The sequence below is a fragment of the Ochlerotatus camptorhynchus genome, unplaced genomic scaffold, assembly GCF_037179485.1.
Source record: "Ochlerotatus camptorhynchus isolate MF236.1 unplaced genomic scaffold, CSIRO-AGI_Acam_v1.1 ptg000398l, whole genome shotgun sequence".
NCBI classification, from domain to species: domain Eukaryota; kingdom Metazoa; phylum Arthropoda; class Insecta; order Diptera; family Culicidae; genus Ochlerotatus; species Ochlerotatus camptorhynchus.
Window position 1 is genome coordinate 640059 of NW_027040885.1, and position 72089 is coordinate 712147.

Genomic DNA, 72089 nt, shown 5'->3' on the forward strand with positions numbered 1-72089 from the left:
GGGCAAATTTTGTATTTCTTTTCACGCATACTAGCAACTTGCTAGAAATGTTGATAACAAAGATGATTATTTAATTAAATGACTCCTAACTTTAAATGATCTATAATGTAAAGTGGCGCTGGTGGTGTAGTGTTAAGCGTAATTCCCTCTCATCCCAAAAGGCGTGGGATCAATCGCGGTTGGCGCCGTCGGAATTTTCTTTGACATAAAATCTCTGATCACGCCTTCCTTCGGAAGTAAAGCCGTTAGTCCCCGGTTCATGAATTGATGGGTCGATAGGTAGGGACCAAGTGTGGGAGCTGCCTCCCAGGCGTCGGTAGCATTGGTACTCAGTACGGAAAACAAAAAGAAAAAAAGATCTATAATGTAAAGTCGTATGATGTATGGACGCTCCATTTATGTACATCATATATAACAGAAGCTTACACTATATTATGAAACTGTGTAGTACAAATTTCTATTCAATATTATGCACATAAATGGAGGTCCATATATCATACAATATTACATTGAAAATCATGTAAATTTATGAAACATTTAATGAAATATTACAAATGTCGTTTGCAACCGTCTACCTTTGTTAGCAATATTTCTTTCAAGTTAGTATTTCGTGTTATAAGAAATTTGTAGTTAGACTCGCGAAACAAATGAGGCATGAACCTCAAATGTAAGGGTGGATTTCTTACTTCTTCTGCATGTTTTCTAACAACAAATGTAATGTCAGAACGGCGCCGGTGGTGTAGTGGTAAGTGTAATTACCTCTCACCCCAGCAGTCCTGGGTTCAATCCCAGTGGGCGCCGCCGGGATGTTCTGAGGCTTAACATCTCTGATCACGCTTTGCTTCGGAAGGGAAGTAAAGCCGTTGGTCCCCGGTTCATGAGTTGTTGGGTCGATAGGTAGGGTCCAGGTTTGGGAGCTGCCTTCCTGGCACGTCGGTAGCATTGGTGCTCAGCACGGAAAACAAGATCGACGGAAAAAACAAACCAAAGGAAAAAAAATGTAATGTCAGCTTACTAGCAAGTTTTTGAAACTTTGTTGGAAAATATAGCTAACACAAACATTTCAAACTTATTTAAAAAACCATCCGACGACCACATTACCGAAACTGCTCATACGGTCAAACATTGAAAATTCTGCCTACTTTTCATGCAAATCTGTTCAAGAATCTTTCCGGTTGGGCGCATGCATAGATGTTTACATCAGCAGTAATATTCAGATTTTTTCTGTGCAGTTTCATGTAAATCAATTTCATAGAGAATAAGAGTAAGGGTAATACTGCTTGAAGTTTGCCATCCACTTTTTATCAGCACTTCCTCTCGTAAATTCCCAAGAGCCAATAACAACTTAATTCTCTGCTCACAGCTAATAGAGAGAAAACATTCCTGGCTATTAATCTCCAATGTTACCTACTTCAATTGATTACTTGTAGCAGTAAATGTGATAGAATCTGATAGCTTCAACCCTACAAGTGATAATGGCCGGGATTGTGGGTAGGAAAAATCAGTACCAATTCTAACATCGCTGTCGGTCCTCTAACCATTCGTCATTTATCGTCGTCAGCAAGTACTAGAAAAAGTCATTTGTCAACTCATCCCAATTCACATTATTTTCAGATTGGCCTGAAACATGAGTCAAACGGCTGCCATCACGAGCCAACTGGCTGCCACGACGATAACACACACCGAGAAGAAGCAGAAGGAAAACAAGCCAGAGGCGGAGAAAAACTCCACCGAAATGATGAGTAATGGGGGCACCGCTGAACAAGAGCAAGAATTCGTCGATCCTTTTTGCAACGCTGATAATCCTCAGATAATTACCTTTCAAGATGTTACTTCGGCGGCGTTCAAAATAAAGAAAGGAATCGAGTACACACCGTGTCCGGTAAGAAGAGAAAGCTCATTGACAGTTTTCCCATCCTCACCCCATCCATCGATCGATGGTTTTTTTTTTAACGGCTCTTTGAGAGTCTTGATAAATGAAGCACTAATCAACACTAATTGACGTTTTTATTGAAATTCTTTTTTCTTTTCAATTTGTCAGAGATCGCACCTTTCGGAAATGATAGATATGGACATTTACCTGAAAAAGGAATTCCTTCAGTTTACCGGCAGCTTCAAAGAACGCGGAGCCCGATATGCCCTACTTATGCTGACCGACGAACTGAAGAAGAAGGGAGTTATTTCGGCTTCTCTTGGTAACCATGCTCAGGTACGGTATTTACTCTGACAGCCCTTAGCAGAGGGTACATCTGTGTATGTGTGGGAGGAGGAAAGACAGCCTGATGTGGCATGATGTTTCTTCATAAATAACATTGTTTTGCTGGGGGGTTGATTTGATGGGAAAGCCAATGATTCCTTTACATCTGCTACCCGCAAAACACGATCAATTTCCCAGAAGTAGATATTGGAACATCGGTTGAACCAAATAGGAATCTTTAACGTTAAAAAACGGGTTCGAAGTTTAAACATAAGAGCATGCAACATTGTATCAGAAAGTGCTGAATGGCTGAGGATGAAAAACAATAAAGAGATGTTTCTATATTTTTACAATACACTAACAGAAACATTAAATCGAGACAAATGTGAATAATTCGATTATAATGCCCCCTTAATTCAATAACCATCAAGCGGTAATCATTCGAATTTATTTATGTGCGGTCAGGTATTCTTTGACGTTGCTGCTTGGGAATACTAAAATACTAGGAATAAAAATAAGGCACGATAAGACTGAATTGTGAATATGATTGGAGAATTTTATCATTATTGAATTTGGTTTTTAGCCTTTTTTTATATTTCGTACAAATTCTCCCTCTAGAAGTTTTAACGAAAGATAACAAATAAACTACTTTTTCTAATTTCTAGGGACTTAGTTACCACGGCTGGAAACTGGGAATTCCTGTGACAGTTGTCATGCCGTGCAAGGCGTCTCTCATGAAAATACAGAAATGTCGCAACTACCATGCTACCGTCGTAGTTCAGGTGAGTGTTTATTACATCGGTCAATGTTGATGTTGTTTTTTTTTAATAATGGTCACCAATCGACTCAGCTCGACGAGATCGGATAATGTCTGTGTGTGTTTTATTTGTTATAGCACGTAGATCAAAAGCTTCAAAATCCTGGCCTGTAGTGTTGTTTTATTGGGCTGTAAACCAAGTTATACCCACGTGTACCCCTGGCACGGCGTGGGATTCTTAACCACGTGTATGTATATATGTGCGTCTGTGACGAAATAATTTCGTAATTCGTGTTTCTCTACAACCACTGCACCGAATCGGAAAAAAAAATAGCAAAATTATTAATCTTGTGGTGCCATTGAACACTTTTCTATATTTTTGGAATCGTACAATCAGTTCTGAATATTTGGACGGAACGATTTCCATTGAGTACAAGTCTTGAGGCTAATTTTGAATCTTAGTTCATTTAAGTCAATTTCATCAGAATTCAAAAACATGGTCAATGACAGCCAAATCCCAGGACCACATTGTCCAAGTAACCAACAAGCCCGCTAATGGACCTTTTTGCAATATAATGCTGATATACGGCTAATATAGAGTTTTAAAGCTCTATATCATCCTTATATTGCAAAAAAGGACGATTAGAGTGCTAATAACGAGCATGGTGGTTACTTGGGTGGTCACATCCAAACATGATCAGGGTACCCCTGAAAAAGTTGGCCAGATTCTAGCTAGGACCAAACCCATCTGACGTGTTCAAAATAAGATCAATAAAGCTAAACCTTTGCTTAGGGAAGCATTTGTTTCTCTAATGATTCACTATGAGTAACTTAGGGTGGTCCCTGAAAAATCTTTTTTTCTACAGTAACTTTCTATACATTGATTTCTCGTAAAACATATGTTCCAGGAACTTTTTAAATTCTTATGGCACACCTTAGTTGCAGTCACATTTTGTTGAAAAGTTATAAACGATTTTTTACTTAAAATACTTATGGAATGTATGTAATGCCGGCCTAAATGCCCCTAATTTGGGTCCAAACATAAGTTCAGCAATCGACTAAATTTTCAATAGCGACCAAAAATATCCATTAGTACCGTCCCAATGACGCGTTCATCTAGATAAAATTGATAAATAACAGATTTTTAGAGATGGGCCCAATCTTAGATCCATAGGCCAACATAAGAGCCATTTCCCCTATTAGTTGCATTTGAAATATAATAATTTAATTTATTAACGTGAAGATCATTTTGGTTTAACTCTAATAAAGTGAAGATCATTTTGGTTTAACTCATTTGCACTTCTGAAAGGGCGTATTTTTTACTGAAAGTTGAGCATAGATCACCTACAGTAAGATATAGCAAACACACGTTTATGATACTTTTGCTTAAGGGGTTTTACAACAGAAAAATCGATAAATTGAAGCAAATGACTTGTGGGAGGTTTGGAGTTTTAATATTACAATTTGCTCCTGCACTGCAGTTTCAATCAGCTCAATACAAGCGTGGGACGAATTTCCATCATAAATTAAAACAACTGGTCGTTCATTCGGGAACTTTTGGAGAAACCGGCGCTCAAAGTAAATGGTGAATGTCCCAGCATGGCTGCGTAAACTAATCCAGGACACTCGTCTTCCTTCAGCTAGTCAATACGTTTTTCGAGGTCTGCCTTAGCTCAGTCGGTAAAGGCGCAGCTATAAAGCAAGACCGTGCCGGAGGCGGCTGGGTTTGATTTCCGATGCTCTCAATGAACAACTGTGGAAGTGCTCATAGAACACTACGTTGGTGGCCGGTGTAAAGTCCCACTGGGGACGTAATAAAACTAAAGAATAATAAGAAGAAGAAATATACATACATTACTAATGTTACAGTAACCCCTCCATATATGTGATTGGTAGTACCGTCCACCCACCGCTGTTTCACGGTTGTCCTTCCTGACATCCTGATTTTATGTATGTGATTAGTGTCAACCATAAACTAGTTATCTTCATAAAATCAGCTCAATTGGATTAAGAACAGCTGAGAAATAGCGGTGGGTGCACGTTATCACCCACCGCACATATGGAGGTGTTACTGTATACGAAAAATAAAGCTGAGAGAAAAAAGTTTCCATAATAAAGGAAAAATTGAGTGAAATGGCCCAAGACACATTTTTCCAACGCTCAGTGGCGTATGAGAATAAACGCAACCGATTCCCCAGAAATTTTCCCTTCAGAAAAGTCATTGTTGATGGCATAAATTTACCGTTCTTTTCATATATTTACTTTGGGGTAATTATGGACCCATTTCTACATAAAGCCCTGCCAATTTAGAATTGGTACGCATTCAATCGGATGTATCTCAGCATCTGTTTGGTTTAGAATAAAACGTTATCAGAAGAAAATGTTATGTAGATAGTTAGTGGAAATTTATATAAGGACACCTTAAAATGCATAACTCCTCCTAAATCTATGAATCGAGGAATTTTAGATCATGTGAACTTTATCATGATACAATATAAGCTTAAGAAACAATCAATTGCATAATGTATGTAGGAGAAATTAATAGAAATGTGATTTTCTCCTTCGGAAATAAATATAAGGACACCATACAAAAATGTATGGGAAATTGATCATTTTTTAAACATAGCATGTCAGCAAATATTTTGGCACCAAAATAATCAAAGAGTTAGCTCAAATAATCATTAAACTTAATTTCTGGCAAGTTTATGCCAGAAGTTCTCGAAAATAAGAAAAATCATTGGTGTATCAACAATTATAAAATATGAGCTATGTACATTTAGGCGTTTTTCGAGTAAGCTTCTGTGTATCCATGTCAATTACAATCAATTATTCAATAACTTCTACCGGATGGATTACCGCCAAACATTGAAAAAATAAGTTCAATAATTGTTTTTGGTTATTGCTTATTTTGGTGCCATCATAAGTTTAGACAAGCTTAATCGTGATTAGAAAAGAACCCAAGTGCGGATTAGTCAATCTGGAATCATGTTTAAACAAGTCTAAGCTTATTGTGGCACCTAAATAACCAATAACTTAGTTTAAATAATCATTGAACATGACTTTAGCCAAGCTATATGGAGATCCATCTTACAAAAAATATAGAACACTCGAAGTTAATCGCCATGCATACACAGAAACTAGCTCGGAAAACGCATAAACGTATGTATCTCTTATGTGATCATTGATGATCAACCAATGATTTTTGTGATTTTTGAGCTGCTAAATAATGTTTCTACAATAATCAATTTGCGGTACAATTTTGTTTGGCGTCCTTTTATTTATTTCCTAGGAATTTCCATTTATTGCTCCTACGCAGGCATGGAAAATCATTTACATTCATTTCATGCAATCATTTACATTCATTTGCCTCTAACTTTTTTCATCTACAGCATTCCGCAAAATGATGTATAGTGCTTTAGTAGATTTTGTTATTAGCTTTTGCCCATAACTCAAATCTGTATCTCTTATGCATCACGAATTAGAGCGGGCCGAACTTGTCACTGTTTTTCAGTGAATGTAAAATACATTCACTGAAAAACAGTAGTGGCTTCTGTTCGCTCTGGTTCGTCATACATAAGAAATACGGATTTAAGTTGTTAACAAAAGTTGTAGCTAATAACAAAACCTACAAAAGCTCTATACACCATTTTGCAGAATTCTGTTGATGAAAAAAGTTAGGGGCAAATGAATGTAAATGAATGCACGAAATGAATGCAAATGATTTTCCATGCCTGCTCCTACGTACATTATTCAATTTGTTCTTTCTTAGGTACATGATTTATAATTCCTTTGATTCCTAAAATTGGAAGTAGCCATTCTTTTCAAAGTGTCCATATATTAATTTTCACTAGTGCATTTGCTGTAGTTTAAAAATAAAATTTTGTGATTTTTATTTCTCTCGAATGAAAATTCGGACTTTGGGCTTGATACGTGCGATGAACTTCTGCACAAGCTGCTAGTCAAAGTCACCGGCTGCTATTTTAAAGTATCTGAACTTTTCCAACATTTCGATTTGACGGGAATCCGGGTAGTTTGGGGAGTTCATCCCTTTCTCAATGACGTCTATTCCATTATAGCGATACCACTGTTGCGCATTCTTACTGTAGTGGCAACTCACCAAATCTGGCCAAAACTTAACGAGGCCTCGTTGGGACTTATTGAACGGAAATACACGTTTTTCAGGCATTTGTTGATGTATAACTATCCGTTAAAATTGTTGATTGTGATGAAAATCTGAGTCTCCTGCCACAGCTGCAGATCTTTTTTAGAATCTTCTTTTAAAATCTTATTCTAGCCGGTTGAACGTCGCTCCACATCTGATATTAACATTAACATCTGAACAGTAATAATGATGATTATTCAAATATTTATCAAGCAAACTATATCTATATCTAACTATAAAAAAAATACAACAACTTCTTGCCCCACAATGCGATGAATCAATATATTATTAATCAAACCCGTCGGATTTATCACGTGCCACATGACTAGCTTATTACTGTTTCTCGTTCGGAGGATCTGATTTATCATTGAACCTCAAAAGAAAAACAGATTATCTTGGCGTGGTATCATAAATGCTAAAACTCATTAGCGGCCGGTTGTAAGTAATTGCTGAATTACATCACCAGCCAGCTTAGAAAGATTGGATCGAAATCGTTGTATCCATTAACAAAGTTAGGCCTACTTATAGAAAATCCGTTTCTTGCTACAGCGCTAATGCCTTTGTCTTGAGATGTGGCACCAGGTGTTTATTAAATGAATCGGTATTCTCATACTTCTCAGCCTTTGAGCAAGATTTAGATGGAGTTAATGCTTTATGATTAGTGAGAAAGTCTTGCCGTATACTTTTATTTGTCGAGGTAATGTTCAAAGCAATCGGAGCGTCAAGAAATCATGAAAATCAAATTCACTCAAGACTGTTGATAAACTTCATAACCTTTAATGTTAAAGACACCACTTGAATTTGATTGCATATTGCAATGACAACGATTAAAATTAAGTTTCAAGAAACAAGTTTGTCTAATTACGGTTGGAACCATTGTAAACTGTTCACAACAGAACATTCCAAAAAGTTCCTTTCAATCTCGAGCACGGTTAGAGAATGTCACCAACATTGAGATTGTTTTCCGTTGCAGGGTGTTGATATGTGTGAGGCAAAAAAGATTGCCCTCAGAATGGCTCACGAAACGGGACTGACGTACATCAACGGGTACGACCATCCGCACATCATGGCAGGTCAAGGCACAATAGGATTGGAAATTGTGGAGCAAGTGAGCGACATTGACGCCGTGGTTGTCCCGGTTGGTGGAGGCGGACTCATCGCTGGAGTTGCTACCGCCATTAAGAGCTTGAGCCCGCAAACCAAAATCATTGTAAGTTTACCATAGCTCGGTCCGAATGACTAAAATCGCAATGATTGTAATTTTCAGGGTGTGGAGTCGGAAAAGTGCCCCAGTTTCACAAAGGCATTGGAAAACAAAGCACCAATATACACTCCCAACAATGCAACGTTAGCCGATGGTTTGGCTGTGCCGCAAGTTGGTTATAATGCATTTGCCACGACCATACCCTTGTTGGACAAAATGATAGTAGTGAAGGAAGAGTGGATTGCTCTGGCCATTTTGAGATTAGTCGAGTTGGAAAAATGTGTTGTCGAAGGTGCTGGGGCTTCGGGATTAGCCGCAATTCTCGCTGGTCATTTGGATGAGTTCAAAGGGAAGAGGTAACAATTATTTTTCTCTTTATCGGGAGTGTTTCTCCGGTTTGCGGCTAAAGTCATTTCTTCTATTTGCTTCAATAGAGTTGTCCTACTGGTATGCGGTGGAAACATTGACACTACCATGTTTGGTCGATGCTTGGAGCGTGGTATGGCGGCAGAAGGTCGATTGCAAAGGTAGGTGCTCTCTTCTTTTCCCATTTTAGCCACACAAAGGATATTGCGGTTTCAGAGCTTCATATTAACGAATGTCGCCTCGTTTGTAGATTCACCGTTCGGGTCAGCGATGGCCCTGGAGGGGTGTCAAAGTTGTGCAACCTGTTGGCCAATCTTGGCGTTTCGATTAAAGATATAATGCATGAACGTGCCTTTATTCGAGACGTGAATTCTGTTGAGGTAAGTGTAGCACACAATTGGGGGAACATATTTCATAACGGGATTTGTTTCACATAGATAGATGCAAATGGAATTAATGGGAAAATGGTCGAAAATTTGTCCCGGACAAAAACGTGACGCAACTGAACCATCGACGAATCCAACCTACATTAATATTGCACTGTGGGCCATCAAACTCATATTCAGAATTCACTCATACACTTTCGTTTGTAATTCCACTTTCGAAACTGCATGCAGCGAAAGGAAACATGAAGTAATACCCTTCGTAAGAAGTTATGTCCTTTGTCTGTGCAAAAAAAAAAAAAAACTTACGTTGTCTTACCCTGGGGTTAACTCGAATCCAATTTCAAATTGCCGTACCTCAGCGGTTTTTCAATGGATTTTTTTTTAAATTTCAAACGTTTTACATATTAAATGTAGTGTACTAAGTTAAAACTGGACCTGTGGAGTTTTCGACGGATGTTACCAGAACACGCAAGACATAAAATTGAGGGGAAGACTGACAAGGCATCAACCTTATTTGATGCTGAATGCCAATTTGCTTTAAACTGTTTCTCATTTCCAACTGTTTTCTGAGTTTTCTGGAGGTTCCGCTTATCGATTGCCCAATATTTTTCAATTGGACGCAGCTCCAGCGAGTTTGGAGGGTATTTGTCATTGGACACGACTGGCACGTTGTTGGCGGTATACCGTTCATGAGCCATTTTCACGTAGTCAATTTGGATGCGAGGTCTGGCCAAAACAGCACAGAATAACTGTGATTTTTTCTAAAAATGCAACAGGCGTTTTTGCAAACATTCCCTTACATAAATATCTTGGTTAATCGTGCCAGTTGTCACGAATATTCCGATTTTCATCCCACATGTGCAAATCGCCTGCCAAACCAAGTATTTTTTCGGGAACTTTGACAACTTGTTCTGCTTTTCTTATCTTGAACCTGTCCTTTTCCGGGAGCCGTGTAAAAATCTTGACCTGGGAGCTGCTTGAAATCCGCATTCACGTATGTTTCATCGTCCATTATGACGCAATCAAACTTGGTCAACAATGGCGTGTATAACTTACGTGCTCTTGCTTTGGCCGTGGTGTTTTGCTTATCATCACAGTCCTGCATCTTTGCGCTGTTGTGTGCGATCTTCCCAGCTTCTTTCCAACATCTCTGATGGAAAGGTTAGGATTACGCTTAAACACGCTGGGTTCTTTTCTACGGGTCGCTGCGGCATCCTGGTTTCGGTTTCCTCTTGATCCTGGTTTCCCAGCATTCGAGTATTTAGAGTGACAGAATGCATCGTTTGATAGGGGAAGCATTTCAAACGTACTATTTTAAACTATTAAATGAAATACTAAACAAATAATCTAACAACAATTTCATGGCAAAGGATTGTTGAGAAAAGAAAATTGAACGGTTTAGTGATCAACTTCACCTCAATGATGATGTTTGGCGGTGAAACGAATCTTTTGAATCCGGGAATTTTATTACGGCAGATTGATCGAAATCGAAAAAATTACAAATTCCTGATAATATGTTATATTTTGTGCACAAATATAAAGATTGCATTACGCTTACTTTTAGTGATTCGCTCCGCAATAATTAATTTGCATAGAGCAAAGATATTATGGTAATAAATTAAGGTTTTCTACAGCTGTAGGTAGCTATTAGATGTATATATCGATATGTTTAGTTATAAGTTCAATAATTTTCCTGCTAGTTCACACCTTAGATAAGTTCAAAGTAGTATAAGTTAATCAAGATACTGCAGTCTAGCTCAATCGACACGTTAGATACTGATAGTTTTTATGTTTAATAGTATAAATTAGGTTGATTAAGGTAACACCGTTCGCGAGTAGAATTAATTTTACTTTTACTTCGTCGATTGAGCTATTGTTCCCGCTTGTTTACATATTTTACCCATCAACCGCTTGACTTTCATACGATCGACGATCCTGACCAACACAAGGGTGTGGTCGCGTTGACGTGTATGCGTTAGTCAAAGTGGTAGCGGTAGGGTTGCTGGGGCTCGCCGGGCCATTGGACGTGGCGGGATTAAGTTCACCCCGTTTTACGGTGCCATGTTGCGCGACAGAAAGTGACCAGGACAATATTGCGCAACATAAAATATGTGGTAAGACTTGAAAAAGTTGCAAGGCATGGACGATTCGGTACAACAGGTGACACGGTGTTCATAAACCAACAAGTTGAAAATATGAATTAAACTTCTCTGCAACGAAGGTTGCTTCGACTCATTTCGTTTGAAAAATTGTAAATCATTGTCAATTTTTTTTCCGTTTACTCATAATGAGTATTAACCAATCATAAAATTGCTGATTGTGACGTTCAGAAAGCGAGTTTGACTGGTTTTTAGTGTGTCAAAAACATACTTTACCGTAGAACCCCTACATAAGTGCCCAATGGCGTGACGGTACCAGTTAAACAAATTCTAAATAAGTGAAGTGTAATTTCCATTTTAGCTATTCAAACTAACGGGGTTCTACGGTACAACCTATTCTTGTTACTTTCAAGCAAGGTGGCTTCCACTCACTTTGATATAAAAATGTTTTTCGTTATAATCAAATCATTTGATACTTTAATAATATTTTGTACTTGTGTTACAAGAAGAGGTTGTAAAGAATGTGTTTGACACATAAAAGCTGCCAATTCTGCTTTTAGAAAGCCACAATCAGCGCTTTTATGTCTCGTGAGCGTTCACACAGAGTGATAAAATAAAATCGCTGATTGTGACTCGCTGAAAGCGAAATTCACAAATTTTATTTAATTAAAAAGTACAAAATATCATCATAACATCTAATGATTTCAAAATCCTGAACAAAAATTTGAATGGCAAAAAGTGTCGAAGCAACCTTGTCTGCAACTTAGTGTGAAATGGGTTACAACATAAAATTCATTCCGAAAACAGGTAAAAAGTTCACAATTGCTTCTTACCTATATTTTCACTTTTTCACCTCAAACATCCAGGGCACATTCAAATTACGTGTCTAACTACGAATCGTTTGTTAATTTTATACCCCTTGACATGCTTTAAATTTAGAACGAAAAGCGTCCACTCCTTGTTGGCCCACTGCAAATTGAGCGGTTTTCCTCTCGTATTCATCCCATTACTCATTCTCTATTCGAAACATGTGTACCATTTCAGATGACGACGACTACAGCCAGGCAACGGGTGCAATAATTTGTATTTTCTGTTTGTTGTAGGTCAAAGTTATCTGCGAGACACGTGACTGGGTCCATTCGCAAGAGATGCGGAAAGCACTGCAGGAGACGTATGCGGAAGTGTACTTTTACGAAATGCCGATGGCTATTTGAGCGTTGTTAGAGGAAACAAAGGGTACGGTGAGCCAGTTTATTCAACTGAGCTTATCGGTTCATTCACACATATGTACATATAAAGGAATAAAAGCAGAATAAACCATGTTCCTTATGTTTTCAATTATGTTCTTTGATGTTCTTTGAGTTGTTTCTTACATATGACCAGACAGTGATGGAAGCTTCACATGAGAATAGATCCCTGTTGGGAATTAACTTCAACGTATTCTGATGCATGCGAATAAATAATGTTTATCCACAGCAATTTCTCCTGATTAGATTAAAGGAGTGATAAAAGAAGATAGGATTGAGTCCATAAATTAAATAAATTTTTAGTCTGCTTTAGACTCACATAATTTTTCTATAGTTGCCTTGTGCATTTACAATAAAAAATACCCCCTTTTTTTTCCTCTGTTCGGGACATAACACCACTGCGACCAGTAATTTGATCTATTGTAGTATATCCCGTATCCTTAGTTTAGTGAATGTCGTATTACTCCATCACTATTGAGAAATGATGAAGTATTCGGTTTTGATACAGTTGTCATTCTTGCCTTCATCGCACGGAATCGATTCTAACTGAAAGGTTCCGCTATTTATACCCTTCGGAGTGTTGAAACACCCTCCATTAACATTCTCTGCTTGTTCGTCAAGCAGTACAGTCCGGTATTGGCTCGCTCTGTCGAGTTGTTCGATAGTTATTCCAAACGTTTATTCGCGTCGTCAGTAGTGTCGGTCGCATCGTGTGATGGGAAGACAGCGCTCCCGGAGCAGGCTCCGTGAGAAAACGGAAAAGATCAGTGGTGAGTGTAGCACGAGTGTACCTATTTCAAATAGGTACGCTACTCTTCCCACCGATGTTGGAAATACCACCTCCGCCACGGTGAAGCGATCCAAGAAGAGGAAGAAAAACCAAGGCCAGTCCGATGGTGCGAGTGGACGTGATGACGTCACAGCAACAAACGCCAGCGACATCGGTGATTTCGGCGACACCATCGACAACGAAAATTCTGCCGGCCCGAGTGCGGCAAAAGTGAAGCTACCTCCATTGGTGGTAAAAAATGCTCATCTTAATGAGCTCATCGCGGATCTAGCGACGCTGGGCGTTAAAGCCGAATACAAGTTGGGCAGAGTCGGTACCAAGGTGGTGCTCCGTACCAAAGCGGAGTATGACTTGGTCGTCGCCCACCTGAGGACTTCCAAGGTGGAATTCTTCACCCACGACATTCCCGGTGAGAAACCATTCAAGGTCGTCATCAGGGGCCTACCAAACTTCGACCCGAAGTTTATCGAAGCTGAAATCAGGGACCGGTACAAGCTGGCCCCAAGTGCCGTCTATCGGATGACAAGAAGAGACGAGAATGTGAAGGCGTATCCGGATTGCCTTTTCCTGGTACACTTCCAGAAGGGAACGGTGACGCTCAACGCGATGAAAGCCATCCGCTCCATTAATTGCATCATCGTCCGCTGGGAGCCATACCGTGGCGGCCATCGCGATGTGACTCAGTGCCAACGGTGTCTGAACTTTGGACACGGCACCCGCAACTGTAACATTAAGCCACGCTGCGGCAATTGCGCTCAAGACCACGCCACTTCCGACTGCCCTGCGGATGAAGCCGTGGCGTTAAAATGCGCCAACTGTGGTGGTGCTCACCAAGGTTCCGACAGACAGTGCTCCAAACGTGAGGACTTCATACGCATCCGAAAACAGGCGGCAGTTAACAACCAACCAGGACGCAAGAAGGACAAAGTCCCGGCATTTCGGACGGAGGATTTCCCGCCTCTTCGTGCTCCTCAGCAAAGGCAAGCAAATTCGCGGGTGCATTCCGCTCAAGCAACTTCTGGTGATTCTGCTGGCCAAAGCTCTCCATCCCCCCCTGGATACTGGAGACAACCACCAGCGCAAAACAACAACCCCGATCTGTTTTCAGCGGATGAACTGGTGGAAATTTTCGTCAACATGACCGGTGCTCTACGTAAGTGCCGCAATAAGCCCGAACAGATCCAAGTGCTCGGTAAGTTCATCATCCAGTATGGCGTCTAAACCGCTAACCATCGCTACTTGGAACGCTTGCTCTGTAAGAGCAAAACAGATTGAGCTTGCCGACTTCCTCCGCAAGCATAGCATCGACGTGGTTCTTCTAACCGAGACCCACCTAAAGTCCGGTGACAGCTTCTGGTTGCCTGACCACAACATTATCCGGCTTGATCGCACCAGCTCCAGGGGGGGTGGTGTAGCGGTCATCGTCAGAAAGGGAATCAAGTTTTGCACTCTGCCCCACATCCGCACTTCTATCATCGAGGCCATTAGTGTGGAGGTGGAATCACCAACTGGAAACATCCGGTTCATCGCTGTTTACTGCCCACGCCAGTGTACCGCAAGCAACGGATTAGGAATCCAATTCAAGAAGGACCTGACCGCCATCACCTGTACTAGCTCCCGATTCATCGTTGGAGGCGACCTGAACGCCCGCCATGAAGCTTGGAGGAACTATCAGAGGAACCGGAACGGATGTCTATTGTTCGACCACGCACAACATGGTCTGTACACTGTGCAATTTCCGGACGAACCAACTTTCATCTCTCCGGCGGGAAATCCCTCCACGCTGGACTTTTTCCTGTCAAACATCGGACTATCCAAGCCGGAGGCGCACAACGATCTCAGCTCCGACCACCAACCGGTGGTGACTGAAGTCGGTGTCAATGTGGTTCCTGCTAGAAGCTGCCTGCGTAAAGACTACCACCATGTCAACTGGGTGCTGTACGGACGAATGGTGGACAGCAACATCGATGAAAATCCACTACTCAACACCGTAGATGACATCGACCGGACGTTGGAAGGGCTCCAACAGGCCATATCCATGGCTGACGAGGCATACGTTCGACAAGTTCCTGTGAGGGGTAAGTTTGTTGCTATTGATTCCCACACCCAATTACTTATTCGGTTGAGAAATGTTCGTAGACGCCAGTTTCAGAGGACTGGAGATCTGGGCAAAAAACGTGAAATGGCCGATCTGAATAGGCAGATTGCTTCCAGAATGGACTCACTCCGAAATGAAAGTTTCGGGCGTGTTGTCCAGAATCTGGATGACCGCTCCAGACCATTCTGGAAGGTAGCCAAGGTCCTGAAAAATCATCCCAAACCCGTTCCACCTCTCAAAGTCGAAAATGATGACGATCGGCTTTTAATTACCCCACAGGAGAAAGCAAATGCGATCGGCAAGCATGTCGCTTCATCGCATTTGCTTGGCTCGACTATCCAAAGTCCGCTCGATGATCAGGTTGCGCAATGCGTTCAAAACCTAGATACCTCCCCTTGTGTCGTGCCTCCGGCGGATATGATTACAGTACAACAAATTTGCTCAGCGCTGAAATGCACCAAGAACATGAAGGCTCCCGGGTTTGACGGTATATTCAACTTGATCTTGAAGAGACTCAGCATGAAAGTGCAGTCTCTTCTAACCGCTATCTTCAACAGATGTTTGGAACTGCACTACTTTCCAAGCATCTGGAAAGTAGCAAAAATCATACCGATCCGCAAACCCAGTAAGGATCCAACATTGTCTTCAAGCTACAGACCTATCAGCCTCCTTTCAGCGCTGAGCAAATTGTTCGAGAAACTCATTCTCAATCGTTTGCTCAAGTTTGTCGAGGAAAGCAACATTCTCCTTCCGGAACAGTTTGGATTCAGAAAGGGGCACTCCACCAATCATCAGCTAGTACGGGTGATGAATAACATCCGAAGTAACAAAGCTGTATCCAAGTCCACAGCCATGGCCTTGTTAGACGTTGAAAAGGCGTTTGACAATGTTTGGCATGATGGACTTGTGTACAAGCTTTGTAACTTCAACTTTCCTTTACATCTTATTAAAATCACCCGTAACTACCTCCAGCAAAGGTCGTTTAAGGTATCGTTGAATGGTTGTCTCTCAGACACGTTTTCGATCCCAGCAGGAGTCCCGCAAGGTAGTCTGCTGGGCCCCTTGCTTTACAGCATTTACACTTCCGACATTCCTCCCCTCGGTGACGGTTGCGTGTTTTTCCTGTTCGCAGATGATACCGCAATAGCCGTCAAAGGAAGGATGCCTCGCGAAATAACGAACAAACTTCAACGATGCCTTAACGCCTTTGCTGATTATGCCACCACGTGGAAAATCAAAATCAATGCCACCAAAACACAAGCGATCATGTTCCTCCATCGGCAATCGCCCAAACTGAAACCGGCTCCATCTTGTACTGTAATCATGGATGGCACAAGGGTTGAGTGGTCTACCGAAGTTACCTATCTCGGGATGTTGTTCGATGAAAAGCTCCTCTTCCGTTCGCATGTAGAGAAAACTGTAGTCAAGTGTTCTACCTTGGTTAGGTGTCTGTTTCCGCTGATTTGCCGCAGATCCCGCCTCTCAAGGGTGAACAAACTGGCCGTCTACAAACAAATCATAGCACCTGCGATCCTCTACGCAGCTCCGGTGTGGGAATCATGTGCACAGACTCACAGGAACAAAATCCAGGTTGCTCAGAATAGAGTGCTGAGGATGGTTCTTGATCGTCCTTTCGACACTAGAATAACAAATTTACATGAAGAGGCAGGCATTGCCAAAATAGATTCCAAAATTAACGAAATTAAGACTAAATTTGCACAAAAATGTAATTTATCAGAACATGCTTTGATAAGCAATTTGTATATAGTTGGTTAGGTGTACATAGTAGTTGTAGGTTAGTTGTAGTTGTAAATAGTAGTTATAAGTAGTCTCCTTTTTCAAATTTTCAAACAAATCAATCCCACTAAGGTGGTCATTCTCTAAAACAGGCCTGATAGGACTAGGAACTGTAATTAATAATAATTGAAATTTCACAGGAACTAAAGTTGAAAAGACGCATCTGTGTCACTTGATAAGTTATACATGTAAACCACACAAATTCAAGAAATATAGATCATTTAAGTCAGTAAGTCAGTGAAACACCCTCCAAAGGCGCGCCTCTTTGTCAGTCAAAATTGGATTCCTTAACAACAAAAACAAGCTATGAAACCTATAATGACCATGCATCAGAACCCTAGTCTTAACCACTTCAAACTAGGGAACAACGAATAGAAGATTAGAAATCACATACATAGGTGAAGACTAACTAACTCTTTTTTCCTTGTTTCCAGATCATCCTCGGTCCAGGCAACCCGAGGACTTATCACTATTATTATTATTATTTATCTTTATTAGGAAGGCTTTCAGCCTTGGGCTGGTTCGCCTCCTACTTATCACTATCAACAAGGCATAAAAAGTAACAAGGACTAAGATGTGTTCCTTTGATTACTGAAAAAAAAAACCGGTTCCCCTAGTTTGAAGTAGTCAGGACTAGGAATCGGTGGTAGATCTTACATCCCGTAACGTACCACGAAAAGGTGATCTACCCACGTTACGGGGCAAAATATACCCCTTTGTAAGTTCTTGAGGAATATCAATAATTTCCCATATAAATTCACCGAAATCTCCATACAAACTTCAAATCATTTGCGCGACCTACGAACCTTCATCAATCTTTACCATATTTTGAGGATATGAATCGAACTGGAGGGTGGCCTATCAGAAATTCATCACTTTAAAAAATGAAGCACCGTACTACGATAGATGGCGTGCAGTGCTGTGTGGAGATATCAAGTGCGTTATTGGACTTGTTTGAAACTTGCAAAGGACTTCAACATGGTGATGGTCTCTCCTGCCTCTTGTTAAACATTGCACTAGAACGTGCGGACTTTAACATGCAGGGTACGATCTTCAATAAATCCATCCAGTTCATTTACTTCGCTGACAACGTGGACATTGTGGGAAGAACGTTCCAGGTAATGGCAGAGCAGTTCATCAGGTTGGAACGAGAAGTAGAAAATGTGAATTAAATATAGGGCGATAGGGCTCGCATAAGCAGAAGTGTGATAATCGACGGAGATGAGTTCAAGGAAGTTTATGAATTTGTGTTGCTCGTAGTGACGTCGGATAAAAACTGGCGCATAGAAATCCGCATTATAGCCAGAAGTATTGCTTCGAACTCCAAAAGTCCTTGAGGTCTGGAAAACTTCACCCCCGTATTAAATGTACCATTTAAAAGACTATGATAAGCCCGGTAGTTCTATGCGGACACGAGACATGGACAATGCTCCAGCATGACCTGCAAGCACAAGGAAATTTTGTACGACGTGTGCTTAGGACCTTATTTGGTGAGGTATATGAAAACGGCGTATGGAAAAGAATGAACCATGAGCAGTCGAAACTATGTGGTGAACCTAGTCCAGAAAGTCGCTAAATCTCGAATAGTACATTGTGTGGGACATTAGACTGGCCCACATTTATCTGGGAGACATTTTTTTTTATCATTGTTTTCAACGGGCCAACCCCTACATTTGTGCCACACTCTCTGAAAATTTCAGCTCATTCGGATGTAACACGAGCTGGCGCTTTCGATTTAGAAATTTATAATACATATATATATTCCCCATATTATGGGGAGGAAGAAATGTATGGAGAAATAACATTTCTTCACTCTTTCGGGCATTGAACTGGTTCAGCAAACTCGATTAAGCTCAGAATTTCAGCTCACATAGCTTAAACTATTAGGAACAACTTTGCTGAAGACAGCATCACGATTCAAGTTAGTATTATGGAGATATTAATTAATTATGTGCCTTCTGCTCGTATATTGCAACAACATACAGGCAGCTTATGCAACGTATTAACTACATTACCACAAAAAATAAAAGTTCATATTTTCCACAGGCCAACATCCAGGCTCATGTCTTTAGGTGAGATAACCAATATCTGAATGTTTCAGCTCTTACACGGGCTCCCGCTTTTGGTTTAATGTTCATATAGGAGATAAGATTGAAATTTTCGTTACAAAATGCTCATCTACAATTAAAAGCGAATATCTCAATAAAACTAACTGGATTCATGATGCAATCCTCAGCAAAGTTGTTACTCATTAACTGAACTACAAGTTTTGAAAATCTGAATCAAATCGAGAATAAGGAAACTTTTGTATGATCGATAGAGTGTAGGAGTGCCATTTTTTCATGTATTTTATACAAATTCCCCATACAGAATCCAAACCAAAAGCGCCAGCTTATCTTAGAACCAAATGAGCTGAAACTTTCAGATAATGGTTTTCTCACCTAAAGGCACAACTCTAGAGGTTGGCCAGGGGAAAATTAGAACTTTATTTTGGGCCGGTCTAGTGGGACATGTCGTAAGAATGCCGAAGAACAATATCACAAAAACCATGTTAGACCAAGATCCAGATCTTGCTGGAGACAAGCAGCCACGAATCAAGATCGTTTGTGCAACATTGTTATGTATGCCAAATCCTGAGGGACGTCTGATCAGAAAAAAATGTATAGTAAGGGACCGTTCAATAGTTATGTACGCAGTTTTTGGGAATTTAAAAAAAATGTGAGCGATGTATGGGTCACTAAGCCGAACGCCATTAGGCCGAATGGGTCATTTGGCCGAAATTTTTAAAGTGTTTCACTTTTCATCATATGGCATCAGTAAGGCAGATCAATATGAAAAGAATGAGGAGCAGCAAAAAGAAAGCAAAATCATCTAGGTGCATAGTTCATCTATGATATTAACCTTCATAATGCATTAGGAAAAGTTACACATTGTGCATTAGCGGGTCAAAAAAGACCCAAACTACAACTCGCTTCCAAAAATCCAGTTTTTAACCGATTCATTATCAATTGGCCTTAAATGAAAGATGATGGTTCCAAAAATGGCAAACTGCCAAGGAATTCTCCAACTTGGCCATTTTGGCTACCTGGGACCGGTTCCAGGAGGGTCCGAAAAGGAAACTTTCTAAACCTCATCTAGATCAAGAATCAGTTCAAAAATTGATTTTTGGGATTGATTTACAGCCTGGGAATTTTTAGACCCTAATGCACAATGTGTCACTTTTTTTGTAGTGCAACCCCTAGAGGTCGCTAAAAGCTTCTTTTGACAACAAAATGTTCGTTTCCAAAAGTTAGTAAAAGTAAGAAAATTGCAGGTCTCTATCACATTTCGTTACAAAGATAATGCACTAGGAAGGTTAAAAATCATTGAAACTGCACGTGTTTCAAAGATGGAACAATTGAAAATTTCTCAACTAAAAGTAGCAAACTCAGCTATCTTTTAATTATGACTAAAAGTTTTTTTATACATATCCTAGTGTTACAAATAAAAATAATAACAAAGAACTGTTCAAGTGACCAAATGTAATTTGTTAGTCTGGTCAAGTACACAATTAAATTACATTTGAAATTGTTCTAACACCCCCAAAATTAAAAGCTATTGTCAACAAACAATTATGGGTTTGTGATCACACATTACATTTTATTGAAGCGATGTCTAACTGATTTTTATTTTTATTCTTTCTTTTGGTAATTTTCTTTTTATTTTTTAATTAAATTAGTCGAACATTGCTTCAATAAAACGTTTATAGCTTTTCAGTATCAACTCGGATCGTCTTTCTGTCTTGGACCAAATTGTTGCGAATATAACTTCCTATTAGGTTATTGAGTTTAGTGATGTTTGGGACGTTTTCAACGCCACCTAGCGACTGAACTTTGAAAGTGGTGTTTTTACATACATTTAAATTTCAACTCGGAAAAATAACTTCAATGTGGCTGATTTGGCTCGAATATTGAACAAAGCCTCATGAATGCATATAAAACAATTATCATAGAGGTAACTCTAAGACCAGAAGGTCCCGAAGAAACGTGCTTAACTTTTTGGCTCAGCTCTGGTACTATCTTCGGTCCCAAGCTAATCGATGCACCCCTCGAAACATAGGAAAATCCACGAACCCCTCATTTATCTGTCAAACTTTCATAGCGAATCAAAACAAACATAGTGTAGTACTAGAATTTCGACTAGAATGGGATACGTTAATCGATTTTCTTGGGACCAATAGGTTTGTCAAGTAGTGAGCCAATTAAAAATCGTTAGTTTCCACCGGTTGGTATTATGGCGAGGGAGGAGGTTCTTGTTTTGGTCCCTCTAGAGAAGCCAGCGGCGGTGGAGATAGTGGTGACAGTGCGTCGTAGCGCAGAATAAGGGGGAAAATTAAATGTACAGGGTAAGAAAAAAGTACCCAACGCATTAGTAAAAAGTACCTTAAATTAGGTAAACAGCTCATAGTTCACTGTTGTGTAAAAACATCCCCGTTTATTTTACCCAATTTTGAGTATATATGAATCTACTAAATAATAAGTAAAAAATCTGATCCGGTTTTTTCGGTTTACCAATATACATATAATAAAGCACCAACATCTAAAAACATGAGTAAACAATAAGGAAGCATGCACATTCTGGATTGCAAACAACAAACATTTGTTACAAACATTCTTCCATACAACTACCGTAAGGCTATGTTTGCTATCTAATCGCAACGTTCATGGTTCGAGTCCGGCCAGTTTCTTTTTAAATTTTTTGAACATCATTCGTTCAAGCAATTTCTACCTATGCAAGCCCTTCAGTGCGAGTACTCAAAATTGAGTACATGAGACTTTACTTACTTTTGGCTTCCCACACTATAGTGCCAAGATGGGTGAAATAAACCTAATTTTGGGGTATTTTTTTTCTTACCGTGTAAGATATAGAGGACTAAGGGCTGAACACAATGAATCTTTGACGAAGACTGGATAACTCACAGGCAACCTATCGGTCGAGCTCAAGATGAGGTAACACTTCGAGAGCTACCAGGCCCAGCTGAACCAGCTGTTTTTGGAGGTCAAGAGAATCGTTTTGATTGGACGTACGACTTAGCACTGGTCATCAGTCCAATCAGACTGAATGCTCAGTTGAGAAAAGAATACCTAGACGCACTGTCAACCCCGTACAAAGCAGTCGTTGAGGAGTTTGCCGGGCGAAGGATAAATGAGAACTCCACCGCATTTGCCTTAGCTCATGTACTATGGGAGCAAAATCCGGTATATCTGAAAGTCGCGGCAACGATTGGCATGTTCCTTTGTCGATTATCTGAGCATAAGTATTCAAAATTAAGCTTTTGCACAATCACAACACGATTCAGAGATTGTGCTGAACTGGGGGAATTGAGGATGTGAAGTTCATGGAACGAAGGTGACGCGCTTGACATACATGGTCCACAGCGATTCACGACGAGCTACTGGATCCGGTCAGTAGCGGTACAGCTTCTTCCTCCTTCTTCGGTGAATGGACGCTCATGTGAGCTGCAGCTCACTGCTTACGGGCAGCTTTTCGTTGTGTACTGGGGAAAAATGTTGAACGCCACGTGTCGTCCGACCGGACTCCACCACACACGGTGATTTAACAAGCACCGTTTGGCGATACCGGATGGAATTAGGTTTTGAAATTCCTGCCCTTTGGTTCAGTGAGGGTTAGGGTGCGTTCTGCAAGCTTGGTCGAGGGAGATTTCATGTGTGAGTAAGTGATGAACATTGTTATGTGCAATTCACTTTAAAAGGTGCGTTTCATATTTCATCACATGTAGTTCCAAAGAGCCTGAACGAAATGTGGCACTTGCGAAGATCACTTGAAGATACGACATGACGCAACATTGATACACACCTGGTATAAAACACAAGTAAATTCTTCCAGAAATAAGTTCAGATAACATATTGAAAAATGCGATAATTGTTAGTGAATAAATGTAATGTTGCATTGAAATACTTGAAATGTTTGATAATATCACATAATTGCTAATAATGTATATATCTATCTATCTTTTCCGGTACCATGGAGTCGACAAAGTAAAAATAAAAGGAGAGCCGCAAAATGAAGCACATGCGATACGAAAATGGAATGATGCTCGTTAAGAAAATACCCTGAGATGTGCAACGTCAATTTTCCGCATTGACGTTATAGTTTTATAAGACGTAACTAGGAACTCAAGATCATCATACTCAAATAATGGACGTCGATATATAGTGGATCACATCAGAAAAGATATGTCATGCAGAGAAGGACAACGAGCTCACAAATAGGCACGACAATTGGATAGAAGAGTGAAGAAACAGCAAAAGTTGGTGAGATCGTTTTAAATTATTGCTCATATTTATACAAACATTGCTTATACTTAATACGCGCCAGAATAAACAAAAAAAAAGTTTCTGGAAGTGGGAATGCATTACATTCATCCAATTGATATATTGATGTGTTCATGCGGGGCTTATAGTATATGAAGGCGCTATCACCTTCCATCGCCAGGGCTGAAAATGTTTGCATATTGGTTTGTTTAAAATTAAAATCCATCCGCTATTGACATAGTTATAAGTGGTCAAAACTTGACCCCTTTTCGCAATGCGATCGATTTTGGTTTTTTGAAATTGTACCTCCAATATGTTAACGAAATATATAATCCTACGTAAAAATAAGGAGCAAAGGGTAGTGATTTATCAACATCTTACAAAATCACATAATGGTGGGAGTGGGGATTGATCAATTCGAACAAAATCCCTTTTGTAATTACCGACCCTTCAATGTACTTCAATATCTACCGAAAGTCTGCTCACTAGCTGAAAGTAAAATGAATACATGTTTTCAATATTAAAATCATCGTTAGAAAACGTTACAGTTGGCATTTTATTCAGTTTGTTTATTAATTCGTGAGCTCACTTGATGTAATCGATGACATACAATTAAAACAAGTTAAAAAAATACCGATTTACTTCCTTTAAACTGTTTCCGTCATTAGACTAAAGATTGGAGCTTGTAATTAGACGACTGCGCGCTGGGAAATTCGTTTTTTATGTAATAAATAATGCATTGTTCAAAAACAACAGACGATGTTCACCGAATGTTGAAACGAACTTTATCCGTCGAACATATGTACATTGTTTAACAACCATTGCAATATACATACTGCTGTCAAGCTGAACCTTTCTGAATTCCACTCAAACCAGATAGACCAACTCAGCTTGCGGTAGCCAAACTTGTTCTGTCGAACTAATTGAAATCGCTGGGCCAGCGATATGGTGTCGTATAGTATAGTGCTATCCATAGAATTCCATCGTCCAGCCAGAACGTCTGAAGCACCGTGGGTGAATGCAAGGTCAAAACGAAGCCATAGGACACTGCTTTTTATTTGATTGTCGAAAAGTTTTTCGTCCACATCGAATATATACAGATTTTATCGAAACTACCAGAAGGAGCAGTTTGCTCACATTGGTTGTGTGCTCGTTGGTTGACGAACGCATATCAGACGCATAATTTGCTTTTCTTGGGATTCTTATGGCATCATTTGTAGTGCTTTGTTTACATTGATAACAATGCCACTCGACGTTTCACTTTGATCTTGCAGTACAATAAAGTACGCCAGCTTCAATTGATGATCAGTAAAGTTGAGTTTACACCGTTTGAAAAATTCATGTAAATTTCTGCGAGATATAGCGCACATAAATTAAACGCTAGATTTGGTAAAAATTTACACGATATTTCTTGTAAATGTATGCGCAGTATCGCTTAAGTTTGCAATATTGTGTGCAAGCTTGTAAACGATTTCGTGGTTTATGCCAACTGTTGCTCAAAATTAAACGAGGGGTATTTTACGCGATACTTAAAATTCAGATTTTTTTTTTCTGTGTAGGGCTCAAATTAAAATTATAGGTATAATTGACCTATTGCATTGACCTATTCCGTAAAGTTCTTCACCACGACTTTTCAACTACATTTCCTAGCGGTACCGGTGGTGTAGTGGTAAGCGTGATTACCTCTCACCCCAGCAGGCCTGGGTTCAATCCTAGTCGCCGCCGCCGGATTGTTCTGAGGCATAACATCTCTTTCGGAAGGTTCATGAGTTGATGGGTTGATAGGCGGGGTCCAGGTGGCATTGGTGCTCAGCACGAAAAACATGATCGACGGAAAACAAATGAAAGGAAAAAAAAACAACATTGCATATTTTCTCAGTTATTACTTAAAATTAATGTTAACGTGAGTCATATCTTGAAAAATATTATTTGAGTATTATCAAAACATTTTTTTACCGTAAAATTTCTATGAAAACACAGGGAAACAAAGTTAAAACACCATTTACCACACTAAGAAACTACGTGGTACATATCAGTGTCAACATTTCAAAGGGGCGTAATTGCATTTGTAAACAATGGCTTTAGCCATCGATTTCTCGCAAATAAAAGCTTACTCATGAAGATTAATAACACCACAAGGTAGAGGAATGTTTCCTTTAACTGCTAGCATTATTAATTTGAAGGGATGGGCTTTTATTTGCGAGAAATCGATAGCTCAAGCCATTGTTTACAAAAGCAATTACGCCCCTTTGAAATGTTGCCACTGATATACTGATTGATGTTATTATGCTATGATGCATGAGCACAAAGCACAACAACCCATACCTACCCATATCAGTTGCTATTAGTGAATATAACCCCATACTTGTGAATGGGGCCGATGATTAATTGGCAACCCACCGGCGATTTCTGGGATGACATTGGCAAACGAGAAGTAGCACCATAAGTAAACGATAATCATAATTAATGAAATTGATCCAATCCGTCAACTTCACTCCATGATCTTATGTCCTGTTGCCATTGGGCAGTTTCGATGAATTCAATATATGTAGTATGGGATAATTAAATCAGGTCTCCATTCATGTCACTAAGCAAAAATAATCAGCAACAACATAATTCAGAAAAATGTATGCTAGTAATGAAACACTTTTTTAGCCGGAACATATACCGTACATCAATTCGGAAGTTTAATTTTTTATTCAAAACAATACAAAATAAGAAAATTGTGTTGATTAACATGACGTCATGACGATATTATACAACAATTACCTCTATCTTTCTTTTTTTTTAAATAGAAACCAATTAGGGTATTTTGCCAGTTGTTGCACATTTTACATTGTTTAGTGTACAGCATTTATCCATGACTATGACGATTACCGATCATGGTGACATGCTAAGCAGTGATCCATTGTTGAATGATAAAACATGCGTTCTCATACTCAGTATTGTAAATACCTATTGTGATAAATTAAGTTTTAAATATCTTTGACATTGTGTGTTTGATTTCAAACGAGTTCTTAATTGTTTAGCTTATATTCCTCAGTTGTAGCATAAGCTTTTACTAACACAAAATTCAATTAAATTAAGTAATCTTTACCGGAAAATGTTGGTCATTCTTTTATCCAACGATCAATAAACCATGTAAAAATTACAGAAACATATAAAATGTTCAATAATTGGATCACATATAATATTATGCTCGTGATCATGGATTATTTCCACTGGGGATAACACCTTAAGGTATGCAACGTGTCATATAAAACAGCGGCTGCGTTCAATAAAGTCAATCAAATAACTGATATCGTAACTTACGATTCGTAGGTACAATACATGTACCGAAAAGTTATGTTCATCTAACAGAATCACTGACTGATTATTCTTGCTAATACATTTAATTCTAAGATGCATTTAGCCAAATTTTATGGGTGACCGGTTTCATTTTAAATGACGATTGATTCGAATATTTTAACCACCCGTTACTGATTAAGTTGAAATTTTTCACAGTTGTTTGTTATTTCCCAAAATGCCACTTTACGCATTTGGTTCCTTAGTATTGCACGCGGCTATTTTCTTAAAAGAGTTTATGCTATAATGCTATCCATTCATTCAAATATAATTATATTGAGAAAGATTTGTTCGATCGAAATGGTGTCTTTAACGAAGTTGTGGAGCAGTGCCTTTCTGGGCTCCGTATGCTGCCCATGCAAATATTAACGTCACTATTTGTGTTTACAATGTTTTCGCGTTACTTATACAAATGCATCTTTCTGTACCTCCTCATTTCATGACAACAACAATTATATAAATAACAGTAGGCACATCGACCTTGCGTCTGAACTTAAGAGAAAATATAATACGAAAAAAGGTTTTGGTACACCAAATATCACAACAAAAAACATATGTACTCATCCATGAGTTCATCACCAAAAGAATGTCTGTTAAATGCTGACCTAACTAGCACTCAGATTAACATCTTTCTTGAAACTGAGTTAATCTTCGTGAGAAATCTTAGATTTTGTTCCTGACTGTTTCAAATATAAACCTGCGCCGTTTAAAAAACTAACCTTGGCTAGTGATCATTACTTTCATCAATCAATTCGGAGAGATTCGAAAGTTTCCGGATTTCACTACATGCATGACGTTTCCCTGGAAAAACCTGCGTCAGACATGATTTGCAAATTTCTTCAGACCCGCACAACTCAACAGTCAAAATGGTTTGAGCTCTTGTTAACTTCAAACTGATCGCTTTTTTATACCGGTAAACGGCAATGCAACATGTGAACCGTACTCACGATATTTTTTTAGGTGGCAAACTCTCATGTTATGCCCTTCCAACCATCTCATACCATCGATAACATATAAGGGAAGCGTAGAAGAGAAAGAGATATCGCTACAAATTCTCTATATCATACCTGTTTTCTTATACATGGAGTGGAATGAGACAGCTTATAGAAGTTACATTCAGTTTTTCCTTGATGAAATTCTTCAAACTTTCCTGAGGTTCTTAGAACTTATTTGTAGTTTGCAGAACGTCTCTGAGCTAGGCATCTTTTTTTCCTGGAATTCTCAGATATTTCTAAAAGATCACAGCACTTTCCTAATGTTATTGAATTGTCCCTGTGGTTCACAGACCATCCTAAAGTTTGGTGTGAACTTTTTGCAGAGCATGATTGAAATTCACATAATGTTGATAGTACATCTTTAAATATCGAAGTACATATTTAAATTTTGATGTATCGAAGTACATCTTTAAATTAATCGAAGTACATCTACATATATCGAAGTACATCTTTAAATATTGAAGAATTTTCTTGAAGTTTATAGAACTTCCCTGAAGTTCAAAGAACTTCCCTGAAGTTCAAAGAACTTCTCTGAAACTTGCTCAGCTTTTTTAGAGGAACGTCTTTTATATTTTCAGAACTTTCCTAAAATTCACTAATTTCACACCTAATTTCTTAGAAAGTCACTGAACCTTTCTAAATGTTTCCATAGGCAAACTATGGGCACTGCAATGAAGCTATTGCAATTCTGTAGTAATTCAAGGTGAGGGCTACCTAAACTCACTTTGAAAGAGTAGTTAAGATCATGTGAGTGGCATTACTGTATTATCGGCATTATCGGTTTAACGTTTTTCAAACAAATTCGTCATGGATGCCAGAAGTTATTTTCGATCAAACATCTCTATTTATTTTAAAAAATCTAAGCAAATTTTCAACACCATAGGATTGCAAATGCCACCTTCATCACCTATTGAATACGGGACGCAACAATGTCAGATACTTACTATCTCCTTTATTGAACTCCGATAAATATCTTTCGTCAATGGTCGCTACTAAAGTTTCGTGATTTTTTTTTTTTACAATGTTGCTTTTTGGAAGCACTATGCGAACTCTCTATTTTCTTCGTGAGATTTTTTTTTTGATTTTCTACGCGATACTTAAAAAAAAACATTTGAAACAGTACGAAAACCAATGCCTACTATGCCTAACGTAGCTGTCTTGGACTGTCCTGATCGCTTCTTTCTCTTTAATTCTTTTTTTTTTTTTTCCTTTATTTAACGTCGGTCTCTGTTCCGCAATCTAGCGCCAATCACCGACGGACATCGATTGCCATCCATTGACGGCAATCGAATGTGCAGGAAGGCAGCTTCCACACCTGCGTAGGATATCGCACCCATTCAACAACACACATGGGCCGGGACCAACGGCTTTACATCCCTTCCGAAGGAAGACGTGACCAGAGATTTTTATGCCTCAGAAAAATCCCACCGACCTCGGCTGGGATTGAACCCAGACCCATTGGGGTATTAGATAGCAGTCACGCTTACCACTACACCACCGGCGCCGGCCTCTTTTATTCTTATGAGGGAAGAAAAATTGTTCAAGAAGCTGTTCAATCAACAAATATTAATTGATTTTGCGGAAAGCCGACATAGTCAATACGGATCTTTACTTGAGAGTCAAAGAGAACTCTTTAATCCCATTTGGATTAGTTCAATCAACTTTTGAACCTTATTTAACTGCATTTATGCAATACGAAATACTTTTGTATCGTCAATAGTCCATATACGCCTTCATAATCGGCTTTGTAAATTTCAAAACACTTTTTCTCAAAAAATCCAACATGAAATAATTTAATACCATCGCAGATATAGTATGATTGTTAGAATCAATATTAACATTCTGTGAAGATAAAACTGAGGTACATAAATGTTGAAAAAATGTGCCTTCAGACATAGCGTGCCTCCAGTAGGGCAGGTTCATGGGGCTCACCATGGTTTAGCCAAGATTATGTGAAATCATAAAATGTTGGCCAAGAGCATTGGCCTTTTCAACTGAGGTTATGAGTAGGGATGGGACCGAGTTCTGGTCAACAGAGGAAAGCGGAGGGTCTCGACTTATTTTTTAAAATTTTGGAGCTTTTCATCGAACAACATCCCGTGCTCGGTTACTTCGGCAGACCACTCAACCCTTGTGCCATCCATTATTACAGGACAAGATGGAGCCGGTTTCAGTTTGGGCGATTTCCGATGGAGAAACATGATCGCTTGTGTTTTGGAGGCGTTGGTTTTGATTTTTCACGTGGTGGCATAATCAGCAAAGGTGTTAAGGCATCGTTGAAGTTTGTTCGTTATTTCACGAGGCATCTTTCCTTTGACGGCTATTGCGGTATCATCTGTGAACAGGAAAAACACGCAACCGATTATCTGCGAACAGGAAAAACACGCAACCCTCTCCGAAGGGAGGAATGTCGGTAGTGTAAATGCTGTAAAGCAAGGGGACCAGCAGACTGCTTTGCGGAACTCCTGCTGGGATGGAAAACGTGTCTGAAAGACAACCATTCAACGATACCTTAAACGACCTTTGCTGGAGGTAGTTACGGGTGATTTTAGCCAGATGTAATGGGAAGTGGAAGTTACAAAGCTTGTACACAAGTCCGTCATGCCAAACATTGTCAAACGCCTTTTCAACGTCTAGCAAGGCCATGGCTTGTACAGCTTTGTTACTTCGGATGTTATTCATCACCCATACTAGCTGGTGATTGGTGGAGTGCCCCTTCCTGAACCCGAACTGTTCCGGTAGGAGAATGTTGTTGTCCTCGAAAAACTTGAGCAAACGATTGAGAATGAGTTCTCGAACAATTTTCTCAGCGTTGAAAGTAGGCTGATTGGTCTGTAGCTTCTAGGCATTGTTGGATCCTTTCCGGGGTCCGTATTTTCGCTTAGGTAACTCGTTTTTATACCTCCGTGCTGGGTCAAAATTTCCCTTCACTAAGCATGAGATTTTGTTCGTATCTCTTTATTATCACTTGTGCCACGATTCACGCTAATTTAGTTTAACTCAAATTGAGTGTTTCATTATTTGACTCTCTTCTCAAGTTTTTATCTATTTCATTATAATTATTCCACACCAACTCTATCTACTACAACTTGAACGACCTTTGATGAAGGTAGTTACGGTGATTTCTACCAAATGCTACGGGAAATTGAAGTTACAAAGCTTCTTCATGTTTGTCACAATCAGTCATTATTGACGATGTGATAATTTTGGCGTTGCTCTTTGATTCTTCCCTAACCCGGATCTCAAATGTGAGTTCCCAAACAACAATTTTTGTTTTATTGAAGTTTTATAGCAGTTGATATAACCAAATTATAAAACCTTCCATGACGACCACATTGCTTTAACCTCCTGAAAACCGCTATACAGCCATGTCATGGCCAATTGGCCCAGTTTTAATGCAATCATTAAAACTTGATATGCGAACTACCTTAGGACCATGTGGTTGTTGAAAATGAAAACATAAAACCTCCTCCAGGTCAGAAAGTTTTAACAACCTTTTGATGACTACCATAAAACTATATTACAACCGCATAAATCGTTCCTGAAGCAGTTGATAAAACATGATACGCAAAACATTTTGACAACCTTGAAGGTTTTAAGTTGGGGTTTTGGGTTAATAATAGTTAATATTAAGAAATATTTTATTGTGGTTTTCTTCTTTCGATGTTTGATGTGAAATCATCATCGTTGTCAGTTGGTTATAATAGCTGATATTATTGTTTATTGAAAATAGGACGACTTTATTGCAATTTTAAACCAATTTGTATAAGCTTCACAGCATACCGTGCAATATTTATGGTGATTATTAGACCAAATAGGAGCATACATTTAGTGCGGCATATGAATACTAAAATAAAGGGATATTTTTAATTTGCCTGCATTTGCACCATGTATTTGTCATTAAAAAAATTATCTATTTAGTTCAAAACTGTTACTACTGTTGAGCAATAACCAGTCACATATTATTTAATTATACATAGATGTATGAAAGTGTTTTATCGTCGATCAATTAGAGCGTAATTATTCATACTGTGTGAAATTTGTTCATACGGCGACATTTTTTTCGTTATAACTTGCTACTCCTTAAAAATACCTCAATATAGCATATTCTCCTAGATTGAAATTCTGTAGCATAACATAAACCTAATGGTTGTATCTAAGCATTTCGTAGTCCAAATTGAGAGCGTTAAGTTATATTTAAGCTCTATAACTAGCTTGCTGGTTTTATTCGGTACAGCGAATCAAAACAAAAACAAAAATATGGCAACCTGTCAAAAATTCAACATTCCAAGCGATCCTCCTATTTTGTCTTGCAATCAAGATGTAAGAAATGCTTATTGGATCCACAAAAAGCTTTTCCAATACAAGGTTAAAAGCCGTGATGCCAATACTGGCCATCTCCAACCGGATTTAGTGAAACTGTCTGCGTTGTTTTAAGAAGGGTTCGTGGATCGTTCGGAAGTGTATCGGAAAGCTGCTTGTTCAATATTTTTAGGAGCTCCTTCACCGCACTGTGCCTTATGTTGTATGAGGTAGCCCATAACTGTAGATCCTCCAGGAGTTTTATATTGGCGATCGTCTCATCTTCATCGTGTTCAAAAGCACTGAAAGGGGTTTTCATTTCATGTATCTGAATAGATTTGTTTTTTTTTTTTATAATTGTAACAATTTTCAGAGTATTTTTTGGTATTGTTGTATTATATTTATTATCTGTGAATTTTAGGCCTTTGATAAAGATTATAGTTATAATGAGGTTTTAATGAAGGTTTAAGACTGATTCAAGTGTTATATCGGTCATAAAAAGTATGCCATAAAACATAATTGTATGTTTTGTTTTGGTTTTATTCTGCAGTTATAAGTAGTGATACAGAACCACCCTACAGCTACCGTTAAAACTATGAAGTCTGAGTTTTAATTTAGCAGTCATAAAACAGTTTTATAGACGACTTAAAGGGCTGATTTTATGACAAGCTCACAAAACCGTAATACAACCACAGGCTGCAAGGGATGCTATGATAAAACAATGATAAAATAAGAATAAATCTTCCAAGCATTTAGATTGTTACTTGGGTTGTGTACAGTATACAGTATTTGCTATTGTGTGTTTTTGATACAATTCATCTCCCACTGACCGGCAGTGCTTTTATGGAAGAAACCTGCCTGCATCTATCCTGTTTCATAGGTGCAAACATGTTTAGCCCTGGTGATGGAAGGTGACAGCTCTATTGTACATCCAGTGACCCATTTAAAGAATGTCTGTTCCTACACGTACAGGTCTTCTTCATATACAATAGGTCCCGCATGAACACATCGATATATCAATTGGATACATGTAATGCATTCCCACTTCCAGAATAAAAAAAAAACTTTTTTATATTACATATAACAATTTGAAATTTATGTGAATAACACAATTAAATGTAAGCAAACTTAGCTGAGCTGTTCAACGTCCAACTGAAAAGGCGGCCCCCATCGCATCTTGTATCCGACTCTTTTTTTCCCTTTTTTTTTGTCTTTTTACGAAGTCTCTTTCCTTGATTGGTCTGTCACCAGTTCTGACATTTTACATTTATCTTCTTCAATTAAATCATTTCACGTCTTGGCTGGTCTACCTATTTTCTTTTTTCCATATATGATCTTCTGTTTAACTTTTAAAGGAAGTCTTGATTGTCTTCTCTGAATGTGTCCCAGTACTTTAGCCTCATGACTCTGATCTCTTTAACTGCTGTCAATCTTATAACTTTGCCATCTTATAACTTTGATAATTTAACTCTCCCTTTGGGCCTATCTCTGCAATACCTGAGCATTTCTTTTAAAATTTGCATATCGCTTATTGATCTTCTTTTCCTTTTAACAAGTTCTGCAGCCTTCAGCCCATAATGTATTACTGGTGATATGACAGTTTTATAAATTATTTTCGCTAATTCTCATGTTAGTTTATAATGTTTTAAAAATTCTATAATGACCTCACTACTACCTCCCAAGTAACACACAAAACATCTTTCTGAAAAAGAATTAGAACGATTTGTTGTATTAATGTATTATAAGTGATGCATAAAACATCCCATGTTTTGAGGTTTAAAGATGTTTTCTTCATACTTCCTAAATTCAACTTTTTCCAAAATGGTTTTCTTTTGCTTTTAAGTTTAAATGTTATTTAAACGTGCATCTTACTGTTTTAATACCACTATAAAACTTGTCGTATGCAAAATCAATCTAAGTTGAATTTTAAAGCTCTTGAAGAGAATCTGCACTTTCCACATTGACGTGAACATTGACGGCACCATTGAGCCGGACTGTCACTTCACGCAGTCGTTGACAGTTTCTTATGAGGTTTTCAGAGGTTTGTTATAAAGAAAGTTGAAAACACTCTTTTATGACATCTCATACATTAATGCAACTGAAAAGGTACAGGATGTGTTATAAGTAGTTGAAAATACATTTATATAACACTCTGGCAATTAAATGTACGCATTGCTGCTTACAAAACATGTTTATGACGGATCGAAGCAGGCGTGTTGCACAAGAATATAATTTTCATGCCATTGGCAAGAACGTGATAGATACTTATTATTAAACTTTTATCAAGCGGAGTTGGGCTAGTTAGGAAGTAATAAGCCTTTCACGCCAAGGACCTGTGTTCGAATCCCATTTAAAGTTTATTTTTTTGCCGCTGGTTTTTATGATGTTTCCAAAACATGTTATAAGACCAGTATTTAGTTTTATAAGCTCTGCTGATTGCGCTTTTTAGGTTAAATAAATGTATTAAATGATGTAAGTTAAAGTATTATTGATTCTATACGCAAGTCATTGAAAAGTATTTTCAACTTCATTATGACAAGCCGTGTTGCTTGGGCTATTGCCTGTACACACCTTTTTCTAGTCGTTTGGGGTCTATCCAACGTCTCTGTTAAATATGTTCCCAAATATTTCATATTCTTAACTTCATTGTATTCTTCTCTATCTATTTTAATTATTTCAGGATTATTTCTATCATTTTGTGGTTCTCTTACTGAAATCTCACTTCTGCTGGTATGTATTTCTAATCCGACATTTTTTAATTCAATCTTCAATAATTGCTTCTATTGTCTCAGCAATAATTACTGCAAATGCTAGTATGACAGGTTATTCCCCATCGTGAAGTTCTAATAAGCTAATGCTAGCATATTGTTGTTTCACCTCCATCAATACTTTTTGAATGATTGGAATGAAAATATAGGGCGATAGAGAGCATCCTTGCTTAATTCCTTTGGCTTTTAATCGTTCTTCCGTTCTCATCTCAAAGCACGCTTATACGTTCTGCTGACATCGCCTGATGAATGCTATTCGTTATATGTCCTGGAACGTTGAGTTCATTCACGATGTGTTCCACCTATATATTTACAATGTTTAAGTTAAATTTTTACTCATTGCTACTTTTATAGCATGTACTACTTTCCGATGAAAATCGAATGCTTTTTTATATCTACTGACAAAAGTTTTATGTTATTACCGCTATTCCAATTTTCTTCCATGCACCTTCTTACATAAAACATTTGGTCATCCGTTGATCTGTCTTGCGTAAAGGCTGTCTAGTAGAATCTTGGTTCTCCTGCATATTTTCTCAATCTTGTCACTAGCCATCTTGCAGATTACTCAATGTTATCCGCCTGAAATCTGCTGTCTCTTTTGCTCCTCTCTTCTTTGGTATCGGTATTTGTACCGATTTTTTCCATTGATCCGGCATTTCATTGATAATCCACACTTTTCTTATTATTTAGTACAATTCTTCTATGCTTTCTTGACATACTCATTTTTTAGCTACTTTTAATGTCCTTAATTTCTTCCCTACTTGGTTCTTCTGTCAATTGTTCGTTATCAGGATTTATTACAATTGAATCACCTTCCGTTAACTCTAAATCTTCTAGCCATTTCTTCATTGATATCAAGGGTTTCTTTGTCGCTTTTCTCCTAATAAACTGTCGTAAATATGTATATGATCTTTTAATTATTTCTCCTACTTCGTAATCTTGTTATTCATTGTAGAGCTTAAATACTTCCTTTTCGTTATACTCTCTTACTGCCAAATAATATTCATGCCTTCGTATGTCGTATCTACTCCTACTACTCGTATCTACTCCTCTAGTTTTTGCAACCTTAATTCGATTCCTTGATTTTAAAAATAATTCTATTGCTTTTTTCCTTTTTGGCGTCATAGGGCTTTTGAATGTTCCAACGCTTTTCTAGAGCTTGTGGTCATTTTTTCTGTAAATTTTTCGTATGCTTCTGTTATTGTTAAATTTTCAACATTGATTGGAACAAAGTTTTTCAATTCTTTGTGAAATATTTCTTTTGGCTTTTTTATTGCAATACATAAGGAAGTATTTTTTTTTTTCTTTTTTATGTATTTCTTTTGCTTTCCATTGTTTAGATTCCATGATTACAAGCAGTTCTTTGTGATCTGTTTGAATTGTAGTCCATGCTGCTCTTTTATATTTTGTTTTGATTCTTGTGTTCTCTGTTGATAAAATATGATCTATTTGAAATGATTTGTTTCCATTTGTCCATGTGCATAACAATGATTTATCACATCGCATGGAAATAATGTAAATTTTTTTCATATGCAAAAATACTTTCATAAAATCTTCATTTTCATTTGTTTTTTTTTATGCTCGATGTTCGCTTTAGTTCGGAGTTTTGTAGCAAAACTCTTTTTTTGTGTTTGTAGTAGTTGTTGCTCAAGCTGCAATTTTTATTAGGTTAGTTTAAGAACAATAGTTGTAATTTAAATCCACTTACATTTTAGTCTCCGCTTGGTTTTAAGCGAACAAATAATATTTTTATAAGTAGACTTAGGTATAAATACTGCAATTCCAATAGTTAAGTTAATTTTAATTAAAGTATAAATACGGAAAAAATCTTACAAAGAACTAATTGTGGAATAGCATTCACTCTTTACGAAATGTAAACTTTTATTATACTATCACCTAATCATCAGTCTGTCATCGCTACATCTTCATGACATGACATGGCTGTCATCTAAACGTCACCGCGGTCATCTGCGAGGCGTTGGTTACCGCAGTGGCTCACTTGCATACGAGGGGCTTGCACGTAACATCCTCCCCCTCATGTCGCCTCAGTTTCTGCTTTGGCGTCATCTTCCGGTTCCACATCTAGTAGTGCAAGCTTAATGACTGGTCTCCGTAGTGTACCACCCGAAGTCACTACCTCAGCTTGTCGCACGGTCCCATCCTTTCCAGGAAACGTACGCACTACCCGACCTCTCAACCACCTATTCCTGACCTTCTCATCCGCTATGACTACCAGCTCACCCTCTTTGACTGGTCGCACATTTTGGAACCACTTGGTCCTCCTTGTTATCGTCGGCAGATACTCGGTGATCCACCTTTGCCAGATCCTATCCAATGTGTGCTGCATCATGTTCCAACTGCTCCGCAATGACTCTCCTTCGCTTACAGGCTGCTTTATCGGTTGTTGTACTCCAGTTGAACTTAACAGCAGGAAGTGATTTGGGGTTATCGCTTCCTGGTCTGACGTCTGCAGCGAAACGAAGGTCAAAGGCCGAGAGTTGATCATTTTTTCCGCTTCTGCAAAGACTGTCACCAGCGATTCGTCATCCAGCTTACGTTCCGTGGGAACCATGACCAAAGCCGACTTGATGGACCGAACCATCCGTTCCCAGCAGCCTCCCATGTGTGGTGCTGAGGGTGGGTTGAACCTCCACTGCGTATAGGTGTCCGTGAAGGTACTGCTTAACTTCGCATTGATTCCCTTTATTTCCCTTTTCAGCTCCCGGCTGACCCCGACAAAATTGGTACCGTTGTCGGAGTAGATCTCTTGAGGGGCTCCACGTCGCGCAATGAACCTGCGCATTGCTTTTTTGCACGAATCGGATGACGGCTGCTTGCTACCTCGATGTGTATGGCTCTAATAGTCAAGCACGTGAATACCACACCCCAACGTTTAGCTACGCTCCGACCAATTTTTACCAAGTACGGCCCGAAATAATCGACCCCGATGAAAGTGAAGGCACGTACATGCGGCGTTAATCTTACCGTTGGTAGCGGTCCCATCTTCGGTGCCACTGGAACGGACTTGTACACTCGACACCACATGCAGCTAGTCTTTGTCAGGCGTACGCGTGTCCTCAACTGAGATATGCAAAATCTTTGGCGAATTTCGTTCACCACTGTTTCATCGTTGGCATGACGAAAGTCACGATGATACCAATCCAGCCTACTGCTACGATGATCATGTGGTAGGATGATCGGGTATCTTGCATCGTACGGCAAATACTCTGCTGCACCGATCCGACTATCTACTCGAAGGATTCCGTGCTCATCCACCATCGGCGACAGCTTCGCAATTTTACTCGAACGCTCCAGTTTCTTTACTTCGTTCTCGGGTTCTCTGCTACGTTTCATCGTTGCCACCTCATCAGGATATGCGTCCGACTGTACCAGTATCCACAAAGTGCACTCCGCCTTTTGCAATTCCTCTCGGCTTAATTCTTTCGCTGTAACTCGAACACTACCCGTGGACGCTCGACGTAGGTTGTCCAGGAATCGATGGACATACGCAATGCATCGCTTCAAACGCTCGAACTTAGAGAACCGTTCAAATTCAACTGTTGGCTTGACGATGAAATGCGGACAGACGAAAACTGATCGAAGTTCTTCGTTTGTATCTTCCAAGTTTTCTTCTAACCACTCCCCGGCTTGGTCGTACAGGAATGCAGGTCCGCGATACCACCGGCTTTCGATTTCGGTTGATGGCCCTTTTCCCCACTTTGTTGCTTCGTCAGTTACTGGAGGCGAACCAGCCTAAGGCTGAAAGCCTCCTAAATAAAGCTAAATTAATTAATTAATTCGTCAGCTACGTTGGTTTTCGTTCCTATCCAATTCCATTCATCCACCGTAGACAAACTAAGAATTTCGTTGACTCTAAAAGCGACAAATTGGCGGTAGCGACGTGAATCCGACTTTATCCAAGCAATTACTGTTGTAGAATCACTCCAGAAAAAGGTGCGAGTTATCTTCACGGAATGATTATCTATGATGGCTTGTCTCAGACGAGCTCCTATTAAGGCCGCCATTAGCTCTAGTCGCGGCATCGAAAGTGTTTGCAGGGGTGCTACTTTGGTCTTCGATGAGACAAGGGTACATCGAACTTCTCCCCTGTCGACGATTCGGAAGTATGCGACCGCAGCAAAGGCCTTATCGCTCGCATCGACGAAGATGTGGAGTTGGAGCGACTCGTAGCTGGCTGGCATGTATCCTGGAAAATAGCAACGACTGATCTTCACCTTAGTCATCTCTCGCAGAGCTATCAACCACTGATTCCAGCGGCAGAATATATCAGATGAAACCTTTTCATCCCAGCCGATGTTTTCTCTCCACGTATCTTGCACCAGAACTTTACCGTGGATAATGAAAGCTGCAATCAAACCGAGGGGATCGTAGAGACTCATCACTACGCTCAGTAGCTCCCGTTTAGTCGGAATAACTTCACCGTCTATGAGCTGCCGTAGTTCCTCACGAAAGTGCAGACCAAAGGAGAATACATCTTCTTCTGGAGACCAAATCATCCCTAGCAACCGCTCAAACCTACAATCTTTACCGACCGCAAATCGCTTAACCGCAGCAGGATTGGCTTCTCCGATGCGCTCGAGGACTTCCACGCTGTTTGATGTCCAGTTCCGGATAAAGAAATCAGCCTTTCCATGAATCGCTGCCACTTCGCTTGCTAGTTGAACCGCTTCTTTGATCGTGTCGACGCTGTCGAGGTAGTCATCGACGTAATGCTTGTTTTGTATCGCCGAGGCCGCTCTTGGATACAGCTCCTCGTGTTCTGCTGCATTTAGGTTCTTTACGAACTGCGATTGAACGGGTGAGCAGGTCGCTCCGAATATGGCCACGTCGGTTACCATTATCTTGATAGGCAGCTCCGGAGAATCCCGCCACAAAAACAGTAGAGCACTGCGGTCGACAGCGCGGATATGAATCTGGAGGAACATCTCCATGATATCCGCCGATATTGCTACTTCGCGTTCACGGAACTGAAATAGAACAGCCAACAGTGAAGTCAGAAGGTCCGGGCCTTTCAATAGCTGGTCATTTAGTGAAATGCCCTCGACTTTAGCCGCCGCATCCCAGATGAGACGAACCTTGCCGGGTTTGTGTGGATTCACCACGATACCGAGAGGCAAGTACCACGTACGTCGTAGGTCGAAGCCATTCAACTCGTCCTCGGTTGCCTCGTGCACATATCCTTTAGACAAAAATTCTGCTACCTGCCAGCGTACAGTATCGTACAATGCTGGATGCTTCTGTAGCCGTTTCTCCAGACATCTTAAACGCTTTTCTGCCATAGGCCAGCTGTCCGGTAGCTCGATATAGTCGTGTTTCCACAACAACCCTGTTTCGAACTTTCCGCTCTCAGTCCTTGCTGTAGTCTCTTTCAATATCTTTCGGGCCCGTTCCGCTTCGACACCTTCCAAATTAGGTGCCAACGCAATCCCGAGGCTCTCTAGCGAAAAGAACTCCCGAACATATTCGTGTAGATCAGCGGTCGCAGTATGAGCGCAAATATGCATCTGCCGGTGTTTCAGCTGTTCTCCCCCTTGTATGCTTCCATATACGGCCCAGCCAATACGAGTCTTCGATGCCATAGGTTCTTGTGGACGACCTTCTCGCAGCTTCAGCGTGGCAAGGAGATGCGAATTGTTGAGCCCAATCAGTATCCCTGGAGTAGTAGACTTGAAGCTCTGTACAGGCAACTTCCTCAGGTGTTTATACTGGTTTGTCCTCTCATCGTAGTTCAGGGATTGCTCTGGTAGCCCTAGACCATCCACTGTGAAGGCTCCTCCGAGTTTGAAACGCTTGTTGCTGCCCTGTGCGGAAATATCCATCTGTACCATACGCGCGTCCGATATCTTCTTGTTTATGCCGCTAGTCCACTGGATGCAAAGTGGCTCCGTTTGCCCGTCCAGACCTAGAGAATCAGCAACTGTGCGTTCCACTAAAGTCACTGATGACCCGTCGTCAAGAAAGGCAAACGTGTTGACCTTGCCGTATTTTCCGTATAGTGTGACAGGAAGCACTCGAAATAGTGTAAGTGGAGCTGATTTCTGATGCACAGTTACCGTAGCATTCGTTGTCCGGTCGGTTGTGCTTGAGTCCGCCGATGGTTCGTAGTGTAGCAAACGATGATGTAACTTGGAGCATCCGTTAACTCCGCATGCGTCTCCTTTGCACGGCCAACGAGGATGTGGCTTCAGACACCGTCGGCAAAGTTTGTGCTCCTTCACAATGCTCCAACGGTTATCAAGAGCGAGCCCCTTAAATTTTGAGCACTCACCAACTTGATGATTTAGCGCATTACACGCTGGGCATTTCTTGATATCTTCAGGTCTCTTTCCACTCACATTCACGTATCGTTCCTTCCTTCCCGCACTATTATCTGCATTGGCCGCCGACGTGGAACCGTCTCTCGTCGTCGTCGAGTGCGCGTTCACGAAAGCTTTCTCCTTGGTTCTAGCACGTTCATCTCTGGGATTCTTCTGTTGAACTGTGAATAGCGACACGCTGCTGGTTGCTGATGCTACACGGGTCATGTATTCACTGAAGACATTGAGATCCACCACCGGAAACTGTTGTTGATACATCGCCCCGTTGAACTTAACGTTTGCTGGCAATTTATCTACAAGCTCCTGTAGCAATGTGGGATTTGACAGATGCCAATGCAACCCAACCGCCTTCAGATGCCCGCACAGATTCTGTACGGCCAAACCGAAATTCACTAGTGTTTCCAGCTTGTCAGGTTTTGGAGGAGGAGTAGCTCTTATTTTTGTAACCATGGTGTGCACAATCTGCTCTGGACGTCCGAACAATATCTGCAACGTTGACACAACCTGCGGAACCGTGGATGGATGAAGTAAAAAGCTGCTCACTGCATCTCTAGCGGCTCCTTTCAATGCACGTTGAAGACGAAGAAGGTTCTCAGAGTCTGAATATCCACAGGCTTCCGAGGAATGTTGATAGCTGCTAATAAAGAGCGGCCAGTCAATGGGATCCCCAGTGAAGATGGGCAACTCTTTCGAAAGTACCTGCCGTGCAGCCAACTGTTGCTGTGTCAGACGAATCACATCGGGTTGAAAACCGCGACCATCAAACGCGGGATTTGGAGGACCGGGAATGGAATTCCCCATTTGACACACGCGTGGAGGAATAGGTGGGGGTATTATCGGTGGATAGATTGGTACAGAGTATGACGAGCGGCCCCCGATTGGAGTCGGAGATATTGAGGGGTGGTAGCCATAATTGAGGTAGTTTGGTTGAGGGTCTATATTTATTACACTAGGAATAGGTGGTGCATCACTTACCGGATAGGGACTGTTAACAAACCTGTCATCCCTAATCCCTGAGAGCTCATCCGGCGCTGAATGTTGCTCCTGTTGCGAACGTGGGTATGCGTGAGGGTCGGGTCGCACTGGGGGTGGCTGATGCTGGCTCAACGATTCAAGTTGGTTCTTCAGCTGGTGTTCTGCAGCTCGTAGACGATCTAGCTCTGCATCACGTAGCTTCAATTCCTGCTGTCGTTTCACTTCCATGGCGGTCTGCCTTTCAGTAATGTGCTGCAACTGCTTTCTCGTATCTGCTTCCTTCTTGCGGAGGTGTTCCACATCCGCATCCTTCTGTAGCTGCAAACGCTTAATTTGCTGTACGAGTTCCAGCTCCCGCTTCCTTCGCATCTCGATGTCCTGCTGATGCCGCAATTCTACCTCGTTCGTTTAACGACGATTACCCGTTTCGCTTTGCCACTGGTCGTATTGTACCACTGCTCTTTTCGCCAGTTTTGGTACTGTCCCAGTGCGTGACACGACAGGCTTTGGCTCGTTCAGGATGATCTGCAACGAATGAAGGTCCACCAACGAAATGACATCTCCTCCAACAGCTCCGTCAAGCTCGTTTTCACCGATTGTGATACTGCCGGTTGTAAGGTCAATATCGTTGAAGTTAACAGGCTCGTTCTCCACAGGGAAAGATCCTAGCATTTCGCATTGGATAGGAGTGGAAGTTCGTTGCTTGTCTGGAGCTTCGACCGAATTTAATGGCGTATGGCGAATTGGTTCGACTGGCTTGGACGTCTCTGCAACGACGCCGGTACCAGTATGGCTGGTTGATTTCACCTGCTTGATGACCCAATCTTCCACTCGTTTCGCCGATGATCGGTTCGAACGATGACTCCTAAGACTCGCTATTTCGTCTTCCTCCTCTTGCTGGATGAGCAAATCGCGCTTTTTGGCTAGATAGTGCCTATCCCGTTCGATCCTCTCTTTTGCAGCCCTTTCGTTAATCAGCCTATCTCGTTCTAGCTGTTCCCGTTGAGCTTCTTCCTGCATCCTTTTCTCTTCCTCCAGCAATTCCAATTCACGGGCCAATCTAGCTCTCCGTGTACTCGAAGTACTTGATCGTCCAGTGACAGAGGTCGGTGGTGGTGCAGAATTACGAGCGAAGCATGTAACACACGTAAACAAATCTGTTAGCATTGTCTCGCTGCTCATATCGGCACAAGTGAGGTGATACCATTTGGTACACTTTTTGCACTGCACCCTACAACGTTCGGCGTTGTTTGTGCGATCACATCCAGGACACTCTTTGGCTTCTCCATTATCGACATCGACCGCTGACGTCGCACGTCTGGCCTCCGCAACTGTCTTTTCTCCGCGAGCAATGTCAGCCATTGTCGCCTCTCGTGCATTGTTAGACGCCGGAATGGTAGAATTACCCTGAACGACGCCATGGCTCTGCTGGTTAGCCGCAGCTGCTGCCATTTGTTTGGCTTTCGTTTGGGCACGCGTTCTCCGGGTCATTTCAAGATAAAATCTTGAGTTTTTGTTCGCTTTAGTTCGGAGTCTTGTAGCAAAACTCTTTTTTTTGTGTTTGTAGTAGTTGTTGCTCAAGCTGCAATTTTTATTAGGTTAGTTTAAGAACAATAGTTGTAATTTAAATCCACTTACATTTTAGTCTCCGCTTAGTTTTAAGCGAACAAATAATATTTTTATAAGTAGACTTAGGTATAAATACTGCAATTCCAATAGTTAAGTTAATTTTAATTAAAGTATAAATACGGAAAAAATCTTACAAAGAACTAATTGTGGAATAGCATTCACTCTTTACGAAATGTAAACTTTTATTATACTATCACCTAATCATCAGTCTGTCATCGCTACATCTTCATGACATGACATGGCTGTCATCTAAACGTCACCGCGGTCATCTGCGAGGCGTTGGTTACCGCAGTGGCTCACTTGCATACGAGGGGCTTGCACGTAACACTCGATGTGATTTGTTAACCTACTCATATCATTTTCATCTGAATCTTCTTTTCCTATCTGTGAGTTAAAATCTCCCAAAGTTTCCATTACTTTCTTTCTGTTTCTGTTTTGCTGTTGATCTCTGTTCTGCTTACTTGATAGCAAACTGACAAAATAAAGCTTTCTGTTCCTTCTACTATTATTCTTGCTTTAATTCGTCATCCCTTTACATTCTTCCATAAACTATTTCCAATAATCCTTACTTCCTCAATTTTATCCTTTTTCTTCAACCTGTCGTGTACTAGAATTATCTCTTCGGTACTTCCTGCCATTATGACCCTTTGCTCTTTTTACAAATTCCTGCTTTCATAACCCTCCTTATTTTCCTGTCCCATGTATACGCTGTCATAATGATTTACTCCGTTATAATATATTTCGATGGATTCATTTGATCCACCTCCAAGCTGGACTACGAGTGGTTTATAGTTCGGATTGAATATCCAAATATTCATTTTTAAAATTATTCCAGCTCCTTTAACTTATATATAATATAAGACATCAATAATGTATAACGAAAATGATAACTCGGCTCTGTAAAGTTTATTCGATTGAGCCTGTACAAATAAAGTTATTAATAAACAAATAAAAAAAAAATAAAATTTCTTTCATAGTCAAAATGCATTCTGCTCTTCTCCATATGCCATCTTTGGCAAGATTTTGTACGTGTTGCTTCACCAACTCCATGTAATTATTTCTGCTTTCGTCAGGTGTTTCATTTTCATTTTCATCTCCAGTCTATGATTCCACAGATACTCTGCAGTTGCTTCCTTAATTCCGTTGTCTTTTCCTTGAACTCGTTGTTAAACACAGTCCATCTCGTAATCTGCTGCACAATGGCATACAACAGTTTCCATCCCCAGGAACATTAATCACATTTATTCTCCCGTCTGAACACTTTTCCTTCGAAACATTCCATTTTTCTTTTCTTTCACTGTATTTACTTGTTCTCACTTTCAGCACGTCTCAGGTTTTCTGATCAGCTTTCAGCAGGTTTTTTTTATTTATTTATTGTTTGACCAATATAGTCATCCTTCATATCACCTAACTACATTCAACTTCACCACTCATTTGCACTTAACCTCGATTTTTGTTTTACCTTGACAAACTTTATAAAAGGTCGTATATTCATTAAATGAATCTAATCATTCATCCCCTGGAGATGAAAAGTGATATATCTACTGTAAATCCAATGACCCATTTCAAGAATGCCTGTACATACATGTACATACATTCTGAGGTCATCTTCATATACAGTAAGCCCCGCATGAACACATTCACACATCAAATGGATATCTGAAGTGTATTCACACTTCCAGAATAAAAAACAACAAACACTAGGGACACATGGGGTTTGATAATTATCACTTTAACTTTTACTAGATCAAAATTGTAATTATTTTATTTTTTGCAATAGCGAAAACGACGCAGCAAAACAAAAACACGTCATTTTTGCAGCGCGGCCTACTTCGATATATAGTATTTGCTATTACCCCAAAATTCACGTTTACTTTGGACCAGACCACCGTACACAGTGTATAGTAATTTTGAGAGTCAAATACATCTAGCTTAAAATGTCGTAATTCATGGCTGCAAAATACAAGCGCCTTTCGCGAAAGCGCAATAAGGAGCTGCATACTGATCACCTTCCGAAGAAGGCTAAGACTAGTACCGAAAGAAGTCGGATTTACAGAGCTCGCTGGTTAGGATGGTAGGGAAGAACCCTCAATTCAAGGTAGGAGGTTTTATGTAAAGTTTTGATGCAGTGATGTTAATAATGATAAAAGGATGTATTATGCTGTATTTTGACAACTACGTAGGGTAAAGAAGAATTATTTCACACTACAAACAGTGAGATTGGCTTTGTTGCCAACAGCTGTTTCATGTAAAAAATAAAACATTGCAATGAAATACGTCACATTTCACCAACACAATTAAGTCTGTTGGCCCGGACCTCCTTAGGATGGTCCTAAACAGTCCCCCGCGGATGTGATCTAGCACGTTAGGTTAAGTTATACTCGTAGTTAGGTAGGGAAAACGCTCCTATAGTTGCGGTACGTTAGAAGCGTTAGGTTCCTATAGTTGTGTATGGAGCCTCCATACACAACTATAGGAACCTAACGCTTCTAACTTACCGCAACTATAGGAGCGTTTCCCCTAGGTTTCATTTTTTTTTCAATTCAAACAAAACACACCCTCAAAGGGGTTTTCTGTAAACTAGTTGAAAAACTCAAATATTGAATTTGAATATCAAATTAAACAAAGATGAAGAGCCAGGTAGGCTATTCAATTATTATTTTAATTAAATGTACTATCATAATCAACAGAAATAAACATAATTTTACTACTACTGGGTTCACCAACTGGATGAAGCGACTGTTATCCACGAACAACTCTTAAGAAGCCGAAAATTTTGTGCTAAACTTGGTGCTATTTGGCAGCCCTTCTACGAGTTAGCCGATTAAGCTAGGTATTCATCCCAACGATGTGGCCCCATGAGCTAATTAAATCCAGGAAGCACACGAAACAGATGAACGGTGAAGGTGTTGATGATGAAGCCACCGATATTTGGACGCTTAACATCGTCCAGAAATACGAGGCTCGGGGAGGCCTGGATTATGTGTGGATTTTGCAGCGTATTACACTAAGGAAAAAGTTGATGGAAACTCGTACAAAGTTCGAAGCTTGCCCCGAGTTTTACACTGGTGTGGCTATAGCATGTCTAAGATTGTCGAGTACAAGCGTAAGATGGTGCTTCTCTTCTGGCCATTTAGGAATGAAGTATGCGATGTGCTTGATGGCAACAAGTTCCTTCCGTTATACGAGCAGTACGAAGATGCCATCCTTAGGAAGCTGAAGGAATTCGATTTCGAGCAGGATCTTGAGCAGACCGTTGAAGAGTACCTTCAAATATGCGCTGAGGACGATGAACAACAAAATGCTACATCCAAGAATCACGATGAATACGCTAAAACTATCACAATGGAGCCAAATGATGATGACATCCAGCATCAGCCAACCGGACCCATGGCAGCCGTCATCAAGCAACGAACGAATGTGTTGTCAAAGCAGGACTACTATAATGTGCAATGGTGCGTGTCACTAACCCAGAGCAGAGAGATCTGATCCTGCAACTCATCGATAGGTTGCATAGCTTCGATGGGGATATAAAGCCCTTGCAGATCTTGTTCACTGGACCTGCGGGATGAGGCCACTTCGCATCCTGATGGAGACTATAAACCGCTTCAGCCAAACACAACAGTCAGAACAATGCATATGTTGCATGTTCTTCAACTTGTAAAGCTGCAGTTGCGATTGGAGGAAATTACAGATCACTCAGCGTTCCGGATTACTATGTCGTGGAGGAAATTCTCGGTGCTAAACTTTGAAGCGTTGCAACTTTATTGTAACGCTTTTGCCAACATACGAGTCATCATCGTTGATGAGGTCAGCATGATCGGCTCTGTTGTTCTAAATACCATTCACGCTCGTCTCCAGGAAATCACCGGTAACCACGACGATCCGTTTGGCGGTATGCAGATCGTGTTCTGTGGGGATCTTAGGCAGCTACCTCCAGTCTACAAGCCTACTGCCAGCTCAATGCACGGTGCTGTGTTGTGGCAATCATTCAGCTTCTTTCCGCTAGTTAGAGTGATGCGCCAAACGAATGAGCAGTTCTCATCTATGCTTACTAAGATCGGCAATGGCGATCCACTTACCCTGGAAGAAGCCGCCCTGATTGAAGGCAGGTTCCGTACAGTTGAGTGATGTAAAGAAAATGTTCCCGGTGCCATACGACTGTTCCATCGGAACATCGATATAGAACGATACAACTTGGAGTCGTAGGCAGACCGAGAGAGTGGACTGCACGGCTGATGACATCTACTCCGGATACAGAGACGCCTCACAGCTGGCCAGTGCACGCACCAAGATCAACAAGATGAGCGTTGTTGAGACCGGTGGTCTGCCGTACATGCTGTATCTTGCAGTTGGAGCACCATTTATGATCACCACCAATCTCGACGTTGATGATGACACGTAAACGGCGCGATTGGTGAGTTAAAGTATGTGGAGCACATCGAAGATAATCACCATCAGCCTATTATCAAGCTTTGGATTAAATTCCAAAATGAATCTGAAGGCACTTCGAGTCAAATCAAGACCAGCAGTTTACTCAAAATCCGTTATTTTTAAGCCTGACTGAACACCAATTAGTAAGCGTTCTGTTTACTCACCAAGGATACAACAGCTGCTAACAGCGCTTGTCTAATCACCGGTTTCAAGCCATTGGACAGGATATCGTTGAGGTGCTAGAGACCCGTAACATTGCGTGCAAAGCGATGAGTATGAATGTGCAAAGTCTCAATGCACACTCATCAGATCGCTTCCGATCATGTACTGACTGGTGTGGACTTACTGGCTCTGAGTGAAACGTATTGCGTATAGCGTATTGGTACGAGAGTTGGAGGAGTTGCAATCTGCCAAAATGACAATGACTACGCTAAGGCTAGTTCTCATACTATCGAAAAGTTCAGCGAAGGCCACGACGAGCTACTGAGGGTTTCCGATGAACATGGTGACATTATTAGAAACTACTGGAAATCTAAAATTGTGGTAAGTTTTATATCCAACTCAATACACATACGAAACATTTCACTTAATTTCTTGTATACACGCGCTTCTCATTCGCTCCACAGCTGTACCATCGATGCCATCCATCATGCCTAAGGTCAATCATCAATCCATCATAGTGTCATATTCTCGACCGTATTCCAGGGCCCCCATATTGCCCAAGGCCTCCAACACTCCGAGGACAACATCCATCTCGGAAGGCACTTCATCAACCATCAACTGGTTATACAAAACCACCCAAACCATCGGCCCTTTTCAGGGCCACCACAACGTTCTACAAATCTACAAATCTACAATCCGAAACAACAAACTAGAAAATCGAACAACGCGGTCGTGTCTTGTACACCACTCTCCAACTTTTGACGTAGTCCTTGATTCCTAGATGGGAGTACACTTTGTGAAAACCGAAAGTGGAACATGTAACAAAATTATGAAAGATTTTGAACGTGAACTGTTAAATTTAAGTCTTTATCATTTTTCAAAATGTCACTATTGAAAACGGCACGAATGTGCCACTGGTGCTTTGATAATTATAATTATCAGTGATAATTATAATTGTCAAAGCAACAGTGGCACATAATTTATCACCGATTGCCTGTGAAAAGCGTTTTTCCTAACACAGATTTCAAAGTTGAATTCCATTCGGTCCCACCAATTCAATCACCGCGTGGTGAGTGGTGGTAGTCTCCAGTACACAGCGAAAGGCTCCCCACAAGCAGCTTTCTACCAAGGCTGGCCTCAACCGCTGATTGGATTCAGTTGCAATCACCATGTGTGGTGTTATCCGGTCGTCTGCCTCAGCTGCAGCAGCAGCAGTGCGCGTGGCGTTGATCATTGTTCTCCAGTGCACAACGAAAGGTTTCCTGCAAGCAGTGAACTGCTGCCCACATGAGCATTCATAGAAGGAGGAAGAAGCCGCACCGCTATTGATCGGAATCAGTAGCTCTTTGTGAGTCGCTGTGGGCCATCTATGCCAAGCACGTCACCCTCATTCCAAACAACATACAGCTTACAAGCCTCATCTGTGTTCAACACCCTAATAGCTCAGCATTACTCAACCATCACGCGTTTTGTCGCGTATATATATTTTTTAGACATTTGTCAATGTCATCCATCAGATGTCAGTTCCCATGACAAGATAGAGATGGAATTAGGGTGTAACAGCTCTTGTATACAATGACTTCTTTCGATGAAGTCATCAGATAGGGTGAGGTTTTCCCTCCCTGACGGGAATATTGTTTGGCGTGGACGTGAAGTGAAGACGATAGAAGTCATTGTTTACAAAAACTGTTACGCCTAATTCCAGCTCTATATAGATATGTTTAAATCTAACATACCATGTACTTTAAGAGGCAACATTGGGGGGTGCGATTACAAAAACCAAAGTCGGTCGCGGCATGAAGGTGGTCTGATTTTGATCCACACAGCAAAACAATTATTTTAATATCACATCAAAGTGAATGCACTTCAATCGTGTCGAAAATATGGTGTAATATTACTTGCCAAAAAGGACAATATTATCATTAATACAGTGTATGAACTGACATTACGCTGCTTTCACTGCATTTGTTTATTGTTGTGGCCATAAAAATTACATGAGGTTTTCGAAATGATTGAAGTGCATCCTTTTGGATGTAATATAAACATTTATTTTTTGCTGTGCAAAGATGATGGATTTTAATTCTTAATCGATATGATTTTGTCTACGAATCTGTTAATATTAAAACTTTATCATTTTTCAAAATGCCACTATTGAAAATTTAACGGATGTGCATTAAAATTATCACTGATAATTAAAATTATCACCGATTGCATGCGAAAAGCGATTTCCCTAACACAGATTTCAAAGTTGAATTCCAACCGGCCTCACCAAACCGCGTGGCGAGTGGTGGTGTTCTCCAGTACACAATGAAAGGCTGCTTGCAAGCAGCGAGCATTTGAATTATTTAACTGTAAATGCATAACATTGTTTACTTTTCGTAGTTTGGACCATTACATCATAAAAATGCATGTATTAGTCGGGATAACTTATTGCCATATTCTTATGAAACAAGGTTTCACGTCTAGTGTAACGCCATCCATTGAAATATCTAGAATTGAAGATTCATCCTCGATGTCTTGATGATGATGAAGAATGGGTGATTTACATCCAAGAGAATATGCGCTGTCTCCAGTTTCTTATTTTGCATAAATTAAAGAGCATTTTGTTGTTTGCGCTCAAATGGGCTTGGTGTGAAAAAGAAGTCGTGTCGTGTCGTGTGTAAAATTCTCTCCTTCAAAGTTGAGAGATCTGGCATCCTATTAACCGGAGTTGAAACTTATTTATAGCAGGACTTGTTTTAGGCCAAGCGATCCTGTTTTATATCCGAAAGCTTTCCTTCGATTGTAGTATTATTTTTCCTGATTGGTTTTTCAAACTCAGGGTTGATGTCAACAGATTAACTAAAAATAGGAATCCAAAGTGGAACATGTAGCTTTTCATAAATATCTCCAAAAATTTAAGGTGTACTTCAAAGCTAATCGTTTTATTTTCTCTTTTCGAATTAATTGCTGCAATAATGAGCTCTGCTTGTATTGGCTATCGCTACGTGCGTCATTTTTTAATTTTATAATTTTGTGAATCATGATTAGACACAACAAACTCATTTATAATGTTTGTGTTGAGTTTGAGACATGAATACGCTCCAAAATAACACGTAATTATTCATAGTCAACAATATGATACATATTCGATATGGTAATTTTCACCGGTGTTCTCATCTTAATTTCGACGTTTACAAACGATTCATCTACCAATTGATACTGTTTCTAGGTTAGATGTACATCACAAAGATAAATCAAGCAAACATTTTCAAAATACTGCACTGTTTGTGCATGGGATTCATGGCTTTTTTGTAAATATTCTAACAAAATTCATTTTATTAAATGTTACCCACAATGCATGAATGTTTGCTTTGCAGTTATCGCTAACAACTCCACTAAACCAACGCTTATAAGTTTATTGTCAACCTTTGGTGCATGACTAAGAAACTTAAAAAATGGATGCAGTTTTGTCCACATGCGCAATAGATTTTCTATTGTTTCGTACTATTTCTCGGTGAACCACATCATGTTCAGCACCGGAATTTATGCGGATTGCGAAAAAATGAATATCTACATTTGTTGGATCGTTGTATTTATCACAAATTGCAATAGTTGGATCTTTATCACCATCATTGCGATTGATACCTGTCCCTGGCAGTTTGCACTGTGTTACAATTTTTTGTGAATTCCGACGACCTGCTGTTGATTAATTTGTTTAGGCAGTTCTTTATATGCAGTTCACACGGTCCATTGAAAATCTCTTGCAGGGCTGAGTAATTATGACGTAGGACTACGTCTTTAATTTCTATACTGCGGATCATCAAAATTCGGAAGCAGTTTTCTCGATATGGTGATTTTGGAATTCCGCCCTTTTTAAAAGTTGGTCTAGAACTGATCACGCTAGATGGCAGTTCAAATGAAGCCTCTTAATTTTCGTCATATTTCATTCTGCTGTTACTTACCTGTAGCTATCAGGTGTGCACGCACGCACAGTATAAAAGCAATAGGCAAAGAAAAATCAGTATCAAATTTGCTCAACACTGAAATGCACCAAGAACATGAAGGCCCCCGGGTTTGACGGTATTCAACTTGATCTTGAAGAGACTCAGCATGAAAGTGCAGTCTCTTCTAACCGCTATCTTTTTTTTTTTTTATAATGCGTTTATTTTTCCAGGCTCATTTGCCGTAGCTTTGCGGAGCCGATATTCATTGTTTGGATGACAAAATTTCTTAAAACTAACGTTAGTAAAGCGGGGGCCGATTACTCGCGGCTATCTCGAGGTTAGGGGTAACAAATTGTAACAAATGGATGGCAGGGTAGGGATTGAGAACACAAGGTTTGGAGAGCAATGTGCTTTTTATCTCGAACTAAGCGACCAACTGACGAAAAAGACAAACATGGGGGTACACCGATGGGCAGCTAACAACTTGGGGGAACACAAGATGACACTAACTACTAAATCCTCAGATCGATCCGTTTTAAAAACACATAAATTAAATTAAAATATTCGAGATCTCGGCTCGCCAAGATGTCTCTAACGGGCCGCATAGGTTGTTTTCCTCGGGCCCTGAGGGATGCGGATAACTCGGATCTAGCAACACAATGTAGGGTGCATGACCAAAGCACGTGGTCGATATCGTGATAGCCACTACCACAAGCGCACAAATTGCTGCCTGCGAGCCCGATTCGGAAGAAATGCGAGTCTAACGAGTAGTGATTGGACATGAGCCTTGATATGACACGTATAAAGTCACGGCTCATGTCCAATCCTTTGAACCATGGCTTGTTCGACACCTGTGGGAGAATAGAATGTAACCATCTTCCCAGATCACTCTCATTCCATTTTTGTTGCCAGTTGGTGAGGACGTGCTGACGGGTAATTGAGAAAAATTCCGCAAAGGCGATTTGTCGATCAAAAATATCGCCTTCCATAGCGCCCACCTTAGCTAGCGAGTCCGCTTTCTCATTACCCGGAATTGAGCAATGAGATGGGACCCAAGCTAAGGTGATAGTATAGGAGCAGTTAGATAAAGTACTCAATTTTGCTCGGATTTCGGTCAGGAAATACGAGGAGTGCTTCATCGGCCTCATTGATCGAATAGCCTCCAACGAGCTAAGGCTATCAGTAAAAATAAAATAGTGATCAGATGGTAGTGAGGCAATTTGCTCTACTGCGTAAAATATGGCTGCTAGTTCCGCAACGTATACGGAACAGGGTTTTTGCAGTTGATATGAGGCGCTATGAAATTCGTTGAATACTCCAAATCCAGTGGAAGCGTTTATAGTTGACCCATCTGTGAAAAAACTCTTATTGTTACTAACATGGTGGTACTTGTTTGCAAAAATTAAGGGAACAACCATCGATCGATGGTGATCTGGTATTCCACGGATTTCTTGCAACATGGTCAGATCAAAATTTACAGAGGAACTATAAAAGTCTTGGAGGCAAACACGAGAGGAATTGAATGAAGAAGGGCCAATCTCCAGCGTCATGTACTCGTAATAGAGACTCATGAATCTTGTTTGAGGGTTTCTGTCGAGCAGCTTCTCAAAGTTTTCTATTACTAATGGGTTCATTACTTCACAACGGATAAGAAACCGGAAGGACAGTTCCGCGAAACGATCTGTCAGTGGGAGAACACCCGCGAGTACTTCGAGGCTCATCGTATGCGTCGAGTGCATACAGCCGAGCGCGATTCGGAGGCAACGGTATTGAACTCGTTGCAGCTTCAGGATATGTGTTTTCGCCGCGGATTGAAAGCAGAAGCTTCCGTACTCTAGAACCGACAAGATGGTTGTTCGGTACAACCTGATCAGATCTTCCGGGTGTGCTCCCCACCAAGTTCCAGTGATTGTACGAAGAAAATTGATTCTTTGTTGGCATTTTTGTTTCACATACGCAATATGTTTTCCCCATGTGCTTTTGGAATCGAACCAGACACCTAAATACTTGAAAGATATACTTTGAGTGATTGTTCTACCCTTTAGTTGAAGCTGTAACTGTGCAGGATGATGCTTCCAAGAAAAAACAACCAACTCAGTTTTCTCCGGAGAGAATGCGATACCCAGCTTCATAGCCCAAGTAGACAAATTGTCTAAGGTATCTTGCAATGGTCCTTGCAGGTCCGGTGCACTTGGCCCTATAACGGATACAACGCCGTCATCTGCAAGCTGCCTTAGCGAGCAATTTTCATCAAGACAACCATCAATGTCTTTTACATAAAAATTATAAAGAAGGGGGCTTAAACATGAACCCTGGGGGAGACCCATGTAACTAATTCGTGAAGTTGTCGAGTTTCCATGAGAAAAGCTCATATATTTCTCAGACAACAAGTTGCTCAAATAGTTGTTCATAATTGGTGAAAGCCCACTATCGTGGAGTTTATCCGAAAGGACATCGATACAAACAGAATCAAAAGCCCCCTTAATGTCCAAGAAAACTGAGCCCATTTGCTGTTTTTGCGCATAGGCCAGTTGAATTTCAGTTGAAAGCAACGCAAGACAGTCGCTCGTTCCTTTGCCTCTCCGAAATCCAAATTGCGTATCTGAAAGTAAACCATTCGACTCGACCCATTTGTCTAGACGAAAAAGAATCATTTTCTCCAACAATTTCCGTATACAGGACAGCATCGCGATGGGACGGTACGAGTTATAATCCGACGCGGGTTTACCGGGTTTTCGAATGGCGATAACTCTTACTTGCCTCCAGTCATCCGGAACAATGTTGTGCTCCAGAAATTGATTGAATAAGTTCAACAAGCGTCTCTTCGCGACATCTGGGAGATTTTTAAGCAAGTTGAACTTGATTCTATCCATTCCTGGAGCTGAATTGTTACATGAAAGGAGAGCAAGTGAGAATTCCACCATCGAAAACGGGGAATCTATTTCGTTATTACCCGACGGACGATCACGAATGTTGGTTTGAACCGACACCGAATCCGGGCAAACTTTCCGCGCGAAGCTGAATATCCAACTGTCCGAGTACTCCTTGTCTTCGTTAATCGGTGATGACGCGTTTCGCATTCTCCTGCCGACATTCCAGAGTGTTCTCATGGAAGTCTCTCGCGACAAACCATCGACGAACCGACGCCAGTAACCGCGTTTTTTTGCTTTAATTAAGTCCTTAAAAGTTTTCTCGAGGTCGGTGTACCGCTCGAAATCCCCGACCTTGCCGTGTTTGCGGAACCGTTTAAACGCGGCGGACTTCTCGCTGTTCGCGTCGGTGCAATCCTTATCCCACCACGGGGTGGGAGGTCGCTTGCGGACGGAAATACCCGGAACACGTTTCGTCTGTGCTCGCAGCGCAGAATCGATGATAAGACGCGCGAGAAAGGAGTACTCGTCCAGCGGAGGAAGTACGTCAACCGATTGGCTGGCATCAAGAACCGCGGTCGCGAATTTTCGCCAGTCAATGTTTTTTGTAAGATCGTACGCGATGTCGACCGAACGAGTAGAAGATGAACCATTGGTAATAGAAATTTTGATTGGCAAATGGTCACTACCGTAGGGATCTTGAATTACTTTCCACGAGCAATCCAACGATAGTGAACTCGAACAAAGTGAGAGGTCTAATCTGCTTATTTTTGCTGGAGGTTTGGCTACTCGTGTTGCTTCCCCGGTGTTCAGAATTGTCATTTTGAAGAAGTCGCACATGTCGTATATCAAGGTTGAGCGGTTGTCGTCGTACAGTTCCCCCCAGCCTGTACCGTGAGAGTTAAAATCTCCCAAGATCAACCGTGGCTCCGGCATAGCCGTGCAGATATCCGAGAAGCTTTGACGAGAAATCGCAGTTCGCGGTGGAAGATATACTGAGGCAATACTGAGGCATTTACCTCGAATATTAACCTGACATGCAACAACTTCAATGCCTGTCACCGAAGGCAGATCGATTCTGTAGAAGGAATGGAGCTTGTTGATCCCCAGAAGCACCCCTCCATACGAATCTGCGCGGTCAAGGCGAATAATGTTGAAATCGTGGAAAGCAAGATCGTTGTCTGAAGAGAGCCATGTTTCACAAAGGGCAAATGCATCAGAAAGTGAGTTGTTAACTAAAAATTTAAATGTGTCAAGTTTTGGCATAAGACTTCTACAGTTCCACTGAAGAACAGAGATCATATCCCCGACCTCATTCGGAGAATTATCCATCGAAAGATATGATCGATGCAAGGAAGGACCACCTAGAAGCTAGTTGCTTCAAAAGAGTTTTCACCATTGGCAGCACTAAATTAATAATGCTCCTCGTTGAGTCAGAGACATTGAATATACTGAAGAAGCTATCCACAATACCAGAAAACGTGAACATGGGGGCATGTTCTTGCTGATTATTCAGCTGCTTTTCTGGCCGAAAAACTGGGACATCTGGGGTTTTAGATGATCCTGGAAGTGACGGAAAGTTCTTGTCATAATTACAAGGTTTAAAACCCGGTGGAATGGGTTTCGGTGTATTTCCGTTACCTCTTGAATTTTCCAAGGTGGAAGGGTGGTCCGTACGAGTGGCCTTACGAGGCTTTTCGGTGGTGTGTTGTTTTGCTCGTTTTCTCGTATTGCCTTTAAAGACAAACGGACTACCCTCACCGCCCTCTGAGTCAGAGTCTAGATCATCAACTGGCAAAATGGAGAACGTGTTACTGTTTTTTGGTGTGATCTGAGAAGATGAAGCGGTATTCTTCAAGAGTTCTGCTAGTGTTCTCTTGGAGCGAGCTTGCAGAGACCGCTTAAGTTTTTCTCCCTGCTGTTTATACCTCGGGCAGTTAGTCAGGGTATGCAGGCTCTCCTTGCAGTACACGCATTTTGGTGGAGCACCGCAAGGGCCCTCTTGATGTTGCTCGCCACACTGATCGCAGCGTGGTTTGTTCGAGCAGTAGTCCGATGTATGACCAAGTTGTTTACATTTCGAGCAGTTCATTACCCGAGGTACAAACAGGCGTACAGGCAGCCGAACCTTGCCAATAGCGACGTAGTGAGGTAACGCTGAACCCGAAAACGTCACACGAAACGAGTTTGACAAGGAATAAGTTTTTTTGGAGCCTACTACGGATACTGACTGCATTTGAAGGCAGTCCAATATCTTCACCTTCGGCAGAGCACGGTTTTTAAAGATTCCGAAGGAATCGGGACCCAAGAAATCATCACTAGTCAAACTCGCTTCGGTGACCACTCCTTCAATTTCTACCTCACTACTGGGTATGTAGACTCGGTATTCCAATGAAAAAAGCTCGCACGCAACAATTTGGTTAGCCTGCTTCCGGTCATCAACGGTAACGCGCAGTTTTATTGGTGTTACCTTGAAAATATCGGTAACGGCCGAAAAATGTGTTGTTAGATCCTTAGAGATCCTCGGAATGTTCAAAGGTTTTTGTTTGGGCCGGAAAAAAACAACCCATGGGCCTTTCGAGGCTTCTGGGTAAGCCTTTAGGCGGGGGAGCGCAGAGGTTTTTGGGGGCAATGGTGTGGGGGGTGCAGGTGGACGAGGAGGAGATGGTGGGGGAGAGGGTTGTGGGCGATACCTTTTCTTGGGATATGCTCCAGTATTTTTGCTGGAGAGCGAGTCAACTGGAACGTCAAGGGTTTCCATTTCCACAACTTCCTCGAGACTTTCGTGTGAGGTGGAATTAAGAGTTTCGTCGTCTGAGATGGAAAGCGACCATCCCCCGCCTTTATCATTTTCATCCATTGCGGTTAAATATCGCCGCAATGGTGTTTTTTGTAAAAAATTTTACAAATAATTGCAGTAATTTCAAATAATATCAAAAAAAAAATTATATATATATATATAGTTTCACTCTACTAACGAGTAATACATGCAAAGAAAAAAAAAATCAAAAAAAAAAAATAAAAAAAAAATAATGATTATATACTATTTACAGAGTTTTGGATCACCCTAAGTAATACAAAAATAATGATAAAAAAAAAAATCAAGAAAAAAAAAATCAAGCGAAAAAAAAATGGATTTTTGGATCACCCTAATTAAACACCAATCTAATATTGGACCAGGGAAACAAGGAAGATGCTATACTGGCGAGAACAATACAAACGACACGATTTATACCTAACGCACTGAGGCGGCAGCAGACTGGAGAGATATAATTGTTTGATCCAACGGCTGCAGAGTCAATAACCTCGATGCTGGTGTGCCTCGGTCGACTCGGTAGGCAATATGACGCTCTTTCGTTGTTGCTATCGATGGGGTGATGTACCGATAGTGGTGATGATTTTGCTGATGATGTTGCGATGATGCTGGGTTAAAGCTGGACCGTAATGAAAGCACTCGGCATATCATTAACGGCTTCCTCACTCGCGCACTAGTCGTTTAAACACTATGCCAATTAACTTTGGCGAGAAAAAACCCTCGCGTGGGGAAAAACTCAAAACTAAATGATAGTGTCGTACAACGAGACCGATGCGACTTGATCGGCTCAGCGTGCGAGACGGAATGAACCGCTATCTTCAACAGATGTTTGGAACTGCACTACTTTCCAAGCATCTGGAAAGTAGCAAAAATCATACCAACCCGCAAACCCGGTAAGGATCCAACATTGTCTTCAAGCTACAGACCAACCAGCCTCCTTTCAGCGCTGAGCAAATTGTTCGAGAAACTCATTCTCAATCGTTTGCTCAAGTTTGTCGAAGAAAATAACATTCTTCTTCCGGAACAATTTGGATTCAGAAAGGGGCATTCCACCAATCACCAGCTAGTACGCCACAGCCATGGCCTTGTTAGACGTTGAAAAGGCGTTTGACAATGTTTGGCATGACGGACATGTGTACAAGCTTTGTAACATCAACTTTCCATTAAATCTGGTTGAAATCACCCGTAACTACCTTCAGCAAAGGTCGTTTAAGGTATCGTTGAATGGTTGTCTTTCAGACACGTTTTCCATCCCAGCAGGAATCCCGCAAGGCAGTTTGCTGGGCCCCTTGCTTTACAACATTTATACTTCCTACATTCCTCCCCTCGGTGACGGTTGCGTGTTTTTCCTGTTCGCAGATGATACCGCAATAGCCGTCAAAGGGATGCCTCGCCAAATAACGGACAAACTTCAACGCCTTTGCTGATTATGCCACCGCGTGGAAAGTCAAAATCAATGTCTCCAAAACACAAGCGATCATGTTCCTCCATCGGCAATCGCCCAAACTGAAACCGGCTCCATCTTGTACTGTAATCATGGATGGCACAAGGGTTGAGTGGTCTGCCGAAGTAACCTATCTCGGGATGTTGTTCGATAAAAAGCTCCTTGGTTAGGTGTCTGTATCCGCTGATTTGCCGCAGATCCCGCCTCTCAAGGGTAAACAAACTGGCTGTCTACAAACAAATAATAGCACCTGCAATCCTCTACGCAGCTCCGGTGTGGGAATCATGTGCACAGACTCACAGGAACAAAATCCAGGTAGCTCAGAATAGAGTGCTGAGGATGGTACTTGATCGTCCTTTCGACACTAGAATAACAAATTTACACGAAGAGGCAGGCATTGCCAAAATAGACTCCAGAATTAACGAAATTAAGACTAAATTTGCACAAAAATGTAATTTATCAGAACATGCTTTGATAAGCAATTTGTATATAGTAGATTAGGTTTATATAGTAGTTGTAGGTTAGTTGTAGTTGTAAATAGTAGTTATAAGCAGGGTGCCTTCCATTCATTTTGACTAAAAAAATGTTTTAGGAAATTATGGAATAATACAATATTATGATGATATTTTGTATGTGTAAGGAACAAGACAAATTTTTAAAGTTTGTGTTTGACACATAAAACCTGCAAATTTAGCTTTGACAGAGCCACAATGAGCGATTTTCTGATCGCCTCTTCGCGAAGAGTGAAGAGTGAAGAGTGGGTGAGATAAATGACAAAATCGCTTATTGTGACTCTCATGCAGCAACATTGGCTGGTATTATGTGTCAAACACAAACTCCACAATCTTTTCTTGTTGCTTACACAAACAAAATATTATTATAATATCTTATTATTCCATAATTTTACAAAACATTTTTTTTAGCCAAAATGAATGGAAGGAACCCTGGTTATAAGTAGTCTCCTTTTTCAAATTTAAAACAAACCAATCCCACCAAGGTGGTCATTCTTAAAACAGGACTAGGAACTGTAATTAATAATAATTCAAATATCAAAACTACTAAAGTTGAAAAGACGCATCTGTGTCACTTGATAAGTTATACATGTCAACCACACAAATTCAATAAATTTAGATCATTTAAAGTCAAAGTAAAAAAAATCAGTATCAGTTCTGTTTATGGTTTTGTTGTGTTCGCAGTACACCGGCTGTCGTCCATTTCATCTGACCGTGGTTAATAGCGGGATACACAAGCGTGTTTTACACAAGTGTATTATAAAAGTGAATATCCAGTACTATGTCGCATTATGATTCTGAGCCGTGCATGCGCAATCTTTGCAAACGATTGAGGGAGCAAGGAGCAGAGAACACTCCGAAGCGACGAAAAACTGATACCGAACGAGTAGCCGCCCCAAACGATCAAAATGACACCGAAAAAAAAAACAAATAATGCCCCTTCTCGGGGCCACCAATTCAAAAACGAAAAGAGATTATCGATCATTTAAAAGAACTTAATTCTCAACATATTTTTTCCGTCCATGAGCGGTCCTACGTTAAGCTTCCGATCGTGCCCCTAGTCATAGACCGTTCTTCTTTTAAGACGTAGGATTTTGTCTTTCGGCAACATATTGGGGGTGCAATTTGCAAAAACCCATATCGACCGCGTTACGAAAAGTGGTCAGGTTTTGACCACTTATAACTCTGTCAATAGCGGATGGATTTTGATTCTAAACAAGCCAATCGATTGGAAAATTTTCTCGTATCTGCTAAAATGAACACTCAATTTTCAATAGGTCACAAATTACACAAATGTTCAACTGTTGCAATGGTGATCAAAATTATCACCGATTGCTTGTAAAAAGCGCTTTCCCTAACACAGATTTCAAAATCGAATTCCATCCGGTCGGTCGTCATCAGCAGCAGTGCTTTTAAGCGCGTGGCTTATTTAGAACATTGTTTTTCAGTACACAACTAAAGGCTGCCTGTAAGCAGCGAGCAGCAGCCCACTTGTGCATCCATTCACCGAAAAAGGAGGAAGAAGCCACACCACTTCTAAACGGCAACTTCAGAAAACGCTGAACGTTGAAAACAGTGAATATGCCGCAATTCTATCCATCGCGTTGTTTTTCGCTAAGAAGGCTGTTCATTGGCCATTGTTTTCTATTCAACTCAATAGCTTTGTGCATCCCAATGCTAGAAAATTGCTTTAGTGTTTAGAAAAACTTCAAGAAGTATTCCTTCCTCAATTGATTTAATGCGGCGTCGTTTAAATTATTTGAATCCAAATAATGTACCACAGCGCGACTTGCGTCAGCAACAAACAGAGCATAATGATTCGGCTTGTGGATTGGGCAAATTATGAACTCATGCTCCAGCGTGCTTGATACCATCGATTTCACATCTACAGTTAAAAGTTCTCTCAATAGCACTTTAGTTTCATATACAGTGAGTGCTACAAAGATTATATCTTCAAATTTGGACAACATATAACCTTCATGCTGATATCAAGAGCTTCCGCGTTCAACCAATTACGATCAAAGAGAGAATAAGGATTTCAACCATGGATCTTAATCTCTTTCTGGTCGCATTGGAAAGTCATCAAACCGTCATCGGGTAACGTGTGATATTGGTCTTAATTCTTAGAGATGCATGAGATGACACTTTTAGCTGCAAGCTTAGCTTCGGCCATTACAGTATCCTCCACTTGATCCCATACCATGTTTAGCATAGCATCGGATGTCTCCAAGGAGCCATTGAATACATTTTCGACTACCTCAACCTTACACTCATCCAATTTTAACGCCGCTGAGAATGTTCGACCATTGTCCGTAGGAGTGTCCTCGGCTGTCTGGATATCTATATCCAATTTGGTCTTTTCGACCTCCATATACATGTGGGTTTCCGTTGGCACTTATCCAGGAAACCATCCACCTCGTCTTAAGTCAGCGAGCTTGACAATACAATGCTCCGTTTGGATGTGCATGGTCTTTTTGGTCCTCCAAACTCTACTTTGTCCTTGTCGAGGAGTTTCACAATGCCATGTTCCTCATCTTCAGCATCACCATGCTCTTCGACATCGGCATGGTTTTCGGCATCTCCATACTCCACGGCCTCGCCATGCTACGCGGCATTATCATTCCTACCTCCCTCGTTCCCAATTGCATTCTCATCGTCCTCACCAATTCCGTTCTCAACGTCCTCGCCACTATTAACAACGCTGTGCTCCTCGGCGATCATTCCCTCGTCTTTCATCACAATATTATCCATGTTAATAGTATCCGTAACACAGAAGCTACGCATTAGACTCCTTAGACGGAATTCACTTCTTCTAATGCGCTCCTTCCACATCGACATAGCATGTCCTTCGTATGCTCCAGCATCATTCAGAACTGCGAGATTTGTCATTCATGTTTTTCATAACATAGCCACGCAATAACGTTGAACATTTCACACCTGTTATTTTGTTAAATTTACGCTTCATGTAATAAAGGGCGAACACGAAATTATTGCGACACCGAAAATGTCATGCCAATTTTCTTATAATGTTTAGAATCAAACCAAAATTTTAGGGTAGTTTTATACATATATTTACTTCAAAAATCAGAAGAAAGGTTAATCTATGGAGCCTTGAGTGTAAAATTGAACGCATTTTCGCTTCATGCCCTCCATCAAAGTCTTTACAGTGTCATCCGGTATCAGTTTCTCAGTTTTTTTTTTCCATTTTCTTAACATGTCCTTCTCGTCTTTGACTGTCTTCTTGCTCTTCCGAAGTTCCCGCTTCATTATTGCCCAGTACTGCTCCACCGGGCGCAGCTCCGGACAGTTTGGCGGATTCATGTCCTTTGGAACAAAATGGACAGAATTGGCCTCATACCACTCCAGGACACTTTTAGAATAGTGGCATGATGCCAAATCTGGCCAAAATAGCGGAGCTTCGTCGTGCTGCTGCAAGAATGGCAAAAGGCGCTTCTCGAGGCACTCAGATTTGTAGATCTCGCCATTTACTGTGCCCTTTGTCACGAAAGGCTCACTCCTCAGTCCGCAAGAGCAGATTGCCTGCCAAATGAGATATTTGGAGGCCGACATCACACAGCAGCCATATTTTGTCAGCATCTTCTCGTAAAGCTTCCGTGCCCGGTTTGGGAAGTTCTGTACCTTGTATATATGTAGTCCAGCTCTCTTCTTTGCATTCTGGACGTAGCTCTGCGACATGCCGATCTTTTTAGCCAAATCACGGCTTGAGACGTTGGGATTTGCTTTAATCATCCGCTTCACCTTTCCCTCCGTCTTTTTGTTCTCCGGTCCCGGTTTTCTTCCAGCTCCTTTGCCGTGGTCCAACGTAAACCGCTCCTGGAACCGCTTCAACACTCTGGAGACGGTTGAATGGTGAATGTTCAACATTTTTCCCAACTGCCGGTGCGACAGGTCAGGAAATTCCAGGTGTTTGGAAAGAATTTGTTCTCTCAACTCGCGTTGGTTCACCTCCATTTTCGTTGAATCGAAAAACACGACTTCGAGTTTGACAGCATGTACACAATACACATCAATGAGAAAGTGTGCAAAATTTGGTCGATTTTTACCCAATGGTAAAAAAGTTATGCCCTGTTGAATGTGTCGCAATAATTTCGTGTTCGCCCTTTATAATCACAGCAAAAAATTAATATATCGACAGTGAGCATTCATAAGGGCGTATACGCGATGATCGATTCTCTTAATCGATTTTCTCTTTTGTTAGTAACTCGCTAGATTTAACGTTTGTCGGTGCGTTTGCTGTTGCTTTTGATAGCCAATGCAACCTGTTACAACTCTACATTGAATAAATTCTACAAAATTGTTTCACTTAGCTGTAGCAATGCAAAGAGAAAATCGATGAAGAGAATCGATCATCGCGTATAGGCCCTTATGCATGCTCACTGTCGATATGTTTATAACGATTATAAGTTAGTAGTGCAGATATATGTGATGGAAAACACTGGCAGGTATGAAACATTAAAAAATGTAGATATGTGTTTCTCGGCAACCATCGAACCAAATTGGACTTAAGTACCTCCAAACGACAGATAAAATGGTCATAGAGAACACTAATTCAAACTCTTGTTAAAATCAGGGTTACTTCCACTCACTTCGCTATAAAAAATATTTTTCGGAATTATGGCATCATTGGATGCTATTATGAAAGTTTATACTTGTCAGAAACAATAAAAGGTTGGAAGGCATGTATTTGACACATAAAACCTGTCAATTTCGCTTTCAGTGCGTCACAATTAGCGAATTTATGACTCGTGAGCGTTCACTCAGAGTGAGCGCTCACGAATCGTAAAATCGCTGATTGTGACGCACTGAAAGCAATAATGACAGGTTTTATGTGTCAAACACCTAGTTTACAACCTTATCTTGTGACTTACAACTACTACCCAAGCAACACACTTCCATCAAAATAGGTTGATGCAACTTGATTGTGACTGGAATAAGTTCCAATCAAGTTGCCACGACTTTTCAGTGACAAGTGTGCTGCTAGGGTAACTATCATTATAATATCTAATAATTCCGAAAAACAATTTTTTATAGCAAGTGAGTGAAAGCAAGCCTGGTTAAAATGGTTGATTATGCTGCTTTATTGTTTTTCCTTTATATAAATTTTATGCGCTAAAATTTTTTGTTTTTGTATGATGTTTTTCATACACAGATGTAGGAATGAATATAAACAGAGTAAAATTAAATTATCTCGCCTAATTTCTGCCACTCTGCTGATATTTTCTTTTTCTAGATTAGGTGTTATGATGAAATTTAGATTGCATACATGTAGGAGCTACCGTCCTTTTAAAGTTGGAAGTATACATTTAGGATGCATTTAATACACATTTATAAGGTTTTCATTTTCTGTAACTCTTGTTTTTCGTTACTCATAACAGCAATTGACCACTTTATTCGAGCACTTAAAATGACGTTTATTACCGCTCAAACTTTGAAATAAAACATTATTTTTAGATTTTTTCTTCTAGAACCTCGAGAAAAGTAGCCAACATTTGTGCGTTTCATAAAAAAGAAGAAATTATTTGGTGCAGTTTTGTGAAATCGGCGGTAGAAAGTCACGCCAAAACTGCTTGACAAAAGAGGTCAATTCAAACTTCAATGGTTGGAAGTTTTGGCGGTATTTTCCATTTTTTTATTGAGGTCTCACTATGCAGATCAAAAGTATCGATGACTTCAAATTGAATAAATTTCTGTACAAAAACAAATTTAGCATTATCATTAACCAAGTTGTACAATATCGTAGGTGGTACGAATTCAGAACTGTTGTTAAGAGTAAGACAAATCTTCATAATTACTATCTCTTAGATAAGAAAATATGTCCCTCTCCAACAGTCAAGAATTGTCCTGGCCATGGGCTTGCACTGCCGGCGCCGGTGGTGTAGTGGTAAGCGTGACTGCTTTTTAACACCTCAATGGGTATGGGTTCAATCCCAGCCGAGGTCGGTGGGATTTTTCTGAGGCAAAAAAAAATCTTTGGTCACGTCTTCCTTCGGAAGGGAAGTAAAGCCGCTGGTCCCGGCCCATGTGTGTTGAATGGGTGCAATATCCTACGCAGGTGTGGAAAGCTGCCTTCCTGCACATTCGATTGCCGTCAATGGATAGCAATCGATGTCCGTCGGTGATTGGCACTAGATTGCGGAACAGAGACCGACGTTAAATAAAGGAAAGAAGATGGCCTTGCACTGGTCGTGATAGGAATGGAAAGTTAGTAGGGAAGGCAAGCCGAAGAATTCACGTAACCGGTGTTACTGGTAATAGTGGAATTTAATATTAAGCAACTTCTGAAATGCCTGAATTCGATAAATACACAGCATGTTCGCGTATGCGAGCTCCTACACAGCAAACAATCTGAATTTTAATTGTGATGTAAATATTCATTCACGTAAACCTGTGTTTAATTTCACGTAAACGAGCAACTTGTAACCAATGTTGTTTACAAAGATGGGCTTTTGTATGTAATATTTGCAACATTTCATGAAAAGTCTCAGAACTTTACACGGTTTATAATGTAAACTTATATGATATGTAACGCTCCTTTATGTGCATCATATTGAACAGAAATTTTCACTACTTTTTTGTACTGTGTGAAAAACTTCGGTATTTTTGCCGAAGTGTATCCGATGTTTCGCACTATCGCGCTACTAAATAAGAGACCTCCTCGCCAAGTGTGTATAGAGCTAGTGCACGGCGCACCATGCTGCTGATGCAGCGCACGTAGCAAATAATACACTTTCCTCTTCGCTCACACCGAGGAGCAACCCAAGCCTGGAGAGGAGGGCACTTGGAATGCCGTCAGCAATACATTCGGAGCTACAGCGTAAATGGAGAGAGGAGCAGCGATCTAGCAACGCCAGCTAGCGCTGAGAGTATGAGAAGTGTTATGAGCACAGCCCCCCTGGCACTATGTTATGTCACGATGGCCGCCACGGTATGCCTCCCACCGTAAGATGATGGAATAGATCGAGCGGATGGCTTGCAGCGCATTGAGCGTCATCGTTCCTTTTTGAAAGTGCATCGGGAAAAGGCAATCCGGGTAGGTATGCACGCTTTCGTCTCTCCTCGTAATCCAGAAGACAGCGATTGGGGCCAGCTTGTACCGGTCCTTGATTTCTTCTTAGATTGCCTTGGGGTCGAAGTTCGGTAGGCCCCTGATTACCACTTTGAAGGGCTTCTCAGCAAGTATGTCATGCGTGAAGTATTCCGCCTTGGAATCCTTCAGGTAATTGGCTTTCGTATGGAGCATCACCTTGGTGCCGATCCTGCTGAGTTTGTACTCGGCTGCGACGCCCAGTGATGAGAAATCACCAATGAGTGTTTTGAATGGCTTTTTCTTGACCACCAGTGGAGGAAGCTTCACTTTTGCCGCACTCGGGGTGGCATAATTCTCGTTATCGACGGTGTCGCTGAACCCACCGATGTCTGGCGTTCGTCACGGTGACATCGTCGCACCCACTGGCCCTGATGTTTCTTCCTCTTCTTTTTCTGCTTCATCACTGCTGGTGTGGTATTCTCAACATCTGTTGGAAGAGTAGCGTACCTATTCGAGATAGGTACACTCGAATTACCCTCACCACTGTTCTTCTTTTCCGCTCTTTTTCGGAGCCTGCTCCGGGAGCGCTGCCTTCCCATCATACGATGTGACCGGCACTACTGACGACGTGAATAAACGCGCAGTAAAACTGCAAATTTTTTCGACAAACTAAAAACTTTTCGAACAACTCGACAGCGTGAGAAAAACCGGACTGAACTCCTTGACGGTCAAGCAGAGAATGACAATGATGAATATTTCTTCAGATGTCACTGCTGTTAGTTATGGTGACTTCTATTAGAAAACAGGACAGTGCGGTCAGACCTGGTACCTCTATATGTGCAGTTAGACATCCGGAGTACATCCTTTTATGCATATTTTACGACAAAAATGATTGCCACGCATCGCCCCTGGATGGGAAATCTAATTGCATAAATAACTATAAATATACTTAGCAGTCTGTGGAAATGAAATCACATATCGTGGATATACACTAAGGATTTTTTTTTACACATGAGCCGTATGAAAAAAAAAACCAATTTTGATTTTTAACATTCTAAAATGCATTTATAGCATGCTATTCTGTCTCTGATCGGCGCTTTCAAGCAACAATTGGCATCTACTTTCATATTACGTGATAAAACTACGGACTTTGATTATGAAAAATGTGAAAACAACATCAAGTCAGTTTGTCCCATCAAGCAAAGTAATCGCATATCAGTCCCATCGAGAAATTCAATAGTCCATAGTTCCAGTATTAAGTTCTCCTTTTCAAATTGCCATATTTTTGGCTGATATAACAAAACAAGCAAGCTTTATTGCAATTGATTGTAACTTGTAAAAATATCAATTAATTTACTATAATTTTTAAAATATTTACATGGGAAAAGCATTTCGTAACTTTGACGGCCATTTTCTCAATGGCTTATTTTTCCTCTGTTCTGGACCTAACACTACTGCGACCAGTAAATTGATCTATTATAGTGTATCTCGTGTTCTTAGCTTAGTGCATGTCGTATTACTCCATCACTATTGAGGAATGATGAAGTATTCGTTTTTTTTACAGTTGCCATTCTTGCATTTATCACAAGGATCCGACTCTAATTGAAAGGTCCCGCTATTTATACCCTTCGGAGTGTTTAAATACCCTCCAAAGGCGCGCCCCTTTGTCAGTCAAAATTGGATTCCTTAGCAACAAAATTAAGGAATGACACCGATAATGACCATGCATCAGAACCCTAGTCTTAACTACTTCAAACTAGGGAACAACGAATAGAAGATTAGGAATCACATAGATGAAGACAACTAACTAATTTTTTTCCTTGTTTCAAGATCATCCTCGGTAGACAAAGCCGAGTCTTGTCCCTATCAACAAGGCATAAAAAGTAACAAGGACTAAGATGTGTTCCTTGGATTACTGAAAAATCCTGGTAGATCTTACATCCCGTAATGTACCACGAAAAGGTGATATACCTTCGTTACGGGGCTTCTCAATGGCTTCCTTTTCTATATGGCACTCATATGCAATTATAGGCAGTAGAGCCCATGTAGACATATTTATTTTAAAACTTCTGTATTTACACCAAAAATTGTGTTATTTTAAAGTATGCAATGTGATTCAAATCAAGTCGATAGGATGTATCGTTAGAAACTTACCGTGTAAATTGCGACTCAGCGGTGCCAACCGTATAAAAATCGTGTAAAAAAATCCGCATTATTTAACTGAAGCTTGTTTAACAATAATATCCGGGAAAACTCAACGGCAAAGTCCCTGGCTGATTTTTGTAAGTTGTCGTCGTTTTTTTACCTGAATATGAATCGAAAGCAAATTATTCACACTTCTCTAAATTTTTAAATGGGGATTTTTACTGTTCCTACCTGTGGAACAGCGCCATCTCTGTGGGAAAAATGGTTTGACGGTAAGATTCATTTATTACTTCTAAATACGGCTTTTGGATTACTTTGCAGTGTCAGCTGTCAATCAACATTATATTTACTTGTGGTGCTTGTGCTTATCATTACTAATTTTCAATAGGGCGTATGTTTGATATTCGAAACATACTAATATACTAAAAGCTATGCCATTTTTAATCTGAACTGAAGTCGTTGAAAGAACCATCATTTTTGATACTGGGAATGATCTAGTGAGTTGTGTTGCATGAAAAAATACAGATTGACAGAAAGCTGTCCCAACTATCGAATGGCATTCAATATATGGGATGAAGTGAATAACGTTTGATAGTTTGTCATTTAAAGTATAAACTCACCTGCTGTACGTGGCACTGCAATAAAGACACTCCCAGTGCCCTTTGATGTATTGTTGAATGACCGAACAACCCAACCCAGGTTGTGGCTAACTTTTGTAAGCTATAGCAATGTACAACATCAAACTGATGGCAGGTAGATTCCTATTCCATTAAATATAATTTTCCATCCCTATAGAACGAAAGGTGAAATCCATTTAAGCTGAGTATGTACTGAGATGAAAATATGTAACCCTTTATCTCCCTAGATTGTTACTACGTGACTTGTTTCACAGACATTACTCGGAATGGCTGGTAAATGAGGCAGTATTAGATTTTGTTGTTTATGTGAATCGATAGCTTAACAATCCTGTTAATTTATTTGCTTGATTTAGTACGATTGAACTGTAACTTTATATACCTGCTCTCACCTTAGCATGTGAAATTACGGCATTGTTCAACTTGTATATATCTTTCATCTGATCGGAATACGAATCCGATGTCATCAGCTTAGAAGCATGTATTATTTTATAACCGCTTTCAGATCATTGGACTTGTCACTGCGACTGAAAAATATTAGATTGGTTTTCGTAGCAATTACTTTGCTAATGGAGAAAGATGAAAACCATTAGAACTAAAAAGATACCTTTCTACAGAATAGTGGAACTTCATAATCCATGTGCGATACGTCTGCAATAAGTAAGTAAATTACATACAGTGTTGTTTTACGAGAGCTAGCGAAATAATGTTGAAGGTACCTCAGGATTATCTTCTCAAGTGATGTACATGCTGCTACTCATGTGTATGTTATCATCACGTTGACGGGCTTTGGCATGCTGAGCACTGGCACCGACCACCACACCAGGAGGAAAAATAATAAAGTTAATCACACAGCTGTGGCATAGTTCGTGGGGTAGTATGCACCTCCCAGGCTAAAACGATCATATACTACATGTGTTGGAAAATGTGTGTAATGCCTTGTTCACATTGCAGAGTGATAATGATTGTTATAACAAAAAAACACACATCAAGATAGCCTTCTAACATGCTATAACTCTCCAATATTAATATAGTATAAAGTAGCATAACCAAAAAGGCGTCTCAAGTATGCGTTGTACCCCATGGTTTCTCATGCATGTAGAAATTTGCTCTTCGTATAACGGAAAGGATTTATGACGCCACTACTGTCTGTCGATTACCTTTAGAATGAAACCACTCTAAAACGTGTGAGGTTTAAGTCACTCATGTGTGATGAAGCGTTAAAACAAAATGGCATTGTGGTGAAATTCTAATAATGAATATTCTGTGCGACTTTGCAATTTCAAGAAATTCACATGTTAGAATTTTTTTGGTATATTTGAGATTGGTAGAAAATAAGAGACAAATTGAACATTTTTTGGAACTAGACTAGACCAGAAAATCCATCCTTTTAATATCGGCATCAACCGACCTGAAATGGGTTCTGTTCCATCTGAGCTACGCAAAGAGCATAACAAATCATGCATAATTCAATCGGTAGGGTTAAGGAAAGATGTATAAATGACGTAGCATTTTAGGGAGACCAGCCATGTAGAAAAATACGCTACAAGGGGGAGGGGGTGAATTGTTTACATCTTTGCGGATTTGCTAGCGCTAGTGTACTAGCCAACTAGCACGAATTGCAATTGCTCCTGAAATCTCATGCTGGTAGACGCTGATGCCCTGTTTACATTATGCTCGTGAGCATTTTTGCTAGCAGCGAGCTCATTAGCGCTAGTGAACTAGCCTAAGTGTAAACACCCCACAACGTTTGTTTACGTTTCATTAAGCACCAACCTTGGACCCCCTCACATTAGTAGCATTTTAATGTTACGTAAATCAGTTCTGTGTCATAGATTCACTTCTTTAACATTGATGCTGGACGCCTTACAATGGATGTCTGTGAAGCAAAGAATTGTATATTTGACTATGGTGTTCATTTTTAAAGTAGTCAACGATATTTTTGTGATTGTATTGAAAGGGGAAGTGTTTTTCATAGATATAATACTAGAAACGCGGATGAAATAAGAACGCCACATTTTTTTGACTTGTGCTTCTCAGAATTCATTGTATTTTAAAGGAATGAATGTTTTCAATTCCATGCCTAGACTTATCAAACGTGCAACAAAATTAGCAGAATTTAACGGACATTGCATTTCACGCGTTAAAACTGTTTTTTTTTAATTTTTTTTATAAATTGACAATTTATGTATTTTGACGAAGTTATCTCTAACGGATTTTTTTTTTTTGTATGCTGCAAATTTTATTTTGTTCGCCACGATGGATTTTTGATATTTTATTTAATAGTAGTAGTTGAAAATGTTTTTGAGTGGTCTTCAAAGAGGACTAA

General features: G+C 40.4%; 1 protein-coding gene across 1 annotated transcript; it reads left to right on the top strand.

Moving 5' to 3' along the window:
- Positions 1-1591: 1591 nt before the first annotated feature.
- Positions 1592-12451, top strand: LOC135710668 (L-threonine ammonia-lyase-like). The gene is made up of 8 exons (XM_065233310.1): positions 1592-1882; positions 2042-2209; positions 2863-2979; positions 8090-8326; positions 8384-8676; positions 8755-8847; positions 8937-9066; positions 12275-12451. The coding sequence occupies exons 1-8, from the start codon at positions 1628-1630 to the stop codon at positions 12383-12385; spliced, it is 1404 nt and encodes a 467-aa protein (XP_065089382.1). The 5' UTR covers positions 1592-1627; the 3' UTR covers positions 12386-12451.
- The last annotated feature ends 59638 nt before the right edge of the window (positions 12452-72089 follow it).

Excerpts from the sequence above, each read along its gene's own strand:
- LOC135710668 (XM_065233310.1), top strand. The coding sequence starts at position 1,628 with ATGAGTCAAACGGCTGCCATCACGAGCCAACTGGCTGCCACGACGATA. Across the intron at positions 2,980-8,089 it reads ATGCTACCGTCGTAGTTCAG|GGTGTTGATATGTGTGAGGC; the intron begins GTGAGTGTTTAT and ends TTTCCGTTGCAG. Across the intron at positions 8,327-8,383 it reads GCCCGCAAACCAAAATCATT|GGTGTGGAGTCGGAAAAGTG; the intron begins GTAAGTTTACCA and ends TGTAATTTTCAG.